A 70,904-nucleotide genomic window follows, 5' to 3' on the forward strand; every position below is an offset into this window, starting at 1 on the left:
CTTCTTCCACTGTTTATCTCTACCACCATCTGCTGGTGAGGACGGCTCATATGGGGACGGATGGCTTAATGAAGGATATATTGAAGGTATGTGTTTCTGAAGGGGAGGAGCTGTTGGGTTAGCCTGAATGCTTCCTGTTTTTTTTTTGTCTTCTGGATTTCCTCTCCTCTGAGATTTCACTCCTGTTTCTGTTGCTGAGTGCCGTAGCTGTTAATGCCACTCTAGTCCATACCCTCAAGTTCTTTTTTAAACTTTCTTCTTCACTTCTGTGTTTTCCTGCATTATACCACTTAACTTTGTCTTTCTCTTCAACATGTCTACGTAACTTATTATGGGCTTTCTTTTCCATCTCTCTAACTTTTGGCGCAAGAGGAGTCACAATTTTTTCCTCTCTGCCCCACCCTTGATCATCACACAAGCTATCCAACATTTATCAATCTCTTTCTGTCTTTTCTTTCCGTCTTCTGGCTCAGTCTGTGCTAAAAGCATATTTGTAACTTTTGCCACTGCACCATTACTGGCGGACATCCGTATTATCACATTCTTTCTGAAATTCAGCCATTTTACACACAATTGTACTGTTCACAATCTTTTACAGCCTTATGTATTCCAATTTATAGTATAAGGTGGTCTTTGTGACAGTTTTCGAATTAATTCACTTAATTACGACGCAACGTCTCAGTTTCTCAACGAGTCTCTGTGACGCAACGTCTTTTCTTCAATCGCCTTTATCAGTCTTCACATTCAACTCTTGAACATTTAACACACAACAAACAATTTTGGAATATTCCTTTACGAGTTCGCCGACTCGTGGGACTCTAACCCGCAGAATTTACGATCTATTTCAATCGAGGGCCTCAACCCGCAGAATTTACGATTATTTAATCGAGGGCCTCAACCCGCAGAATTTACGATTTATTAATCGAGGGCCTCAACCCGAGAATTTACGATTTATTAATCGAGGGCCTCAACCCGCAGAATTTACGATTTATTAATCGAGGGCCTCAACCCGAGAATTTACGATTTATTAATCGAGGGCCTCAACCCGCAGAATTTACGATTTATTAATCGAGGGCCTCAACCCGAGAATTTACGATTTATTCAATCGAGGGCCTCAAACCCGGACGAACGTCTCACAATTTCCTTATGTGACGCAACGTCTTACAGTAATTGTCTTTTAAATCTGATTTCTCAAAACTTCTTTTTTATATTTACTTTTACTTACTCGGAATGTTCATCAAATTCAACACAGCAATTTAGGTATATTCAATAGCAGAATTTTGAATAAACAGGCTTCTGCTTACCTTTTATTTAGGTCGACCTGTGTGTTGAACCTGAATCGTTCCGATTCCAACGAAATTGGCAGAAAATGCCTTCGTCTCTCATCAAATCACGTCTCGTCAAATCACGTCTCGGGGTCACCATTGTTGGACTTTAAGGCAGTCCTGCATGTTCAAAAATTTGCACAGAGACGTTTCTCCAAAATTAACAGAAGTTTTATTATCAGATGTAAAAAGGAGTAACAAAGCTTTGGGTTGCAGTATCCCACACTCTCTCACCACAAGCCAACAACCCAAATATTCAAATACACCCATATTTATAAAGTATGTGACGTCGCTCTATCTTCTGACTCCTCCTCTGCTTTTTGCTCCCTTTCCACCAATCACCATACGCCACGTTTATCTGCGTAGTTCCTGAAAAATAAAACCTTCTCAAAACATACATCCTGTGGTCGGTCTCTAGTATTGAGGAATGTTCTCCAGGGGCANTTTATTGTGACGTGGTGGTAAGGGATATGATGGGGTAGTTTGTGCTGTCTCCGTATAAAGAAGATGTGTGAAATCAAGAATTTTGGTATATGCTAATATAATAATCAGTTTTAATCAGTATTAATTCAGTTCATTCATTCACTCACTCACTAATCACTCACTAGGCAAGAAATTGAACTTTTTCAGTTTGTTGATAGCAGACCAAAGTTTTCCATTACATTCTACTTTTATAGTCTCCCCTCCCAATTTTAAAGTTTAAAACCAGTAGTTCACGAGAACACTTGTCCATCCACCCTGTCACGTGAACCATCCCACCCATACACCCTCACAGGTCATTTGTTAAAAGTTTATGGAAAACATTTTACATAAATGTTGAATGGTGTTCTTGTTGTGTGGACTATCAAATAAATGTAAGTTTATTTGTATTTTTTAAAGTGAGTTATTTTTTTCAGTCAAACAACGAGGCCATTGAAATGTTGAATTATTTTTCTAGATTAAAAATCAAAGAATAAAAAATTGATAATGCATACTTAGATTTCAATGTTGCTTTCATAAAGTACATTTTACGGGAAAACATTTCAATTTAAAAAAATATTTATTGTTATACTATTACTGGAGTACATATGTCAGAAACGAGGTGGTACAAGAAAGACCTCTGCCAAAAAAGTAATATTAATTAGGATTTGTTCTGAGGTGGGCAAATATGTTTTTCGAGGATTAACATAATTTCAAATGACAGTTTATGCAAAGTGAAATGGCACCTTAAAGTCCCTCTGCTTTTGATAATATTGATCACTTAACTAATCTTAGAGCACTAAAATAGCATATGCAAAATGGTTTTCCAGTAATGATAATTCTTCATCCTTTAAAATGACCTCATTTAGTCACTTACCACATGAAACCACGTGAGCGGCCAGGAGACGCCCCCGTGGTGGCAAACACCCAGCAAAAATGACTGCTTACATATCAAGAAACGCAATTCCGGCCATCTTTCAGAACACTGATTCTAGTCTAGGATCACAGTCCAGCTGCTTTAATTATACTAATTGCGTGTTTTATACTGCCTTCACGTGCTCTCGGAATTATCAGAAAGTTAGAAGAGTAGGAGAGTTTCCGAGGTAAAAATTGCACTCTGATGTCACATTGTCCCACTGGGAAGTTGGGAAATAATTTTGATACCCGAGTTCCCGAGATGGGCGGGCCTTACACAATCAACATGACGGATTTGAGAAGGATTTCTTCTGTGACAGATATGATTAGTTTTTCCGCAACAGTTAAATTAGTACATATTTACATATATGAATAACCATTTGAAGCATATGTTTCACACACTGCGAAAATAGCATGTATTTCACCAATATTCCAGAATAGTCACAAGCTGACTAGTAAAACTATACAGTAGGATGTACAATTGAAAACTATTACCATATTAAATTTTCCCAAGACACACGAATCTGCATGAATCTGGCGTCCTCCATTCTTTACGACAACAAAGCACCTGACCACAACCAGCTCGGAATCGTGACATCAGAATTGGGAATTATCAAATTTCCGAGAGCACGTGAAGGCAGCATTAGTCCCGGTTTCTTTGTTTCTCCTATTCTCCTCAAGGGCGGTATGTGACGGGCTAGTAAATTTCATCCCAAAATGGCCGCAGATCTCCACTATGGAAAAGTTCCTCACCACACGCATTCAATCTGAAATGTAATTTTCTTTGTTTTTTTATTACATTATTAATGCAGTTTTCCCTATCTATTTTGACGGGGTGGTTGGTTTGGGCTGGACGGACCCTCAAGTTAGTGTGAGGGGGTGCAAAGTCAAACGGGATGCACACAAATGTTTAAAAGCATTTACAAAAAATAAGGTTTATTTTGAATAAACATATTTTATGTAATCAAGGACACACATATAATCCTGAAAATAATAAATGTTTGAAAAATAATATAACATATTTGGTGATATTGTATATCCAAATGTCATGTTGGTCACCATGGACATGTGACATTGGCTATAGCTAATGAAAAATTATTAAAAATTTAATAAATGTCACTTTTAAAAAACGTATTTTATCATGTGTCATGTTAACAAACTTGAATTAATAACTTAAAGCTTTAGAAACACACTTTAGGACATTTTTGTGCCTTATGCATCTCATCAGACGCAAATGGCATAATGACTCGGCTTGCATTTGCTATATAAAGTTTGACTTGCCATGTCCTGACTTCAGCATCGCTTTAACAACTATGCTTTGTCATTTATCGTTAAAATAGACTTCATAAACGAACAACCTGTCTATTACTTACCAAGTTCTTGTCGGCATCACGTCTGGCATACCACAGATAAATACTGTGAGCATTCAGATGAGGCCGTGGGCGCAGGCCTCTCTTCTCTCTTCTGATATGTCTCCAGTATGGGAAGCCGAACACACCAAATGTGGAACGAAACGGAGCGGTGTCGTAGAGCTCGTGCAGCGCTGACATGCCAGTGGCGCGGTTAATTGGGCCGCACCGCGCAACCGACTCTACCGCGCAGGGAGGACGAGTTGTTTGCGCTGCTGAACGGCCGGGGCGGCGCGAACTGATCCTCAGCAGCGCTGCGCCGACCAATTACAACAGCGCAGTGCGAACCAATTAAATCAAAGGCGCCAATGGTTTAAATTTGACCCATAAACTTCCGCTATGGCTAGGCGTATTGTTGAAACTATATTAAGTAGTCGTAAAGTTACATTTCTATTCAATATTTATACCTTCTTCTCATGTTCACAGATCCACGTGAGGCCTCACCCCTGAAATTACGCGAGAACTGAAATGATGGTCTGGGTGTTTGTGTCAACTAGCCTATTAAAAAGGCGTCGAATCTCATTTTGTACATTCGGAGAATTGTCTCTGCCCCCCCAAAGCCTCATCAATACTATTTAAAATATCAGGACTACTTAATATAGTTTCAACAATATGCCTAGCCATAGCGGAAGTTTATGGGTCAAATTTAAAATGAGGAAAACAATTTAAATTATATCCTTATATCCTATAATTTTGCAGGGGAAAAATGTATTTTACGTTATATTTCTTTTTGTCCAGTTTACAGAAAATATCCATTTTTTTACGGAATGTTTTTTTTACATTGTATGGTATTTTGGTCTGGTCTGATCAACTTGCTGCCTTCTCATTAGGGAGCATTACATTCATCCTTCATGGATGAGGCAGTCACAGAATGTAGATTGATATGAGCTCAATGAAAGTTCTTGTGAATATGGTGGATGGAGTCATCACCATATTAGCCTCATGTAATTTTTCTCCAAGCTTTGCCTTAACCACAGTTTAATTCTAATAAAAATATGTGTAGTAACTATTTTTTGTGGATTTGTATCACCATATGTGTATGTGTTACTAAATATGTTTTACTAACGTATGTTTTACTAATTATACACTATATACTTTGATATAGTGAGACCATGGTAAATTTGTGGATACTATAATTTAGCTATAAAACCAAACCAAAGAACAATGGTAATAGGAATAGTTTACATTCATAATGACAATTATGTCATTATTTAATCACCCTGCTGTCATTTTTAACCTGTGTGATTTTCTTTCTTCTGCAGAATAAAAAAGAAGATATTTTGAAAAATGTTGGCAACCAAAACTGTCCGTCCCCATTGACTTCAATTGTATGGGCACAAAACCAATGCAAGTAATTGGGGACCAAGTGTTTTCTGTTACCAACATTTTTCAAAATATATTCTTTTGTGTTCTGCAGAAGAAAGAAAGTCATCACAGGTTTAAATGGATATTTTAAATAGTATTGATGAGGCTTTGGGGGGCAGAGACAATTCTCTGAATGTACAAAATGAGATTCGACGCCTTTTTAATAGGCAAGTTGACACAAACACCCAGACCAGCATTTCAGTTCTCGCGTAATTTCAGGGGTGAGGTCTCACGTGGATCTGTGAACATGAGAAGAAGGTATAAATATTGAATAGAAATGTAATCTTAGGACTACTTAATATAGTTTCAACAATACGCCTAGCCATAGCGGAAGTTTATGGGTCAAATTTAAACCACTGGCGCCTTTGATTTAATTGGTTCGCGCTGCGCTGTTGTAATTGGTCGGCGCAGGCTGCTGAGGATCAGTTGCCGCCCCGGCCGTTCAGCAGGCAAACAACTCGTCCTCCCTGCGCGGTCGAGTCGGTCGTGCTGTTCGGCCCAATTAACGCGCCACTGGCATGTAGCCTGCGCGAGCTCTACGACACCGCTCGTTTCGTTCCACATTTGGTGTGTTCGGCTTCCCATACTCCGGTCTCCTCCAAAACTGGGCCGAGCCTCTTCGTCCCATAGCGTCGGCCTTCTCTTGTACGGGGTCTTTTTCTATTTCTGGCCATTTTGTTTGTGCAGCAGCACTACTACCACCAAACTACAGCAAACACCTCTAATAAGCGTTGCTTTCTACCGTTACGCTCTTTTGTTTAAATAAAAGCAGCTAAAAGCAATGAATCGTAAGAAACATTGTTGCATCTTTTTGCTTTCCAGGATCAGGTAATCTGTGCCGGTTTTCTCAAAGCAAAACTGAATTAGATAATAAATTGTCAGGGCTGGCGTGGCGGAAGAACCCAAGTGCAGGCAGGCGGTGGATAAGGGGTTAACAAATACTTTATTTACAATAGAAAACAAAGGAAATACCCATGAGGGGGTGTCAAAAACAGAAACGAACTAAAATACAAAACTTGACACAAAACACTTCCCTCGATGGGGCAAAAATAAACTAAACAAAACACGACACAACGTCCAGGGCAGGGTAAGGTAAACCAAATAAACAAACAAGGCAAGGGAGCACACTAGGCAAAAGCAACTCACGTGGCACACGAAACTCAGAACGTACACGTAGTACATAAAACTCATCAAACTCAGGACGTAGACGTAGTGCACCAAACTCAGGACGTCACATTGAACAACGAATCCGCACAAGACAGCAAACACACGGGCATTAAATAGGGAGACAGACAAAGGAAGATAACGAGGGGCAGGTGAGGAACATGAGACACGGCGGAAAGCAATACGGGAAACGAGAGGGGCGGGGCCAATGACGAGAAACGAGAAAGCACATGGCATGAAATCAAGGACAAGGAGGCAGGACCACGACAATAAATATGGACTACTATAAATTGAAATTGAATTATTTTATGGTGCCAAAAGCGTTTCTTCTTTACGCTGAAAAGCTACTTCTCACAATCAAAACTAATCAGATCAAAATAAAATATGTATGTCTATATTAAATGATACAAATGTTTTATTTATTTTCTCTTAACCTTTTAAGATTTGATTCAATCAGATTACTTTGAAAAATATTTTTTGTGTGTCCAATCACCCATGGCAATCCCAGCTAACACAGTACGTCCTGACAACGTCGCCAGTTCGTCTTCATTTGGTCACGTGACATTACTTTGTGACACACGTTCTGAGGACGTCTTGGCAACGTTCCATTTCTTAATTTTTGCTTACGTTCCAGAAACGTCCTAGCCACGTCCTCAAATAACGTCGTGAATTAATCCCATGGAAACGTTTTAGCGACGTGATGTACTGGTCCTCAGATAACGGAGACTGGTCATTTGATTAATGAATCTGGTCATTTTTGCTACGTTCCAAGAAACGTCTGAGCCACGTCCTCAAATAACGTCATGAATAATCCCTGGAGAACGTTGTAGCGACGTGATGTACTCGTCTTCAGATGACCTGGACACTGGTCATTTGATTAATGAATCTGTTCATTTCTTTTATTATGTTATTGTATGGAAATTTTATGATCAGATAAAATCTGTTATAATGTCAAAACGAATGCTATTAATCTGATTCAGACAGCTATTAAACTGGAGTATAATTCGATATTACAATTAAACTATTATTTTGTGCGCGCGCGTCTGATAGCGCCTTTGTTCTGCAAAGACCGCGCGCTCTCTCATTTAAACGTTAACGGTCATTTCTTTTTACCTCACTGCCTGATTTTACTTTAGCGGTTTATTAATATTCTTTCTTTACTTTATACCTTACAGATGTGAGAGTAAACACATATTTTAGTGATTTTCAATCGATTTGCGCGTTTAAATGAACGGACCCTGATGTTTGTGTGTGTATTAAAGAAGCTTTTGATTGTTGTTTCTAAAAACGGACAACCTGCTAAACTATGTGGTAAGACAAAATATAATGTTAAGCCTAAACATAATGTTTATTCATCTCTGTCAATAAATATCTGCTTTAAATCCTCTATATTGTGTTGAAGTCTTTGATTTTTTATGTCATGTACAGTATAAATAAAATATCTGATTGTGATGTACAGTGCTGTGTTGAGTTTTATAATCGTTATACTGTGCTTTATACATATTTGAATAGAGAATTACTCCAATTATGCATAAAATGTAATCTTTAACGCACAGATTAAATCACAAATAATTTAATCTTCCATGTGAGGGATGATAATTGTTTAAATAAAATAAAATAAAAAGATTTTAACAACGTGACTGTTTGGTCGTTAGGACTGCTCATCACGTCTCAGAAACGTTATTTGGTACGTCGCTGCGACGAATATGGTACGTTCCAGCTATGTCTTCAGCAGGTAATCACCATGTCCCAACAACGTCCAATGTTACGTCGTCACGACGAATATGGGAATCACAAAGTTACGTCGCTGGAACTTTATTATGGTACGTCGTGGCAACGAATATGGTCCGGTCTTAGTACGTCGTCATAACTTAACTGTGTTAGCTGGGAATACACTTTCCATTATTTAGCAGATAAGGGAGCTCTCCAACTCTGACACACTGTGAATTGTGTGTTATAGGCTATTGTGCTATTGTTTGTCCCGGATAAAATACTGGCAGAAACCCAGCTAACACTGGTTATTGTATTGTAAACAAACTACAATAAACAAACTGTAGTTTTTACTTTATACATCAAATTGATGTCTATCTGATAAGTAAGATCTGAACCATTGTAGTGCCTGTCCCTGAATACCGGTATAATTGTGTAAGCGATCTAGAAGTATTTTATGGTCTACAGTATCGAACGCAGAACTAAGGTCAAGCAGGACTAGGAGTGAGATGTTACCTTTATCTGATGCTATAAGCAGGTCATTTGTAATTTTAACGAGCGCAGTTTCAGTACTATGATTTGGTCTAAAGCCTGACTGAAATTTTTCGTGTATGTCATTATTTTGTAAGAAAGAGCACAACTGAGTGGACACTACTTTTTCAAGTATTTTAGACAGGTAAGGGAGATTTGAAATCAGTCTATAGTTTCCTAGTTCATTGGAGTCTAAGTTTGGTTTCTTGAAAAGAGGCTTAATGACGGCCAGTTTAAAGGGTCCTGGGACATGGCCTAGATTAATTGAAGAGTTGATAATGTTATAAATGGGCTCAATTGCAACGGGTAATAACTCTTTTAGTAATTTTGTTGGTATGGGGTCTAATAAGCAAGTTGTAGGTTTAGATGTTGCAACAAGTTTAATTATATCTTCCTGTTTTATAGGTGAAAAACACTAGCCTTTCTTTTGGGGCAATGGTTGGTACTAATTCATAGGACAGACTTGGAGGTTGAGATTTTACTATTTTATCTCAGTATCTTTTCAATTTTCTCTGTAAAAAGATTCATGAGTTCATTACTACCAAGGTGCGGAGGAATAACCAGGTCAGGTGATGTCTGTTTATTTGTTAATTTAGCAACTGTACTAAATAAAAACCTTGGATTGTTTTTGTTAGTTTCTATGAGGTTGCGGAGGTGCTCAGCCTTTGCTGCTTTTAGTGCCTTTTTATAACAGTTTGCACTCTCTTTCCACATAATTTTAAAGACCTCTAATTGGGTTTGTTTCCATTCACGCTCCAGTTTACGTGTTTCTCTTTTACGGGCGCGAGTGGAGCTATTGTACTATGGTGCTACGTTTTTCTCATTAATCTTTTTTGACTTCATAGGTGCGACAGCTTCTAATGTATTAGAAAAAATAGTGAACAATTTGCTGGTCATGTCATCGAGCGAATTTATAGTCTAATTTCAACGGTTTGGCTGTAGTCCTGATTCAGACCAGCAATGAGTGTAGCCAAAAAGTGTTAAAATTGTTTATTATAAGATCATCAAATCCAAGTAAACATTTAAAACATTTGAAATATACATTATTTATATTATATTTTCTGTCACATTACATTGATACACATTCTACGAAATTATTTTTCTTTAATTTTAACAAATTAAATAAAAATGCAATTACAATTCTTGACCGCTAGATGGCAACTGTAGCCCTACTGAGACTTCTGACAACGCGAGACCTGAAAGTTAGTAGGAGCACTGTTGGCAGCTTGGTATGCACAAAAGTAGAATTAAGAAAGCCAGGATAACGGAAAAGGACCTAGTTTAATCAGTGCATCCCGTAATTTACCATAAAAATACTTTTATTTACACAAAGCATTGCATACATACTTGGGGATTTTCACAGTATCTGATGAAATAATGTACATAGGCGGCCCGTGTTGAAAACGCAATGTCAGCGCATCTACGTGGCGATGATGATAGTTGATGTGCGGCGTTATAGGAGGAGCACGATTTTTTACAGGGCGAGACGACCACAGAATCCACGTGTACCCCGTCACAGATGAAAACAGGGATTCTGATGCCCGGTTTAACAGAACGCAGTTTCATCATGGAGAGACCACTGACTGCTACCGAGCGAGGTACAGTACCAGCTCATACCTATAATTCGATTACCAACATCATGTACAAATTTAAATCTTTGCCTCGATAATCTTTAGTTATATGCATAATTTTTTTGTGTAACGATAAAGAGGACAACAGACTGAATACCCGCAGTGTAGCTCAGAAGCTGACTCTTCATGCATGTCCGCAGATACGACTGGATTTTATTTGATTCAGACACTGTTTATCGTTATTCTTGATTACTTCGATACAATACATCTTCGTCTTAAGAAGGCCGTGTTTACAATTGCTTGTTTGATGGTTTCTACTGGTTATTGTTACCGTGACAGGTGTGAGATCCCATGCAGCATGTAGCATGATCATAGCAAGGTTTCTATTCCTGCTCATCCTGCCTTCATTGAGTATCAGTGCTCCACAAATCCAAACCATCTCCAGGTATGGTCACGTTAACGTTACTTTATACTAGCATAACGAAACTACAGAGTCTTATAGATGTTACATTATGTCGTTTTAACTCTATATGTACTGTATGATCATAGGTCTTTTGAATATTTAGGTGCTCATGGGTGGAATGTTACCTTTGCATCTTAAACACTAAAGGGTTGTTTTAGTGGTTCATATTATCAGTATATAGTATGTATGAAACAGGTTGAATTTGTGTGTGAAATTTTTTTGCAATGTATTTAGGGATGCACCGATATGTAAATTTCGGCCGATAACGATAATCGATAATTCTTGAACATTGGAAGCCGATGACCGATATATTGTCCGATACACAGTTTCTAAATAATATACGTTTTCTGAGACTGAAAATTATTTTTCCCCCTGAAAATCAAGTACCAAGCCTACTGTACTATACCGATAACATTAAAAATGGCCATTTATCGGCCGATACCGATAATTTATCGTGCATCTCTAAATGTATTTATAATACTGCACAATCCCAGTGCATTGCACAATACTCAGTCACTCAGTGAAGTTTGCTCTGAATTTCAAAGACTACTCTGGAAACATGTTTTTTGTGTCATCCATGACCAATGAGCGTACAGTATCTAAACAGATCGCATGAGAAGGTATAGACAACTCACGAAACTTGAAAACCTGCGTTATTTACCATATCAATTAGATGTCATTCTTATGCTTATAGCTGATAACATTGGCATAGTTTCTGAAGTTCTTGTCTGACTGTATTTCATGTCGAACAAATGAATATAAATGGGGGAATGTAGATTGATTCCCTAAAGTGGATGTGCAATTACGATGAGGACATATAACTTTAAACATGTGAAATCAGCTTGGCCCGTTTATATTTCTTTTCCTTTTTTTTTATTAGTGATGGCGTCCTCACACCAGAACTTGTTAATCCCTTTGGACCTGACGAAGACAACCGCAGGTTTTTGTTTTAAATTACACTAAACAGCTTTTTCTGAGTCATGCTGAACGGTCTTTGAATGCATGTTATCAAGAAAGATAATATAGTTGCACCAATAAGGTTCAAAGTCCTTTGTCACATGAGTGATAACACATCAGTGAGAAGTTTACAGCTGACACACTTATATGCTTCAGCAAGGAATATCGGACATAATAAAATGCATTTTTTGCCTTATTTTTTATGAAAAAATATAAAAATTGTAATGTGAGGTTAAAAGGTTAAATGCAAACATGTCAGTATTTTCTTTACATCCTGGTATAAACATAAAGGTCTGAACAAAAGTAGCCATTGTTTTTATTGATCTGCAATTCTGTGTTATAGGCTCCTGCAAAGCTACATCAAGAGCAAGTTAAAGGAGGGTCAGACCAGTCCAGAGCTCAACACAAGGGAACAAGGTTAATATTTTATCATCATTAATAACATTGTCTTTGTTAACCTTATGGATTTATTTCAAGTCACGGTTATTGTGTGCATGAAACATGCTTCAGTACAGATTTTGCACTCTGTAGTACTAGTGTGGGGTGGTGTGTTGGAGATAGTAAACCAGACATGTGTGTGGTCCCTTTAAGAGCTTTGTTCTAAATGAGAACCTAACTCATCATGGCTAATAACCAGATAAGGATTTATATTTCTGAGGCAAATTATGTAAGAGGTGACCGATCTTGTGATGTGGTTTCTTTGTCACAGAGTTCTTCCTATTCTCGCTGTATGACTATGATAGAAGTGGGCAGATGGATGGCCTAGAATTGATGCAGCTTCTGACTGATTTTCTTTCTTATCAAGCAATAAGGCCAAAGTCAACAGACTCTGTAAGTGCCGTTTAGATTTGAAGAGGTAATTTTGTTACAGCATTAAAACTGAAGAGATTTTAATTGTCATAACTTCAACTCTCACATTTCAGGTAGTATCTTTGGTGGATCACCTCCTGCAAACTCAAGATCTGAACCAGGATGGGTTATTGGCTCCCTCTGAGCTGTTATCATACACGCTTGACCATGAGCAAGAAAACAACATTGTGCCTCCTGAAGTCCAAGCTGAGATGGTAGAAGAGACAAAGAGAGAACAAACGGATACAAAAACAGAGGGAGGAGTTCCTGAAATTCACCTGCAAGAGGCAGAGATCCAAAAGAACCAAGAGCCTGAACAGGACCAGCTTGTAGAACATGAGAATGAGACACAACCAGCTCAACAACACCGACAGGTTGAGGATCCTAGAGATCTAAACCAGATACCAGAACAGCCAGCTGGACAACAGCTTTAATTTGCAAGATGATGCAAGTTGCAAGATGATCATCAAGGAACAGAACAACATGCAAGTCCATGAAATGCACCCAAAGTAACGCCAAATTTACCACTCCGTTACAAACCGGCCATACTTTGGAAACCATAAAGTCAGTTCTGCTTTTTTTTTGGTTTCACCAAATGGATATATTGTACAACTGGGGCCTAAATTACTGTAGAGTTGTTTTTGAAAGCACGTGTTAAGTTTTACCCTCTCATATAGTCTTTCAAGTCCATCAAACAGCACAATATTTTAACACAAGTTACAAAAATGTGCTTTGGAACTCACATAACCAACTGAATTCATGGTTCAAACTATGCAAACTCAGAAAGTTATGCTAGTCAATGCCAAGAGCCAGTTACCATTAAAGTTTTGTACCTAACTTGATGCTTAAGAGTTTCATGCCTTCAGATGTATTAAAACCAAACCAAAACAACCCGGTTATTGTTGTGTGTATATGTGGAGCTCAAACCGCTACAATTACTGTAATGTGCATTATTAAGCTTTCATTACAAATGAAGATTTAGACAGATCATGAAGCAAATACAACTCAGTTTCAGTTGTTAAAAAGTTAAGAATAGTTAACCCAATATTAAAATTGTCAATGTACTCATCCATTTGTCAGCATGACTTTCTTCTGCAGAACAAAATATCTTTTGAAAAACAAATGCATGAAGTGAATGGGTGCCGCCACTGTTCACTTACCAACATTCTTAAAATGTTTGGTATTTTGCCGAAGAAAGTCTTACAGGTTTTACACGAGGGTGAGTAAATGACAGAATTTTCACTTTTGGGTGAGTTATGCCTTTAACTGATGTAAAAAAAGGAACTTGTCCAATCACAGAGGGTTTATGGCATTTCATATTTATTACATTGACAAATTGCATTAAAACAATACAAATCAAATAAAAAACCCATTTAACCCAAATAAGCCATTTTAAAAAAGGCAAAACCACTGCAGGTGGTTAAAGAGCATTGCTATTGTAGACTGTGGTCTAAAGCTGGACTCCATCTGCACAAGTTACACATTTAGTCGTGCATGGAGGCTTACTCCCAAACCAAAAACTACTAAAAAGGTACCTGATCATAGAGGGCACCACAATCTTAAAAGTTCATTTCTCTTATAAAACGTAATGGTTGAATTGAATCCATGACCGTATATAACGGTAGTCAGCTAAAGTTGAAATCATAGACAAAATTTGAACAGAAAGCTCATTTCATCTCCCCTTTTCTGAAGAAATTACTTAGGGATTCCAGCCACAATTTCTGACTCGATGCCACAGTGGTCCTCACCTCTGAGAATCTTAAAGTAACCTATTAACAAAATAAATACAGTTTAAAAATTCCATTTAAAGAACACAGGCAAAGGATGAGCACTCGGTCCTTTTAAGATGGAAAGAAAAACATTTTCACCCCAGTCAGTGTTCCAGGAGTTAGCAGCAAGCCAGTAGGGGACGCCATTTTCCTCTCCCCAGCCCAGGATTTTAATAGCATGACCACCTACAGCAGATCCACTCACATGTTGATAGACACCTAGACATTTTTTTGGAGAAAAACAAGTTACAAACACTTGTGCGGTCACACACACGGTCACTGTGCTCTACATGGAAAAAAGATTGAAACCTACCACTCTTATACAGCAAGAAGTCTTCATATACAGTGAAGGCTCCCTCTACTGGGCCATTCTTGTACAGCTCTTTCATGATATCTTTCTCATTAGAAGGAACGCTATATGAAGTCTTTCCTGCAAATGACAGATCAAATACAGCAAATCAGAAAAAAAAACAATTTTGTGAAAAATGTAAAAAAAAACTGCTGTTAATAAAATAAGACAATTAAAGGGATAGTTACTAAAAATATTGTAATCAAACAACAGCATTACCAATTCAATTGTATTGACACAGAACCAATGCAAGTGAAGTAAATGGGTACCGCCGTTGTTTGAAAATATGTTTTTAAATACAATCATTTGTGTTCTGCAAAAGAAAGTCATACATGTTTGAGGTGAAAAGGTGAGTTGTGTGCGTTTTGTGTGAACCATCCCTTTAAGAAGAAACATCATTTAAACCAATGCCCTAAACTAAAAGCAACAAATAATGTGGCAAACACAAATCTGTGCCAAACTAGCAGATTTGTTAAAATGTCCTTACCAAAGTGTTTGTCTTCATTGTAGGATGGGCTGTAACCAGACTCACAGGACATGTCGCAGTTAGGAGTGTCTCCCCCTTCTCCACTGCAGGGTGGGCGACTGCCATTCACGTGATGCTCACAGGGCTCAATGGTATATGGCCGACAACCTTAAAACATAGTCACGGTTGAGCATTCTGAAGAAACTCAACGTTAGTCAAAAGCAGTGCAGACACAAACCAATGTGAGAGTTATAGAGTCCACCAGTCACCAAGCCCTTTTCGGTCCAGAAGTCCCAAGCAGCAGATGGGTACCCACCATTACACCTGAGGAGATTAAAATAGAATTATAGACTTGACATCTCATTGGCCAACAGGTCAATAACTGACTCAGTCCCCATAAGTAGACTTACCCCATGCCACAGCGGTCACAACAGGTAAGCAGGTCCTGAGAGGAGATCTCCAAACTCACTTTGCCATTGCTGTGGATACACACTCTGTCAGAGATCGCTTCTGCAGCCCCAAAAGCCTACAGACAACAAAAACCTGTGTTTAGAAAGACGCAACCAAGACAATATTATTTTAAATATTACAGTTTCTTTAAAAGTTCTCACCCAGCATGAACCACATGAGCCCTGGTCTCTGATCTCTTTTAAAGTGGGGCAGTTGGGCCACTGTTCTCTGGGATCAAAGCTAGCAGGGAGCTTGATGTAATCAGCATACTGCACCCTGTGCCAGAGGAGATGCACACAATGGATTACTTAAAACCCAGAAGGGAGAACTGAAAGTAGTATGTTTAAAGTAAACATACAACATAAGTAACAGTCACATGTGAACCAAAACTACAAAAGTAGCAAGTTGCACTTCCTCTTTCTTTGCATCTCACCACACAACATTTTAAAGGACTCACATGACAGGGAGTTTGGGTCCTTTCAGAAAAGTCCCACACAGCCTCTTCACATAGCTGTAGTCCACATTATGAAAGTTATGGCCAGCCTTTAAAAGACAAAAAAATGGTTTCACAAAAGTGAACAATGCCTTATACAGAACATGTTTTAAGCATCAATTAGTGAAACAGTATAACAAGATTATCTTACCGTCCAAGTAGAGTTGGCTTTATTGATGAAATTGACCATCTCATGGGAGAGAGGAGCAAGGCGTGGTCGCGCCCAGCTAACAGAAAGGGCTGCGATCACGCACAGGAAAGCCAGTTGCCACATCCTAAAGGGAAAACAAGTTACATTTTCACTTGCACCACCTTAACCAAACTGCTTTTAAAAAAAAAACATTTCAGTGGAATCTGTAGCCAATCTCACCCTACAATTTATTAACCAGATTAAGGAAATAAAAGATGCAAGCATATCAAAACATCAGTTTAAACAGGTTGAATGGCACTTCAAGGACACTTCAAAACAGACCACTGACTGCTCACTGCAGTGTGCACTTAAGACTGCAGTCAGACAGAAATTGAAGCTTTAGACATTGACAAACATACAGTCAACCACTCAATGGGTAAGCAGTACAGTAGTGAGGGCTAGTTACTCTGTCCTGCATGTCCAGTTCCTGTTTTAGGCCAAAGATTAAAGATTAAGCAATATTTGCTTCATTTTGCCAACTTTAGTTAAAACCAAATTAGATAAAAACTGTACAAGTCATGAGAGCACCGATTTGATAGAACCCATTTATTTTGCTATGCTTACACAAGTCGGGTTACACTTCCTCAAAACAGTCCATTGACATCACCAATCATGGGTTTTGTTTGTTAGAAGTGTGCATGAGTCAGCAGATTTACTGTAATAACCTGCCGATTTATGGCAAAGCCAGGCTTACTGACCAAAGGCTACTATAAATTTAACTAAGTTAATACGACCAAATTCGCTGCTCAAAGATATATTAACGGAGTTACATAGTTGAGGAAGCAGAGATGACAAAAGTAAACAGATCTTGTTTGTTGCTAATTTAAGGGGTTTCCATTTACACAATGAGCTCACACCAACAAGCTTGAAAGCGAATATTGCATTCATAAAGAAACTAGATGCACACTACAACCAGTAAAGCATTTAGGCGTGCGTTTTAGATAATCTGAGGTTTCTTTATCACACTTTCGCTTTAACAACAGGCCCTGTTGACGTTACACAAGTAACGTTAACGGCAAAACATGAACGCATTTCTAGCAAAACGAGATTGACGTTGAAAGACCAGTAAGTGTAATTTATAATGATGTGAATAAATAATAAACAAATGTAGACGGAATATTCTCTTATAAACATTATCATATACAATCGGCCCATTCGAGTAACTAATCAAATTACACAAAATAACCCAAATAAAAAAATTACATTAGGATTGTAGAAACACATGGGTCATACCTGCTTTTTTTTTGTCCGCAGACTCTGCTTCTTTTGCGGGTCGAAGTGTCACACTCCCTAAACTGAGCGGAAAATTAAAGTCAAAGCGCATTGATGTCGGTTATAAAGCGACGAGAGATCACGTGATAAGTCATGTGCACGTAAATCTGATGACCCTCACGTGATCACAGAACTCTTTCTTGAGTAGTCAGTCACAGCACTCTTGATTGATTCGTAAATGTAATTATCACCGAATTTGTGGTAGTTTTCTTATCTACATCTCACGACTATGTAAATAATTTTGCTTACATAAGGCCTATCAACGGGGACATCTTTTATTCAATGCATAAACCAAACTAAAAACAATCGAGCTTTATTTTATTAATTATATTGTTTTTCTTGTGGCATTGAGTTTTTTATACAACTTTTTAAAATAAAAAAATATTAATAAAACTTGTATTAAACAGTATTCGCACCACGCGAAAAAAATTCAAAGCAACAAATTAGACAATCACATGGGTAAAATATTCATGTTCGTAGAAGGAAATCTGATTATGTATCTTCAGAGGCATTTACATAATATTTGTTTAATAATTAGAGTCGTTTTTATAACCATTTTTGGTCAATGGTATCGTATCAGGCGTGCGGTCTTTGATGACGTCACGAGAGCGGCAGTCTCCAAAAACTGAAGACAGCGGACCGCGCCGAGAATACCAAACTTTGAAACCACAACTACTGAAAAAGGAAGGTGTCCTGCAACGATGCAAAATCAGAAGGGAAGAGAGATCATGTGGAGTCACGTCTGCTTGTACTCTTTCTCAGGAGTCGTTATTGTATTAGAGAAAGTGGCACGTAAGTTATTTTCTATGAAAGTATTTTCCGTTGAATCATTCCTTTCCAAAACGCTTATTGTGCCTTCAAAACAAATTTGGCAACCGCATCAACATACTGCGGTTAGGTTTTGTCGTGCATGTTGTTCATGTGTTCCTGGACCAGAAAATAACGTGTTTTTGTGTTACTCGTACATTACCGTTGCCATGGTTTCACTGTATTTGAGCGCCTTTTTCATGAATGGAGAGTGGAGGGGGCGTGTTCTGTTCGCTGAGCTGCTTTACATTAGACAAGACACTACAAGATCTGAAACAAAATAGAACTCATAGCTATGTAAATAACTTTTACAAAAATAACATTATTACATTATAATATATATTTAACAGATCATTACCACAACGTATTTGTTATTAGGCCTATACATGTATATTTTCTAAACATTTGTTAAACATAAAATGTTGAATAATGTCTTGTTAACTTACATGTGATACTGAAAAGGTTAACATACACAAGTTTAGAAAATAAACTCTACCGTACATTAATTCATTAAAATAGTAAAATCTTCCTTAAAAGTATTGTTTTACGTAATATGTTGGACAATAAGTTCATAAAAAAAATTTGTTTCTAGTCTAAAGTTCCTCCCATGCATCATCTTTTAGACTGAAATCAGAAACTATGTTGTTTATTTCTTATTTGTCTTTTCAGTTGTCTTATGCTTCCTGTACTACCTCTGGATAGAGAAGGACCTGCTGGCTTGGCTGACTCTGGGTCTATGTTTGCCTGCCATCGCTGTGCAGCTACTTAGTCTGAAGTGGTATATTACAGATACAGAAAAACACAAGCCTTCAATCATCTTTGTGCACTGCCTGCATCTGGGGATCTTTCACAGGTCAAAAACTTAATGTATATTATGACTGCTTTTATCATTCCCATTATTCTCAATGGGGATTTTAAAACTGTATATATTGTAATAAAAACTGTATATAACTGTTTAACTTTATAAATAATTTATAACTGTATAATATATTTTTTAAATTTAAATTGGCATAAAGGCAATACAACACACTACCCCGATGTACAAATACTTTTCAATAGGGCTGTTCGATTCTAGAATTTTGGGGATAAATTCCGATTCCAATTCTTAGTTTTGGAATCGAAAGGATCGATTCCAAGAATCGATTCCTAGCTTTCGTTTTCGATTCCCATTTGATTCCCAGTTTTACTACAGATTTTAATTTGTTATTAAGAAATTGACACATTTTTCATGCAATACAAATATCTAAGTATTTATAAAGAATACTGTGAGTATGTTGTAAGTGTTAATGACAGACAAATCTCTAGAGAGCTAACTCTTTTCTTTGCTTTTTAATATACTCACATGTTTTATTGTTGCTACTTTTTCTCGTCTTCCCATTTAATGTTAAATGCAAGTATGCTATAGTGCCGACAGGTGTTGAAATAGTGCTGTCTATCTTTAACAGCTTTAAACAGATGTCCAAGTTTAGAAATATGTTATGAGACTGTGCATTATACATGCAGCTTTCTTCACGCGCACACGGATCTCATCTGTAGAGAGTACGAGAGGACGGTCTGTTATACAGTCCGTCTGAACAAAAGTATTTATATGATTTGTGATATGTGTGGATTTATATATTATATATGCATAGTGTGGCAAACAAACCATTGCTTTTATCCATCAATGCAGAAGATTTTATGTCAGCATCGCAATTCCACAGCTCTAGACTTCATCTATCATTTTTTTCTAAAGTCAGAACTATTTTTGACAGGTAACTGATGTGACCGAAGAAAAATCACATGGCAAATGAAACCAGCTAAGGGGCGGGGCTTGTGCTTATGAAGGCCTCTTAAAGAGGAGTCGATTCCGTTAATGGAATCTTTTCGGAATCGATTACCAGCCCTACTTTTCAACTGAAATAATATCATTAATATAGTTTTCATATCGTCATAGGAAAAAACAAAACATTCTAATAGCCATGAAATAGTTTTCCCAATCATTTTTATTTATTTATTTTGATGTGACCCAAGCATGTTGTTACAGATTTCATGAGATTCCCCAAATCATGCTATATTTCATAATAAATCATATGATGCTGTGTGATATGTTTGCAGGTTATGGGAATGCATGAAGTCTCAGAGAGGGCAGGTTGATTCTGGGGCATTGTTAATACAGCAGGCCGATGTGTCTGCTCTGTGTTTGATCGAATCTCTGTCACTCAGCTTGCCTCAAAGTCTACTGCAGACATACAGTTTATTCACTCTTCACACTGGCTTTCTGACACCAGGTACAGTATACGACTTCTTGTAGGCACAAGCAGAACTAGCACGGCATCCACATTTTTCTGGGAAAATAATAAAATGATCAGGCAGTGTGTATGATAGAATGAGTCATTGACTATTAGGAAAGAATATTAAATACTTATTAACTAAGTACCTGGTATGCAACTGTAAAACTGCCTAAATGTGGTAACATGTTTTAATAGATATGATTAAATGTAAACTAATAATTCAATTTTGTATTCACATGTTCAACTTTCTCTTATCTGAATATGAGTGTTAACTGTGTTGAATTGATGTGCTTTTAACAGTGACCTTGTGTGTTGGGCTGAGCCTGCTAAACGTGTCCTGGTTCCTGGCCCTGTACAGCCGATCATGCTTATTGCTCCGGCCTGGTCACCTGCATATGACCCCTGCTGCTATGTTGTGCCAGCTCATATGGCGAGGTGGCATGCTGGGCGCCAGGGTTGCCAGCCTTATGTTTTTCTGCAGTATATTTCATTGGTGGGCCTGTGGGGTCATGGGTGAGTTCAATGTTACTCAATAAATACACTCTCAAGTCACAAATTGCATTGAAAACCTTTTGTCTCTTTTAACACAAAGCCTTTAACAGTTAGTTTGCGTGATATTCTTGAGTACCTTAGTGTAATGTGTCATTGCCCAGCTCTCACCTGTTTATTGATGATTTGATAATAAATGTCTCTTTAAATCCCTGCTCAGGTTTCCACTGGCTCATAATGACATTCTGGCTAGTGTCTCAGCAGACAGAAATCTGTGTTAACCGCAGTTCCTGGCGTTTCTTCAACTTAGTTTTGGGAGCTATACACATTTTTCTGTTCTTCAACGTCAAAGATGGCCCCTCGCGGTATCGCATGGTTGGGTTCTATTTGGTAGGTTCTTCTCAAATGCAGAAATCAGTTTCACAGATATCAACAGAATATTATCCGAAATAAGTGAGACTTACAAGCTTCATTTTTGTTTCTTGGCACATGGATTTAAAAGATCACTGACCTGTGCCATTTATCTGTGTCATAGTTAATGATGTTGGAGAACACTTTCCTTCTTCTTCTGGCCTCAGATTCAATCAGTGAACCTTCATGGAATAGTATGAGCTTTCCTGTGGCTGTCCTGTGCAGCTTCTTTATTGGTAAGGATGTTATATTTACATTTATGCATTTTGCAGACGCTTTCATACAAAGCGACTTAAAGTGCATTTAAGGAATACATTTTAATCAACAAACCCAGGACATTACCAATTGAGCTACAGATATTTTAAAACTTGGAACAATGTGCTGATATAATGCAGTTTAACCTGCTGTTTATATTTTTCTCTGTTAGGTGTCATTTTTGTTGTTCTTCACTACCGATTTCTTCATCCAAAATCTACTGAGATCCTTCATAGCTTAAGACTTCAAATGAGCATGACCGCTATTGAGAGAACAGAATCTGATCTACAGCGCAGGGAGACTACACTTGAATCCTGTACAAATAGACATGGCACATTCTCTGTCACTGGTTTTGCTCCAGAGAAGCATGAAGAAGCCTGTTCTACTCAACCTCTAGAGGACTGCGGGCACCATCATCATATGTTACTTTTCCTTGCTCTCAAAACTGGAACCCCAAGCAAGATCGAGCGCCTTTGTCAAGCACTTTCAGTCTTACCAGGGAATGATAATGTGACAGACGCACATTCTGGATTAAAAGGTTATAATCAGCTGCCGTTGGATGTAAATGAACATTTTGAAAGTTTACCTGACCATGCTGTTGAAAACAGAGGGGATGCTGAACATGTTGAGAGACTCGCCGGTGCTGAGCTCAGAGAGTCTCCAGACGGCCAATCTAAGATGCTGAAGGATGCGGTTTACAACACATGTCCTGTAGATGGCAGCAGTACTGTTTACTTTAGTGCAGAACCTCACTCTTCTTATAGTGTTGATGATGGTACTTTAGAAAAAGAGAACATGACTGTAATAAGTCCTATCATAACTGGAGCTGCACGGCACCTGACTGCCAAAGAATTATTAAACAGGAACCCATGCTTTACCTCAACTCCAATACCAGACCTCAAAACCATGCACAATACAAGTCCTCGATTAGGGGGAGTTAGGAGACAGGTCAATTTTTAATGTTAGATCATTAAAATGTGTGGAAAAGGTTGGTTTAATTTGGAATACAGTGTATTAAGTTTTTCTGCCTTCTCAATCATATTATACTAACAATTATAGCCACAACTAAAAAAGCTATTGTCTGTATTTTTACTCATAGTTATAGTATCGTTATCATTGGTACGACTAGTTATAATCTCAGTGATATCAGATTAGTTTACATATATTTTTATATTTCAAATTGCTGCTCTTGTTTTGTCTGAATTACCATAGCATTTGTGTGGTTGTTTAATGTATTTTGAGTATGTTTTGTGTATTTTTAAATGTCTTGTGTTTATATGTTTCATTTGTAATTTTATGTCTTATTTCATAATGTTTAATGTGTCAAAGTATATTTATGTAAAGGGAACACCATATATTTTAAAACAATATTTTACATTTTTTATATTTATGGTTCTGTGTGACAAAAAGGTGAACAACATTTATAGTTGTTAAAATGTAAAAAAAGCTGTTTATGCTACCAATAATGAATTAATTGCCAATGTTAGCATGTTAAAGCCTTTTAGTCATTATTGTCAAAAGCTTTAAATCTTTTTGTGTTATAATTTGCATTTAATTGCATACTGTATATATACTTTTTATGGTTACATATATTAAAGGTTATTTAGTTTTGTATTTTGTAACATTTTTCAATCTTATTTTATCTTTCTTTGCTGCCGCCTCTGTGCTGTCTGTTTCAAACTGGGACTAAAATACTTCAGATGTGTGTTTATTTACAGTATTAGTACCATATATATTGTAATGAAAATCCTATCTGTCCATTAAACATTTTTGTCCATTAAACATGAAATTAACAGTGAAGTGGGTATTTGTCCAGGGGTTTTCCTGATTATGGCTGATCAAACTCTTCAATACTAAATGTGTGCTGTGAATAAACAAAAACGGAGATGCTCAGTTTTAATTTATATTTACATTTAGTACAAATTTTTATAATCAGATTGACACTATTTTTTTTACGTTTTATGGATTTCACACTTTCATCCAAAGCAATTTACAGGGCATTCAATGCATGCATTTTTGTTGGTATTAGTGTTCCCTGGAAATTGAAACCACCACCTATGCATTGCTAGCTAAATGTTCCACCAAATGGCATACAGTCATTTATGCGCATATCTCTATACAGGTGCCAGTCATACACTTGCAAGAGGGAGCCTCTAAAGCATGTTCACACCTGGAAATAACTTTTATTTTCATTATATAAATAAACATGGTTGAATTGTCAGTACTTTTTATTCTTAATAGAAGTACATAAAAAATCAAGTACTTTTTTAATTTAAAAACAAAATAAAAAAACACGAGTAATTAACCTTTTACTGAAGTATTTTATGTTTCCTGTACTTTTACTCAAGTACTTCATTTGTGTACTTCTTTCATCACTGCTTAAAGGATCTGCTTGTTAATATTGTGGTTTCAGATATTACAGGACATGTTTAGAGGTCTTGTGAAATCCACGCCTCAACACATCAGATGTGTTCTGGCAGAACAAGGGGGACCTACTGATCTGTACTAGCTGGTTTTAAGTGGCTTGATAGGATCATTGTCACTTAAAACACACTCAAACTATTCTCCTTTTCAGTGGATAGATAACAGATGTCAGTGTTACAATACGATTAACATGTTTACAGTAATCTGGCAAAGCTAGAAATGTAGAAAAAATGTGGAATGACCATGCACAACATGTTAAAAACCTGGGAGATTCATCATGCTTTGTGCAAGACTATTATGACTCCATACAACAGCGGCATTAAGAATGTAGTATGACTATTGTTATAAAACAAAAGATTGTTAAAGCTTTGGTTTTATTTCTTTATAGCAAGAGTGGACCCACCAACAAACATCAGGCCATTTGTTTTTTACAAAACAAAAACATTCCAAACAATAGTTCGTTGTTATGATAAAGGTAGCCAGATGCAAGTTTAGATTTATGTACTGTATTTATATCCAGAGAATTGTTTTTTATAACTTTTTATATACATCAATTAGATCAACCATGCATGTGAGCTTCTTGTTGACACTGAAAAGTGGCATGTAGCCTATATTTAATGCAAAAATAATGGCAAAATAAGGACATGGAACAGATTATTAAAAGTATTTGGATTGCATTGCCTTTCCTGTACCATTGTTGGTCAATTGTGCTTTTCCTGGATTCTCCAACAGAAGATTAGCACCACATAAAAAAACTAAATTAACTATGCATATATCTAATAAATAGAGGTGACTTTCTTCTTCCTTCAAAGAATGATTGTTTAAAGGCTTTGAATTGTTCCACAAAAAGGCACAAACCAACATTTTGGTTGGTTAGTTTTCAAACTATGAAAATAAAATGTAGCCTACACTGTGCTCCAAAACAAAGCTTTTGTATTATAAGAGATTGCAATATATCAAATTTAGTTTAAATAACAACAAAAAGATAACACTAAAAGATAAGACTTTAAAGTTAGGTGCCTTGTCAAATCCACCTATAGTATGCAAAATTGTCTCTGACAAATTTCCAATTAAAAATACAGTATTTCAAGTCAAGCCTAACGAAAGCTTAAGCATATATATTTTTATATCAAATATATATTTTATGATGAATCTTCATCTAACCCATTGAAAAAACTTCACTAATGTTACCACCAGAAGAACTAGATGTTCCCAGACAATAGAAGGTGTCGATTTGGCTTATTTCCCACAAAGAAATAGCCGTTAAATACTCATGGGAGTGGACTATATTTCCTCGGGAGATATCTCAACGCATCAGACGCTTCAATAGTAGCGGTTCAGACTGCGCGTGCCGGGCATACCCGGTTGTCCGTTCATCCAGATCTCTCGTATGATTCTCTCTCGTTCCTCCAATCGTTGCGCTCGCTCCAGCTCTTCGGCTGACGTAAACACATTACCTAGCGTCCGTTCGAAACGCCGGTGTCGCCGTGCTGACAGATCGGAGCTATTGTCCCAGTCCGAGTCGCTGTCGCTTGTATCGCTGGTGCTCTCCGCAGGTTTTCCCGTTTTCTTGGACGCTCGTTGTGTTCTGCAGTCAGTTCTACAGGAAATCTGCACCACTAACGCGATAAGAGTGAGAACCAGACCCAAACACACCCCGCACACAAAGTACAGTGCCGCCCGTTCTGGGTGATCTGCAGAAAAACAAAGAGTTTAATTCTTTAGTTAAGTTAATGGAATATTTCTGCCAAAATACCACTGTCATGTGATGTGATGTTACCAAAGATAGGCTATTTAAAGTTAGATGTGCTGTCTTTTTGCCGAACGTCTCATGCACCGGAAACTGCTCTCGTCGCATCTGCTTCAGCTCTGTTTTATGCGCACGGTACATGTAGGGTAGAGCTGTTTTCACTCAAAATGCTTTTAGGAAAAGATACTAAAAATGAACCCAGTCGATGGCAATAATATATAAAGAGTGCATTTTCAAAAACAGATAACTCCGTTATTAAACAAGTTACCCTTCAGTCGGTCTCTCGACATTGTGTTGAGAGACAGACTGGGGTTTGATCTTGAAAACCTATCATCTCCGAGAGGAATTTAAAACGCCAATGGGCTTGGCGAATGGCACACGCACGCCAGTCCCCGCCCCGTGCATAGGGGTATAAGAGGGAGGTGGCGGCGGCCATTCACTCATCTTTTGTTCTTCAGAACCTGCATGACGGTACATGTCAAGCGATTCTTCTCTCCGAGAATTCTCCTTCCAGACTGCTGGATTTACGACGCGAAACAGCGGATTTCTCCCTCTCGGTAGGGGACTTCCCCTGGGCGTCTCGGCAGCGAGCCGCAGATATTTCTAAAAGAGCAAATTTCCTCTCGCTGTCTGCGCTGTCTTCGGGCATGTCTCGCAGCTGTGTTCTTGGGTATGACAGACTCATCCCCGAGTCCGACGGGCACGACACCTGTATTGCATGTTGGGGTTACAGCATGCAGTAGCAGGGCTTGTCGATTAAGGTGTTGCAGTCACGGTTGGCTACGTTCTCTGGAATATAGCCGCAACCCCGTCTGCTTCCCGAGCGCGAGTTCGACTGCCGTTTCCGCTCATCTGGCTCGTCCCCGATGGGCGGCGGTGTACCGTCCCATAGCGGGCAGACTCGATAACGGGATGGGGACGAACTTTCTGTCATAATGTCGGACAGCTCCCTCCTGGCATCGAATGCGGAGACCCCCGGGCAGTCGAGCCCAAGACGAGGCAACGCAGAGATGACAGCCGTGCATGTCGGGTTGCAGTGGCCCAGCCCTCCCCGGAATGCTCGCGGCTGACCTGGAGGTGCATGAGGAGCTCACAAAGATGTGGAATATGCCGTTCGCGGCGCATTCCCATCTGACGGGCTCAGGAGCTGTTACTTCCCTGTACGGTGGGGCAGCTAAGCGATATGTCAACATCCCCCAGGTGGAATGTGCAGTCGCTGTGCACTGCAGACACTGCCACTTGGAGGGGTCGACCAAGGCTCCCTTCGAGGGCATGTAAGCTCTTTGACACTCATGTCGAAGACTTACGATGCTGTGGGTTAAACTGCCTCCGCCCTCCACGCTATGGCGGTCCATCAGGTGCATAATGCTATGGCAACCCATCGGGTCATAAGTCAAAGCGTTAAGATCTTGTTAATGGGAAGACTGACCCGGCTGCGCAACGAAGGTAATGGCGGGTGCTCTGGGTCGGATGACGTCCACGATAGTGGTCCAAGAGAGACATCTGTGGCTCAACCTTGAGTAGTGATGCTCAGAAGGTTCGCCTTCTAGATGCGCCCATCTCACAAGCGGGGCTGTGTGGTGACACCGTGAAGGTTCTCCGTGGTGAAGAAGCAGACTGCTCAGCCGTGACCTGGCCACCTATCGGTCATCGAGGTCCCTGCCCCCCAGCAGCCCGCCCCCCCGTGGTGGCCCCTCTGATACTGGGACCCTCCAAGCGACGGCCCGCCAGAGATGCAGAGCCCCACGGTAGAGCGCTTCTACCCCGTTGGGAACCCACCTAGGAGACAGAACGGCCCTGATGGGATGAGCCAGGGGGATTGAGAGTAATAGCGGGCCTGAACCCCCCGGCCAGGTCATCGCCGGTGGGTCGAAGAGGGATACCACCTGCCACGTCCCCCACCCAAGATGCCGCCTGCCACGCCCACTCTCTCTCAAAAGAGCTTCTCTCTCCGGGCTTCCCCGCAGCACTCTCGATACGACGGTGAGCCGGGCGACACAACTTTTCGCTGCCTTCCGCAATCTCCACTTGAAGTTGCGATGGCCAGCGGTAACACCAGGCAGGTAAGTCAGCAGAGCCGTCAACCTCCCCGGGGTTACGCCCTGTGCGAGGTGACTGCTCTGTCAGACACCGAACCACCCCCCACGCCACGGTGAAGCAGATCGTCCCTCTGGTTCCGCTGTCACGGTACTTGGGCACTTGGCGAGCGCACCAGCCCGTCACGCTGGCTAGAAAGGACGATCCGTCTCAGTTATGCGATCCAGTTCACCAGGCGGCCATCCAAATTTCAGGGCATTCTCCACACCTCGGTTCGAGGGGAGAACGATCCCGTGCTCCGTCCCGAGGATGCCGCCCTTCTGGCGAAAGGTGCGATCGAACCCGTCCCTCTAACCGAGATGTCTTCCGGGTTTTACAGCCAGTACTTCATAGTGTTGCACCCCATTTTGGATCTGCGCCTCCTGAACAAGCACCTGCACAAGCTGTCGTTCAGGATGCTGACGCAAAAACGCATCTTGGAGTCAGTTCGTCACCAAGGTTGGTTCGTGGCAATCGACCTGAAGGACGCGTACTCCATTCCACGTCTCCATCCTCCCTCGACACCGGCCGTTCCTACGGTCTGGCCCTGTCTCCCCAGGCTTTTAACAAACTAGTGGATGCTGCCTTAGCGCCCCTCAGGGAGCAAGGAGTGCGAATACTCAACTATCTCGACAACTGGCTTATCTTGGCTCACTCGCGAAATGTGTTGTGTACGCACAGGGACCTTGTGCTCAGGCACATAGATTGACTGGGTCTTCGGGTCAACCGAGAAAAGATCAAGCTCTCCCCGGCGCAGAGCTCCTCTTATCTCGGTATGGAACTCGACTCTGTCCGTATGTCAGCACGTCTCACCAGCGAGCGCGCACAGTCGGTGCTGACCTGTCTGAAACACTTTCCCGCTGAAGATCTGCTTCAGCACTGGCTTCAGAGTCGTGTTCCTTGGAAGGCGTGGCACACCGGCACCAGGCGCATTAAGGTGATGCCTCAGTGCCTTCGCACCCTCACCCCTTGGTCAGATCTGGCCTTTCTCCGAGCGGGGGTTCCACTTGGGCAGGTTTTAAGGCACGTCGTGGTTACGACAGACACCTCCCTGCAGGGGTGGGGTGCCGTGTGCAACGGGCACGCAGTATCGGGGCAGTGGACGGGAACCCGGCTGCGGTGGCACATCAACTGCCTAGAGTTGTTGGCTGTCCTTTTGGCACTGAGGAGGTTCCAACCCCTCGTGCAGGACAAACATGTGCTAGTCCGGTCAGACAGCACGACTGCCGTGGCGTACATCAATCACCAAGGCTGCATACGCTTACGGCAGATGTCACAACTCGCCCGACGCCTCGCAAGGTTTTACAACCTCCGCGTGGAACCAGTGTTAGCCCGTGTCTTACACACCACCGGCGTGTGAGGCCGGCAACTGGGTTGGGCGTACTCCTGCGAAAGCGCCTTCTCCCCCTCCCCGGGCGAGTTTAGCGCGCTGTTCTAGCCTCCCTACTTCCCCCCATAGGGCGAAGTACAGGCATTCCATCCATCACTAAGCATTGGCAATTGCAGCGGTCTGTTGGAACCAAGTCCAGTACTGGTAGAGTACTGGTAGAGTCACCCCTGCTCAGGTGGACCCCTGTACTCAGACTGTTTCCCCATACGTAGTGACTCCCCTGCAGGGTCATCCCGTATGTTGATTTCCTCACTCTTGGTTCCCCTGTAGGCGAACCTGTGACCTCCCCTCCGGTGGGTTAACCCACCTGGGTTCTGTCCCCCCTACTCGGGCTGGAGCATTTTTTCGCATGTTGTTCTCCCCACCGGTGAGACCATGTTGGTGTCTCCACATGTAACCTCCCCTTGTGGCAGGATGTGGCCTCCGTAGCACGCTCTTCGATTAAGGAGATCAGTGTTTCCCCAGTGTTCCTCACGGTGCCGGGCAATGTCTCGCTAATAGAGATGAAAGCCACTGTCCGTGCGGCCGTCGGTACGAGCCTCTCAGTAGGCTACTAAGTACTGATCCCACTGGAAGATTAAGTCTCGTGGTGGCACTCACTTGTGACTCGCTAGTCTAGTCAGTGTCACTCAGCTTGAGGTCGTGATACGGCTCAGCGCCGTGGCGTGTTAAGATAGGTCGCCAGTCTGTCTCTCAACACAACGTCGAGAGACCGACTGAAGGGGAAAGTCTTGGTTACGACTGTAACCTCCGTTCCCTGATGGAGGGAACGAGACATTGTGTCTTCATGCCACAACGCTTCACCGACCCACTGCAGCGACCGGGAGATGTCTCTCAGGTTCCTCAGCCCAAAAAGATGAGTGAATGGCCGCCGCCACCTCCCTTTTATACCCGTATGCACGGGGCGGGGACTGGCGTGCGTGTGCCATTCGCCAAGCCCATTGGCGTTTTAAATTCCTCTCGGAGATGATAGGTTCTCAAGATCAAACCCCAGTCTGTTTCTCAACACAATGTTGAGATCAGGGAACGGAGGTTACAGTCGTACCCGAGACATTTTCCTGTTTTGGTGATAGTGGGGTAGTAGAAAAGGTAATATGATTTTAGAGGGAATAGAAGAGTATTTTGAAAATATGTACAAGAGTAGTAGAGTAAGGTATCAAACATGTTATTACCTGCTATAAAGGAGTAAGCAGCCAGTGCATTGCTCACTAAAGCCATCTCCTCAGTTGTGGCTTGCCTTTCGAAGAAAGGTGTACCCATTTCATCCATATGCGCTCTGTAGATCACTTATTTTGTCGTGCTAAAAGAAAGTGAAAGAGACCATAAGATACTAGTCAAAACCAACCTGAACCCACCTTTATTTTCTTAATCACTATAGAAGTGTTGAACCATTGCTTATAAAGACTGTTGTTGTTTAAGTGTAATTATATTGGGATTTCTCCATAGTATTGGAGTATTTTTACAGACACACTCAAACAGTCTGGAAATTTCCGAAGAAGCAAAATGATACTACCTTACAACCACAGACACGGTAACAATCTAAAATTTAATTTCTCCTCATTAAACTGTCACACAAGATCAACAAAGAACTGAAATTTAGCTCCACTGTATACATTATTATTCACGAACAAGATTGATGACAGAAGTTGAGACAATCATAACAGAAATTATAACCTTTCATACAGAATTATGTAGAGATTACTATGCTACCCATGACAATTTCTCATTGCCCTCATAAACCACATTTAGTTATGTGGGAATTTTACCCATAAATCTACTGCTAAATTGCCATGATTTATTGGCATGTGTTTAATTTTCACCCCAAGAGGAGGAAATAGAAAAATAACAAAATAAAGGGGTTTAACACAAAGTCATGGTTCTTTGTGGTTGAACAGAAGTAGTAGTTTAGGCTGAAGGTAGAAACGGGACCCAGATCCAGTGGTTCACGTGGGTGTAATGGAATGCAGAGTCCTGGTCCTGTCTCACAAAGACAGGCTGCTCTTTGAGTCTAAGTAACCTGAAAAACTGTTACCTAGCACTCCAAAGCTCATTCAACTGTCATGTCTGTTTTTTAGATTAAAGCTTTCCATTCCGTTTCAATACTGCCTTTTAATTATGATTCTCCCCTGGGCTCTATGCCATAATGTCAATGTTTAAACAGTATATTCAGGTAAATAGTACCCCAAAGCAATCTCATAAACAATCTAGTAAGTGGTAATGTCTGTACTCCCTCACAAAAAATATAGCACATGAATTACTGTAAATGAGAACTCTAGTGCTTACGTCTGACATAAATTATATGATTTGTTGGTAACCAAACAAAACTTTACAATAATACTAGAACATTATAGTTTTGCGGATTCCTGGTGGTCCAGTGGTTCATTTGACCCATAAAACAAGAGAAAGCACTATTTTAGGTAAAAAGTTTTTTTCTTACCTGAATGTTGTATCCATTGCAGTCCATTTAAGAAAACAGATCTTGAGAAAAACAAAAAAGGAGAAGAAATAGAAAAAGCATTACAATCTTCCTAAGAAAAATACAAAAAACTACTATAGAGTATGAGTCATAATGATGTATATAACAGAGCTGCCCCCTCAGTGCTATGATAAGACCATCAGTAGCAAAATGTCCTTTCCCCATCTGTATTCATGTCAGAGATTATACATCACAGAGTATCACTATGAGTGCTTTTCCGGTAGACGCACTCCTCCAGCCAACCACAGCGATTTGTCAGGACCAAAACCTCCCTTACCAGACGCAAAAAAACAAAACAATAACGTGTGTTGAAACTGGTTGGATGTCTGGGAGAGACAGATCACTAAAAACCACAATGACTAAACAGAAGGTTTCTGACATACAGTACAACATAAAACTTTGTTGTCTTATCTGCGCTTTACTATTTTTAAGTTGGTAAATATTGTTGTGGTCTATATCTTGAAGCTGTACATGTTTTTGGAAACTGGGCTATTCCCAGACCGTTCCCTCCTTTCCCACGGAAATCTCACGCGTCGTGTCCGGTCAAAGTTTTTTAAAAGATCTAAACTCTTTTTTTATGTCATTACAAGGTTAAAAGCATATCGTAAATTAATCTTAAACCCCAAAAAGGATGATTACATCAATCAACTCTAATCAAGGTGAATTAACCATCAAAGGTTTTTCACTTTACACTGACAACGCCTTATAAAGAAACTGTGACTGAACACTGGAAGATAAAATGTTAAAACAATGTGAATCCATCCAAGCCACATTGTTATTCATTGTTATGAGTAAAGGCGTTAATCAGAAAACCATTTTGTTTGTGTGTTTGCATTGACTAAAAACAAGATAAAGAAATGTAACAAACAGTGAGGTTAGAGAAGGTCTCACTGCAAAATTATAAATACTGTCTTGACTTGTTTTCATACTTTAAATAACTGTAGTTCTTCTTAAAGCACACTCATCTCTTCACCTCCGTCCATTACGTTTTTGGTTTTACAGTGCCGCGCTCCAAACAGATCTGCCATTCTGCACCGCAATCAAGAGAGGAAAGCAGCGGTTCATTTTGGCAGGGCTTTATTGAAGCCAGCAGCCTGTAGTATTTCAGGGACCTGACCAACGGAGCCTGGCTTTAATCAGACACCAAGCCAAACTAAGCCCGAATCTGAGCTTCAAAGCTGGCATAACCCGTTACTCTTTCATTTGTCTTCATAAATAGAAGTCAAGCAAACAAGTAACTCTGAAATTATTTCTTTCCCTGTTGGAGAAGTTAAGCAGGATCATTTCCCACCCATTTTGTATTGCACAGGGCCACAAATAAAAAACAAATGATATGTTTGTTTTAAAAGAATCGCTCTAGTTCTAGCAGGAATTTTAGCACCTGTTTCTCAACTATAACATGATATTTGTGTTAAGACAATAATGGGTGGACAACTGTTGCCATTAATATTCGCAGCAAGGGTTAAATCAGTCAATGTCAACGGGACCTCCCACAAGGAAGCCAGCAGCAGGAACGCATTGTTGACCAAGCGGGTCGCTTTTAGCTGGCAAGGCATTTTCCTGTGCTATGGGCGTCAGTTTCTCAAGAACAAACAGACAGGAGGATGGATAAACAGGTGCCTTGTGCAAGTGGTTAAGAACTTAATTTCCTCAAGGTTTGAGGAAATGTTATTGAGGTGTGAGGGAAAACATGATGTTATAAAAAGTAATAGGGTGTCTATTTTTGAAAGCCATTTAAAAGAAAAAGATTTTGTTTAGTATAAGAAAGTCCATTCACATGTATCTTAATGGGTAAAAGAAATTGCATGACTGAGTTGCCTACCAACATTTCTTCATGGAATCATACGGAGCCCCTTTAGGGACTTGGTGATGGACAAAATATGAGAGGTAAGAGAAAAATATTTTTTAAAGCTTTTGCGTTATATCGCAAAACTTTTGCGTTGCCCTGAGAAACGTTGCGTCCCTCACAAAACCTTTGCATTCAGTTAATGTAATGTAGCACGACAACAGGTCGTGTTTGTCTGAAATCACAGAATGTTTCACGAGATAACGCAAATATGTTTGCGAGAGAACGCAAAAGCTTTCAAAAATATTTTTCTCTTCCATCTCATATTTTTTCCACTACCATGTCCCCAAATGGGGCTCCGTAGGAATCATAATAAACAGAAACGGACCGTTTAAACTTGTGCCCATCTTGTGAAAAAACATGACGTAAACTTCTTATTTTGTCAAAGGTTTGGAAAACAAACTGAGTACAAGCGCAAGATCGCTTAAATCCCTAAATATCAGAGAGGGCTTTAAACGGTTCTTGCCTTATGAGGTTGCCTTATAAAAATATCTTCTCACAAGAGTCTCTGTTTACTGTGAACTCAAGAGATCCAACTGAGAAATAAAAGCACAACAGGGGTAGTCAGACTTTATTATTGTTTTTATAGATAGAGATCAGAGGTCTCCATAAAGAGGATTCATCTATTTTTAGAGGATATGTTTCAAAATAGAGGACTATACAGAGTTTTCCAACAGCTGTTTCTGATCGCAAGGAATAACAAAAGCTTTGGTTTAATAATATTCAGAGAAGCAAAGATAAAGTAAGACTAAATAAAATACAGATATTACAAAGAGTGCAAAAAAACAATAATTCAGCGGTTCACTTTAACCCTATAAATACATATCTCTATGATAGTGTACTAAATGATCAACACAGGAATTCGTGACATTGTCATGACATGTAATCTGTTGATTTGTGTTCATAGACCATTTCTTTCGTGTCACTCAGCACGACTTTCAATCTAATGTATTTTAATCCGCGGTATCTTTCATACATGTATAAATATATATCAACGCAATCTGATTGGAGTTCGTACCTATTTTACGAGGTGGCTAATTTTTGTAAATTCCTGCGATTTCATTCGTACGTTTTATTATGATTTGACTTTGCCCTGTGCTGTAGGTTTAGGGGCGGGGTTAGGGTGGCCCTTTATCGTTGGTTTACCACCTTGTAAAACTTGTGCTTTTTAGCTAAATTTGCCTTTGCGGCAGTGATTTTAGGGTTTGGGGTGGTGTAATCTTTGGTTAGCCACCTCCTAAAATATGTGTGACATCCTTCTATATCAGGTTATAAATATATAAATGTATATACACATGTGGTCTGTGTATTGAAAGTAGTGCTGAGTGACATGAAAAAAAGGGGGAAATTCAATCAATAGATTCAAAATTTCATACCTATGCCACGAACTGCCGTGAGACTGGGTTGAAATGATACAATTTTAGCATATATTTAAAGATGCTCTCAGATGCTCTCAAGAATGAGAATGACCCTCGCCCTAACCACCTGCAACCCACTAGCAAATCATGTTTCATGGCTGTGATGCCTATACCTATTTGTTAATTTTAAAGGTATCAGCTCTTCAATGTGTCCCACTCAAACTTCCAGTTTTAAAAGTAAAAATGAAAAATGAGCTTGTCGAAACATTTTATGAGCTCTCTTGTAGTATACGACATCACAGAAGTCAAACACAGACTTGATGTAGATTGATATTAACCTCTTTGTCTTCACTACTGTTTAATCCAGCTCCCAAATAGAGAAAATGAGTGAGTGATCATTTAATCAGAAAAAAAAACTTTTTTTTATGTGGTTTAAACCACATAACCAACATAACCATCTCCTCCCACCTCATAAAGAAAAATTAGGAAAGCTAGTATGTGACTTCTCAAGATGTTTGATGTCTGATAACATAATCCTATACACACATTTTACTCTGCTCTGCATAATCTACAGATTTAACTGTCATTTGCAAAAGCACTATCATTAAAGATAGTCAAAGAACTTTTGTTCAGTTTTCCCAGACTGAAAACGTTAGTTAAGTCATCTTACAGTAGCATATCATTTGAGTTGAAGTTACCAGTTGTGAACTAAAAGCAACAATACTAGCAAGACATTTAAAAAAGTAACTGAAACATGCTAACTTACCCCCTGACACAGAACTAAACAAAATAGTATCAAAATATTTCATATTAGGGCCTCAAATCCTTTATGGTCATGATTTGTTTGACTCTCATTTTCCTGTGCCACACCGCCTCACCCTCATTATAATCACAAAACATGACTTTGGGCAGATTCATTTGCCAACCTTAATGCTACACTTCCTCTCAGCCTTTTTTCTCCTTTTTCTTTCTCTCTCACTTTTTTCTCTTCTAATATTAGGTTTCAGAATGCAGGGCCAGCCTCGGCTCTCTCCAACTCAGCCTCGGTTAGCTCAGCGAAGCAGAACAGTGGAACTGGATGATCCGAATGTACTTTAGTAACTCTTTGTAACCCCACACAGATGGTAAGTCATTTCTATGTTGCTTTGACAAGAAGACACACGGACGCACTTGTTACTTTAAAATCACTGTGAACTTTTTCTTTTTAGATGTGTTTTTGTAAAGCCAAATCTAACCATTTATTTTCATGGTGAGAGGTATATTCGTATGAAAAACAAAGCAATATTGAAGGATGTTGCCATTTTTCACCGATTTTGCAACGTTTGCCCTGACCCGCTTCAAACCACAACCACCATGTAAGAAAAGAAATTCAGATGCTTAGGATGGTGCTGAAAAGCAAGACAAGAATTTAAGGCAGGCGTCATGAAAACAGAACTTTTAGTCTTTTTGCCATCTCTGTGCACTTAAATTGAAGGCTATGTTTTAGGTATGTCCCCATGGGATGTGAAAGTGTGTGTTCTACAGTATGTTTGCATGGGCCTGTGTACCTTGGCTGCAATTGACTGCAAAGAGTTCCCAGCAGAATCTTCTGCTGTGAACGTTTCTCTAAAATTGGGGTTGTGGGTAGTTTTTCATGGAATGAGCGACCCACATATGTACATAAAGTAACTCGGGCAGAAACCTTTAACCAGGGGCTATTGTATATGAAGACAACCTATGATCTTCATTTTGACAGAATCATCTCAGCTTGAATTTCCCTTCAATTGGAAGTAATTTACTAGACGATTTCAACCGAAAGAACATTAAATATGTGTATGTAGTGTCTCTAGAGCCTGTAACAACCTCAACAAGTTAAATTTATGTATAGAAATAGCTCAACTAAATTAAATAGATGAGGGGTGCTTGCATGCCTTTGCTACAATGTCAGGGTGTTGTTAGATGCGACCTAGTCTTTTTAAACTCTTTTGCGGTAAAACCATGAAACAGAAACCGTGACGCTTGTGTCTACCAAATACAATATATTCCCATTGAAATATTAATGCAATAGCAAGGTTCATATAATTCCACTGTCCTTCACGAAGCCTTTGTTTCTGAGAACACAGAGTAGCTTTACCACGTAAGCAAGCCAGAGGCCAGAATGTGCCCTTACTGACAGATCACACAAATACACATTGATATACATGCACACAGACACACAGCGAGTGAGACCCTACGGGATAAACAAGCTAACATTCTGACAGGCATCTAGCCATCGTAGCACACATGGTAGACAGTTTCCTCTTTGATCATCTGATCTGAGACGCATGTTTATTAAGTGTTTAACAAACCTCAGTTTTATTTCATTTTACTTACGTAAGTCATAAATTGAAAAAATTTTGACCGTAACATTGGAACTTCAGTTGATAATGCTAATTTAATATTGATTTACCTAGAAAACATTTGGCCAAAGGGCCGACACAAAGTAAATTTATGTGGACTGGAACATGCAACCCATCAATGTAACGATAGGTTAAGTGGGCCTTTCTTGTCACAGAATCCCAGAAAACATCACTGGTTCATTCATGTAATCATCATTCATTTATGTGTAGCAGTCTGTAAATACATGAATCACAGATTAGAAGAAAAATAAGCGAATGTCCAAGAGCGCTTTTCCACCATCGTGCCGAACCAAACGGTTAAAGTTATGTTTCCACATGAGCCTGGTATAAAATTATAAAAATTGAGTTAAATTGTCGTTTGTCGTCCAGTGTAGACACAGTGTCAGTCTCTTGTGTTACCAAGGCAGCACCTGACGGGTTTGTGTTTACATTCAAAAGATTTCCGTTAACAGCCCTGCGGTGGAAAATGAAACCATTTACTTTTACCATTTACCAGTACGGCTGGCCTGCATCGGCACAAAGTGGAACGATTAAGCAACAAGAACGATTCGGCGCGATGTTGGAAAAGCGCTTCAGTTGACATGGTTATGGCCTGCTGTCGGCAACTATACACCAGGCTAGTTCAAAAATCAACAAGTTATTTACAGTCAGTGTTATTAACATCAGATAAGTGACCTGCATTCTTATGTAAGGCATAAAAGCTGCTTGTGTACATAGTATATAAGTATATCTATGCATGCTGAAGCTTAAACCAAAAAACAGCAACAACACCGGAACTGAAATACGATCAGCTTTTAAATTTGTGCTAAATTGGCCTGACAAAATAAACACAACTCTCCATCCACGTAACGCAGATGAAACATTCTACTTTCTCAACAGAACTGATAAAAATATTTTGGGTCCTGTTGTGCTGAATTTGCTATTTTGCCACAGGATCCCACAACACAAATACATGTACTGACTTAAAAAAGAAAATATAAATATCTCAAAAGAGGGACATATTTATACAATTACTTGCATAGGATAAGGATCTACATTTAAAAATGGCTAACGTTGCAGTTTTGTGGCCATTTTTTTTTAAATGACGTAAACCCCAAAACAGAGAACACAACGGTCCATTGTTTGAGTTTGTTAGTTGTAATTTGGTTTTTAACCATAGCCACTTGTTCTCTTATTTTTAATTGCTTAGCGCTGCAGCCCTTGGCAGTGCTGGTATATACTGAAAGCTTGCCAGACTGGTCGTAGTGCCACACAAAACACATTTCATACAATACATAGGTAAATCCTTGTAATTTAGAGCAAAAATAGTTTAATATGTACTGGGAAAGGGCTCATAAATTACCACATGCCTCCTGCCAAAATCCTAAGCACCTCTGATGTTAATTCATACTGTCTGAGGCCTTTTTCTACTTTGTGGTACTACATGTAATTGCTCAGTGACTGTAGCTTACAAGCCAACAGGAAAAAGATGAAAATTGAGTTTGGCAAACTGCAATAGAGGGAATATAAAACTGAGCATAATAAACAACTTTAGAAATGTACGGAACTTCTTAAAAGATGTAGTTGAATATATGTGCTAGACATTATGTATTACTAACTGTGACACCAGCTGCTTTCCAGTAGCATTTGACATTATTCTTCACATCGCATCTTCACATCCCAAGCCATAAAAAGAAATAATTCACCCAAAAAATGAAATGTATGCCATAATTTACTCACCCTCTGACCCTCATGCCATCCTATGTGTATGTGTCTTCCTTTCTTTAGCTGAACACAATTAAAGTAATAGTCAATAATATCCTAGCCGTTCCTAGCTTTGTAATGCCATTGAATAGTGACCGCATTTTTGTCCATCATAAAAGTAATCCGCACGAGGTTGTTAATAAATGTCTTCTGAAGTGAAATTATGCATTTGTGATTAAAAAAGATTCTTGTTTTGAGCGTATTTAGCCAAGAAAGGTCGTGTTAGACTTTATCTCAACGTCAAATCTCATTGGTTCTCTTGTGTCTCAGAACCAATGGCATCGACACTGAGATTATTTGACTCAGGTGCCGCGGCCGCCATTACAAATGACTCCAATTGTGTTCGGCTAAAGAAAAGAAAAATTATGGCATACGTTTCATTTTTGAGTAAACTGTTTAATGCATAAACAGAGATCTCGTTTTTATGGCAGAGGTTGGGATGATGCAATGAGGATAGGATTTTAATTTCTGGGTCAATAGACACTATGCACGATCGCGTTTTGTCTCAGTCCGCTCAGTTATATAGTAACAATGACATTTTCACTCAAGATGCACACAGGATTACGTTCAATGACGTGCGTCAAGGATAATCCAAACACTACATCATACGTTGACAACCAAAAAGGGAAAGGCTTCCGGCTATCCTTTTTCAAGCTACAGCCACAAATATGATTAAAATCGAAGTAAATGTTGCACATCACAGAGTCACTCAACAATGCTGAGCCGTGTTTTTAAATATCCTAGTTTAACCAATGCCTAGTCCTGGTTTAAAATAATCCCTGTCCAGGAAACCACCCCATTGAGTTATTATCCCGACCCGTAGTTTCCCTGTGACACAGAAGTCTTTCTTTTAAATGTCCGTTCAGTATAAACTCTACAGTATAGATGGTGGCCACCAAACTTACATTGTCAACTCCCTCAGGCCTGAGTGAATCTTGTGTGTCCCATGCAAGTCCTGAGGCTGTCGCTAAACAATGCTCCTCAGTGTGTGTTCAGGGCCACTGGACCGCCATTACTGCCTTCCAAGCTCTGAGAGCAGGCACCGGGACAGGAGCTGACACGAAGCAGCTGTCTGAAAGCACTAGAGTGGCAGGAAGTTCTGCCAACATCTGGTCCTTCTATTAGGGACCCTCGAGAACCAAAGCAAGCGACAGCAGGACAGAAAAAAGAGAAACTAGTGTTTCCAGTCATGAGGTCAGTGGCCACACTGACTCCACACTTTCACAATTGACTAGTTAGTTGTGTGGTTCAATGATGGTCTTGACATTGAGATCTTTGTGTATTTGAGGGTGGTGGTTGTATGTTTAAAAACAGAAAAAGGCAGGCACAGAGAAGCTCCTGTTATCTGTGGAAACAGCCGATGCATTTAGATAAGAGAATAATGCTGAACAATTTGAGGTATCTGTGCCGCAATGTGTGTATGTATAAATGGCCTTGTGCCGTAATGTTAAGCTGTTTTTGGCTTACAAGAACAACCTTAAAAGCACAGTTCACCCCAAAATAAAAATCCTGTCATCATTTACTCACGCTTATGTTATTTTAACCTTGTGCGACTTACTTTCTTCTGGGAAACACAAAAGGGGATTTTCTGAAGTATATCTATGCCAATTGTTATGTAGACTACATATAGGGCAAATCACTCTTTAAATGACTACATTGTCTACAAATAACTGAACAGCACTGGAGTTTTGAAGCACCCCTCAGTGGGTGCCTGGTTATGCTTGAGGGATGATGTTGACCCTGGACAGCCCTCCCGAGCAAGGAAAGACATCAATCTAATCTGAAGTGTTAAAGGAAATCCCGCTAGCATGCTGTTGTTCAAACAGAGCTCAGCACCCCTGAGAGTCATTCAACAGCTTTCATTAAACACAGAGAGCAAAGGTGTTCCCTTTCAACTTCAACAATGCTCTATGACGAAGTCAATTTAGGCTGTTGACCTGAGACCAGTATTTCAGACTGATATACCGGTGTATGTGAGGTAGGAATAAGAGAAATGGTCCCACATTAGCAGTGCAGCATATCAGGATATTACATTTCAGAACAACTGCATTCTAAATTCATTCAAAAATAACTTATTATAATGGGATGTATAATGTGTTAAAATGATGTTCAATTCAAAATCATATGTCTATTAGGGATGTCACAATATACGTTTTATTATTTTACTACACAATTATTCTGGTTAAAAGAATTCACGATATTAGATATATTATCACAATATCTACTGAAGTGTTTTTTAAACAAATGAATAAGCATCAGTCAAATTCCTCCTTAATTCTCTTGTGTTTTCTCTTTATTTGATCACTCAAAACACGAGTTTTGGGGGTATCTTGTCATTTCAAATCTGTAAGTGGACAGGCAGTATCCACGGACTTGTGTTGGTTTTGTGTCTATACCATAAAAGTGGATGGGTTCCCCCATTGTACGGTTACTAACATTCTTCAAAATATCATCTTTTTGTTTTTTGGTAAAAAGAAAGCCATACAGGTTTGAAATGACAAGAGGGTTAGTAAATGATGACAGAATTTTCATTTTTGGGTGAACTATCCCTTTAAGGCAAAACTTTAAACTGGTGCTGGATTGTTTACAATATTAGTATATGTACGGTAATAATGCAACATCGATAATCATAGTTTTTAATATAACAGTTATTGACAATACCAGTATATTTTAATATTCCTAATGTCTATAATATAATAAAGTTCATTAATGGTTACAACCAAAGTGCAAAATTTTCCAAATCAATGATCTGCAGTTAGAAACATTGTGTGCTATGCAATTACATCTACATTAAATGATGCTGGAAAACCCTCAACCACAACCAGTCGTATCTGCTACTATTATAATGCATGGCATAGCATACTATAGAGTATATACTATATTGATGAATACAAACACTTGACATTTGAAGTGCTTTTAAATACAAAAATTAACATAATAAAGTATTATAAAGGATAGTAAAATATCTTATATGATCATCCAGAACTGATAATCCACATTCACATCAATTCCAACGTCACATAGATAGCTTCACATATAATTTAACATGTATGAGTAAATTACCTGTTTTCTGAAGATCTATGAATTCATCCAGAACCGTGAAGACAATCATTAGAAACGTATCCAATGTATTCTGTCCTTTCTCGTGCTCATCTGGGTTAAAACTATAAAACCAGTTAGTTTGATCCCATGAAAGTCCAAAGAACTCAATAGAAGCACAGGAAAAATGCAAAGGTAGCTGTTCTCCTAAAGAGTTTGCATGCCTCTGCATGAGAAAAGTTCTCGAAAAAGTGGTTGAAGGTAAAAGGTAATCATAATCTCTTTAGAACTTATGTCATATGGACATTGTGCCCTGGAAGATGGAATGTGACACGGAGAAAGCAGGAGGCAGAAGTGTTCGCATTCTGACAGACGCAGCCGAGTCAGAATGGAGCTCCGGAGAGCAGCTAGTATCAGAAAAAGAGGGAGGTAGTGAAAGAGAGAGAGACAGAGAGAGTTTGAAAGAAAAAAAAGGAGGGGGATGGTTAGCCGACTAGAGAACACGACATGACATGGGAATTTCATTCAGACTGGACTTGGAATTTGCCTTTTAGCTTTCGCTGAGATTTCTGCCCTGAGGCTCTATGAAATATTGTATTTTTGTACGCTTATATGTGTGAGTTCGTGAACAGGACTGAGGACCGGCTAACCACACAAACATTTTGTAAAAGTCCAAGACAACAGCCAAAAATGTCTCCAGAAGGTAAAGTTAGTCCTGAGAAAAGGTTTAGCTTGTGGATGCCACTTGCTTTGATATTTTGAAGTCTAATGCAATTAAATGTATTTCGCAAAGTCAAAATACTTTGGAGGGATCACTACATACAGTATATATAACCCAAATGAAGTGGTTTAGCCTATAATACTTTCAGACCCAGGTCTGACTAAATAAACAATGGGCATTCTCATGACCTCTGTGCAAACTCATTAAGTTCAGTATCTGTTGCTTTTATAGACCATAAAGGCCTTAGATAGTGTTTGACCTGTCTCTAAATGCATCTCTGTTCTTCTAATCTCATAGGAAGACAGTCAGACAGGACATTTTGCATGGCACCACGATAGCTGTCTGTCTACAATTGTGATTGAGACCTGAGCTTTTGATCTCTCAGCCTGATCTTCTATCAGATCCTTCATCACTATCCATGAAGTTTTCAAAGTCAGTTGTATGGTTATAAATTAAATGCAGAAAACTAAAAATGTTAATATGGATCCTTAGGTTTTAGGGAAGGTGAAAAAACACCAATATAGGAAGGTACTCAAAGGTATCGTTGAACTTAAAGGTCCAGTGTATGAAATTTAGCAGTGAGGTGAGGTTGCAACCCACGGCTCACGCCACCCAACAAGGGCTGTCAACGTTAACTCATGCGATTCTTTTTTTTCAGATTAACGCGTTAAAATATTTAACGCAATAAACACAGCATATGTTTATTTTGTCATCCTTTGTCTAGCGTTGCATTATATAATCACGCTCTTACTCATGTAAAGGCATTTAAACCATTTAAGCGCGATTTGAAACAGTTGCTTTGACACATTCAGTATAGACAGACAGCTTCTAGCTGGGATGCGGCAAAACGCAACGCGACAACGGTCCCGTCTGGTGTGCGTCAGGGAATCTCTGTCAAAATCTGTCAGACAGCGCACCAGTATAAATTTCTCTTTCATGCTTGAATGAACGTGAACACACACATGACGGGCTAACTACATGTTTTGCCGAGCTTCGCATTCGCATTACTGCTTCCCCTGAGGAGTCATGTGCGATTAATCGTGATTAATCACAGAAAAAAATGTGATTAATCAGATTTTTTTGATCAATTGACAGCACTAAACGCTTCCTTGTGTAAGGTCGTTATACACCTCTGAACACATAGTTATATTATATTGCATTTCTGTCAATAGATTCTCCAAAACATTACACACAGCACCTGTAAGCTGAAATTTATGAATTCGTTCCTGAAATGTGATCAGGGTCAATGTTATAATGCCGTAATGGGTTTAAATGTGGCAGGATGCAGGATGCCTACCTTTTAGTTTGTATGCTTTATAAACAACCAACAAAGTGCTGAACAAATATGAGAGCTTTGCTGCACAAAACCAGATTACACACTTACACATCCTTGTGAAATGTCCACTAGATTGTTGTTAGAGTGGAGACAGCTGGATCTCATGGGAATTCGTAACTATTTACGGGGGAAGCTAATTTTTATGTATTAAAAAAATACATGTGTTATGAAAAATGCAAACGTACAAATAAGATTGTGCGAATTAATACGACGAATTCCTGTGAGATTGTGTTGGCTGGCTACAAACAAACTAGTGTCATAGACGCTAACTAATGTGCGCTTTTTGCTGAAAGACGCAGCCACACGAACCAGTTCAGATTAATGGGCCCGGCGTAATGGGGAAAACCCTCTTTTCCCAGGGAAGGTAATTAAGCATTTAATGAGAGTGTTAATAGCTCACCAACAACAGCACATGACCACACGAGTGAATAAAAACAGAAAGAAAAGCAGCAAGCGGGCAGATGAGCAGCACAGACTGGAAGAGATTGTGAAGCCACGTTATGTAGCAGATTTCTATAGGTCCAAACTCACTCATGGAGATGATTCGATTAGCATGATTTTGCAAAAGCTTTACGTAACCGAAGAGCATGTCAGGAAAAACTGAGGACTGTTTTCATCCGGACCAGAGATGACATCTTACACACTCATTGCCAAATGGTTCAAAAAGCACGAAGTGACAATTTATACATTTATCTCGAATCTAATCTAATCAAACCATTTAGAAATGGCTTTAGGTCTAAACTATTTAAAACAGAAACCTTGTGGGTCTAAGATTAACAACAACATGGAGACTCAACAGCTTTATGTTTTTGATCTTCAATTTAAGTCAGGTGGATCCAGTACTTTCCATAATGTTGCTTTTCTTTCTCGGTGACTGTAATTTTAGCATAAACCACAACAAAAAACATCCCATCCCCCTCGGTCCTGCTTGAACAACTGGCATAAGGGTCTGCTGAAGCAGCACAATTCAGATGTCCCTGTTCCCGTGTGCTGGACTTTACTACCCTTCTGCCCAGAGTCAACAAACCCATGATGGGATGCGTCTCTATTTGACTCAGAACCCCTGATGGGTCAGGACTCAAAAAAAAAAACTACTGTACATATAAACACTGACTAGCCATAACATTTAAAGGAACAGTTCACATAAAAATAAATTTGTAATTTTGGGTGAACTTTCTGTTTAAGGCATACTGTTTCTGACCAGTCTTGTCGGAGATATAAAAGTTATCTCATTTTGGAACCAAACTCTTCATTTGTAGTTCCACATAGCCTCACATAAATAAAGGTCTTGGAGAGTACTGGTAATTCTTCTGAAAGTTTTGTCAGTGTTAAATGAAGCCTATTGCAAAAAAAAACATTTTGGATTAAATTTGCTGAGTGGCATGAAGCTATTAAAAAATATTTCATGACATTCTCTTATTTGAACCAGCTGACCTGCTATCTGTGACAAAGAAAATGTGGTTTACTACAGCACGATTTATTAGGATGTGGAATCCTGAGGTAGTGATGTTAGCAACCACAAACAAATATTTTCAACTGTGCTAAAGGGACAGTTCACTCAAAAATGAGAACCCTGTCATTACCTGTTGTAAATCTGTATACATTTCTTTGTTCTAATGAACACAGAGAAAGATATTTTGGACAAATGCTTGTAACCAAACAGTTCTTTGCCACCATGGACTACCACAGTACGAAAAATGACAATGGTAGTCAAAAGTGCCTCAAAACTGTGAGAAACTTTGCTTTCCTATATACATTCTTAAAAATATCTTCTTTTGTGTTCAACAGTACAAAGAAATGTATAAACTGTGACTAAAACAGTTTGGTTACAAGCATTCTCCCATATATATTTCTCTGTGTTCATCAGAACAAAGACATTTGTTCAGTTTTGGAACAACCTGAGAGTGAGTAAATGATTTTTTAGGGGGTCCATAACTGTCCATTAATCATAAAATGATGAAATCTGGTATTACCTAAAATGTTTAATAAGGCATTGTATAAAAATGAAATATAAAAGATAAATGTGTACCGTGTAAAAACAAATGCAAATACTGCCAGCTGAACACTTGGAGATGGATGCTATTCTTGTCTCTTGACAGGCTGTCTGAACAATGCCCACCCAAGCATTTATATGCCCTAATTCCCACGTTACCTGCAGGCTATGTCTGTTCTCACATGAAATGTCTTGATTATGTTTTTTCTATAGTAGTTTATACCTGAAAATACTTATAGAAAAATGCATTCATGCATTTGAACCCACTTCTATGGTGTTGTTAGTGCCATGTTCCACCTGTTAAGCTACAGGACAGACCACAAGATATCTTACTAATAATGAGTTATTATTTACATGCATTTACCAAAGTAAAAACGCATTAAGCAAATATTTGATAAATGTTAAAAGGATGGTTCTCACAAAAATGATTTTATCATGTACTCATCCTCATGTTATTCCAAACCTGTATGACTTTCTTTCAAAAGAAGTTACTTAGTAGAATGTTGGTAACCCAACAACAATTCCCTCATTGACTTCAAATGTATGGGCACAAAACCACTTTGAGACATTTCGTAAAATGTCTTCTTTTGTGTTTCACAGATCAGGCATAATCAAGTTTTAAATGACACGAAGGTGTATAAATGATGACAGAGTTGGGTCATATTTGGGTAATATTTATTTATACCTAATATGCAAATAGGAGTTACATGAGCATAATTTAAAAACATTTGAAAAAATATGCAAATTCAAAACAATCAAATAAGCAAACAAATGAATTACTATTCAGAACATGGCCGCTCTGCGTCGCCTAGACAAGATAATATCTCAGGTTATTTTAACCGTGCTTGACATTTGGTGTGCTGCTTTGCTTGCCTCCGGACAGTGTATGTTAGTGTAGCTCTGACAGTACAGTCAGAGTGCATTAGCCCTGAGTGCCCATAACTTTCTCATGTTCAACAGCCTTGCCAAAAGACAACCAATTACTCACGTCCTTGTGAGGATGACCAAAATATGAACTCCTTGAACCTATAGCATACAAATATTTCCTATGTGTTTATGTCTGTATATTAAAACTTGATTCATTTTGAACAGATTTGTCCTGTTGTTCAATTTGTTGTGACAAACTTCTGCTCCTGAGTCATCTTAAGAAAGGAAGCAAAAAGTTCTTACTGTGACAGAAATAAGGCTGATGATATAATTTTACTACGTGACTCATCAAATGGAGGAATGGCTAATTTCAAGGCAAAGAAGCGTATTCCGCAATTCACTTAAAAGTGATAGTTCACCCAAAAATGAAGTTTCTGTCATCATGTACTTACCCTCTTGTCATTTCAAACATGTATGACTTTCTTCTGTAGAACACAATCGAAGATTTTTCGAAAAATCTTGGTTACCGCACAACGGCGGTACACATTCACTTCTGTTATATGGACACAAAACCAATGTAAGTCAATGGTTACCACCATTGTTTGGTTACCAACATTCTTCAGAATATTTGCTTTTATGTTCTGCAGAAGAAATAAAGTCATACAGGTTTGATATGACAAGAGGGTGAGGAAATGATGACAGAATTGGCATTTTTGCGTGAACTATCCCTTTAAAAAGCCCAGTCTTTGTTTTCATAAAGTTTAACTCTGGGTCTGTTTAAGTCATTAGTAAGGATTATCACCCCCTCTTGACCATGACCGGAAAATTTGAATCCCCATCAAATTCTACCGTTGGGATAATCTCTGTAGGTACAGTATTTTGTGTAACCAAACAAGTAAGATGAACGATATATGAATCAAGTGAGGCACAACTATAGGAGAATGTCCAATGTCTTTGCCGGAGGATAGGACAAAAGTACAGCAGTTTTCTGAGACCCAAATCTATCAGAAATGTATCTGGGTTTTAAAATGAACTACTAATTCAATTGGGATTGCATGTCAAATCATTGCCTTTGATCAAAATCTGTTTTATTCGGTTTTTAGATATGATTGTTGAGTGTACATTTACCATCCATAGTTGGCAAGTAACATACCACTGCAAATCCCGGAACAGAGCTTTTGAACTGCCCACCTTGACTTGGCCCCTACACCAGTAAATAAATATGTTGAGGTAATGGAAGTTCAAGAGCAGGGCTTTAAAATAAAGTCTATTATCCAGAAACTTAAAAGACACCTTAAACCAAAATAAAAGTTTTGAGGCTTTTAGTCCATGTGTATTATGTTTGAGGCCGAAAAGTAAAAAAAAACAGAGCAAATACTCTTTAGAATGAGAATGTCCCTCATCCACAACCAACTAGCAAGTAGCAAATTGTTCTTGACGGTCAAGTAACTAAATCACATTGGCTTCGATATGCTTTACCTTCCTGTTACAATACTTAAAAAAAATGTAAATTTAGCCATTGGTGTACCCTATATATGTGTGCCTCAAGCTTACATAAACAGCTGATGTTATTTATCATTTAGCACCACCTCATACAACACAAACACACACTATATCTGAAATTCCACATTGACTAAAACAAATCTACAAAACCAGGCAAGATTTGGTAGTTATCTGGAAAATTTGATTAAAACTGGAGAATACCCTTTGAAAAATAATGTTAAAAACAAGATATATGAAATGCTTCAAGGCGCCTTAAGAGACAACAAGGGACAACAAGTTTGTTCAGCTCTTCTCCATGGGGCATATCTTTGTAAGGGTCACAGCTAATATAGAAAAAAGTAGTGTCTAGAAAAAGTAGTGTCCACTCAGTTGTGCTCTTTCTTACAAAATAATGACATACACGAAAAATTCCAGTCAGGCTTTAGACCGCATCATAGTACTGAAACTGCGCTCGTTAAAATTACAAACGACCTGCTTATAGCATCAGATAAAGGTAACATCTCACTCCTAGTCATGCTAGACCTTAGTGCTGCGTTCGATACTGTAGACCATAAAATACTTCTAGATCGCTTACACAATTATACCGGTATTCAGGGACAGGCACTACAATGGTTCAGATCTTACTTATCAGGCAGACATCAATTTGTCCATTTAAATGGGGAATCATCAAATCTAACGCAAGTAAATTATGGATTGCCTCAGGGATCGGTTTTAGGACCCTTGCTATTCTCCATATACATGCTGCCCCTTGGAAACATTATTAGAAAACATGGAATTAGCTTCCACTGTTATGCAGATGATACTCAGCTATATATCTCATCAAGACCAGATGATTCCTTCCAGGTATCCAAATTGGCAGAGTGCATCGACGATATAAAACATTGGATGACTTGTAATTTCCTTCTTTTAAATTCTAATAAAACAGAAATATTACTTATCGGACCAAAGACACGTGAGCAGAATATTTCGGATTATGACCTGCAAATTGAAGGCTGCACTGTTACTCCAACAAATACAGTTAAAGACCTTGGCGTTATATTAGACAGCAACCTGTCATTTAAAAATCACATCTCAAATGTCACAAAAACAGCCTTCTTCCACCTTAGAAATGTTGCCAAACTGCGAAATATTTTATGTGTGGCTGATGCAGAGAAGCTCATTCATGCATTTGTGACCTCAAGACTTGATTACTGTAATGCACTGCTTAGTGGTTGTCCTGCATCATCAATAAACAAACTACAGTTAGTTCAGAATGCAGCTGCCAGAGTTCTAACCAGGTCCAGAAAATACGATCACATAACCCCAATGTTATCAACCCTTCACTGGTTACCCATTAAGTATCGTATTGACTTTAAAGTTCTTTTAATTACTTATAAAGCCTTAAACGGTTTAGCCCCTACCTACATAACAGAGCTTCTACCACACTACAACCCATCACGCTCTCTAAGATCTCAAAACTCCAGACTTTTGATAACACCTAGAATAACTAAATCCACCAAAGGGGGTAGAGCTTTCTCATACGTAGCACCTAAACTCTGGAATAGCCTCCCCGATACTATTCGAGGGTCAGACACACTCTCCCAATTTAAATCTAGATTAAAGACACATCTTTTCAGCCAAGCATTCACTAATACATAGCTAATGAACAGCAGCTACGCTAATTATTCTCTTTCTGTTTCTGCCCTCGCCTCGGGATGCCCATCCCGAGGTAGGGAGAGATTCCGCCAGACCCAGATGAACGTCATATGCCCATCCACAACTAGAGATTATGCCAGCTACATCTGAAAATCCCGTGCCATCCTCCTGCGAGAGCCTGCGGACTGACTGACATTCCAGCTCCATCCAAGGCAATTCCATCACCACCCAAGAAAAAGGCGACCATCTGGCCGGCCCAGCTCAGACAATTCCATCCCCAGCCGAGAGCAAAGACGGACTACCTGTCACATTAATGCTAAATTTACAATACTTGGTATTTAATGCTAAACTTACATCACATGACAGCAGTTTGAAGTTATAGCTGCACTCAGTGACTTTGATTGGAGGTTGCTGGGTGGGTGTTTGTGGGGAGTGGGGGGGCTTGTTGGTTGTGGTTCGGGGCGTTTCATTTGTTGGGACTGTGTGGGTCTGGTCTGGTTTGGTCTTGTTTTGTGGTCGATGTCGGACAACAGAGGAATAAAGTTAATTATGCCATTACTATTTTCCCTGGTTGTTCCTCTGTTGTCTGTTGTTGATCGCGGAATGGGACCGGGTTGGACCTGCACGGTTTCGGCGGGTGGGGCTTCCTGGGTCGCGGCTCGTGGGCTCTCTGTGTTCTTCGTTGACGTTTACTCGGTGGCTTTGGTCGGGTTCACTGAGTGCAGCTATGACACGTCAGAGGAGATCTGGTCCTCCCGGCTGAGCCTGGTTTCTCCCGAGGTTTTTTTTTCTCTCCATTTATTCATCATTGGAGTTTGGGTTCCTCGCCACAGCAGTGCAGTGTTGGCTTGCTCACCGGGAGATTATTTATTTATTCATTTATTTATTAGATATTATTTATTATAATGATCTTGCTTGGTCTATGAAAACCATGCACTGTGCTGTGTTTTACCTTTCTGTGTTTTTCTTATTTGCTCCTGTAAAGCTGCTTTGGAACAATGCACATTGTGAAAAGCGCTATATAAATAAAACTGAATTGAATTGAATAGAGACAAAACAGCTAAAAAATGCAGTTTTTTTACTTTACACTTAGTATATTGCCAGCACCAACTCATCCTGTTTCACACTTTTATTTGCTATATGAACATTTCTATTTATGGACATGACCATTGTTTGAAAATAAAATGATAGAAAATACACTCAAAATTGGCGTATTTTAATGATACTAGAAAATATGAACAAAAGACAGTTGTTGGTTGTTATGACTTTAGCAAATAAGTAATAAAATCGTGAAATCGTAATAGGCTAGTAAATCGTGAAAGCACCAGGTGATCCAAGAGCTTATTTCTTTGGATAGAAGCATTCATTAATGAGAAATTTAAACAAATTGTGTTTGCTCCTTGATTTATAAAATCTTATCTAAACGTCATAAACAGCTTGAAAGGGACAGAAACGATAATTATTCTGCTTTGGTTAAATGTAAATAACTCCCACTTTAAAGTCCCAGCGAAACAAAATTGACTGACTTGTACAGATAAATTGTTTACCACAAAACTAGTAACGTAAGGTAACAAAGTAAAAAGAATAACTTTTGCTTACATGGGGAATTTAATAGTTGCCATCTCACACCACAATGTTCTTCTTCTTTAGAATTTAAGTTTCTTTTGGCTATAATTCTGCTTCCTTTTTGCACTGCACAAAACATTCTTCACAATTCTTCACCCGTTTTACAATCGCAAGATACAGCAGTCAGCATATTCAGGAGAGGCCACTTGCCATTCTTCTCCCTGTTTATTTTTTAACAGCTTTTCGCTGCTATAGCTTTTTAATCCCATTATTAAATTTACAAAGCGCCACTTCAGGGGTCAAACAAAACAAAATTAAACATTGCACAGCAAGAATAATGGAGAGAAGCACTTCCTCAAAATACATTACATTTATTGAAAATATAGCAGAGGTTACTGGTTGACATGGAAACTGTTAGAAATGGAATCAGTCATGAACTATCTCACCATAATAGAATAAAAGTGAAATCTCACAGTGCTGTGACAGACTAGTCTAGAGGTGTGAGATCTTCCACTCTCACAGCGAAATGTTAGTCCAAACAGACTTTTGGATCAGAACATTTGCCATTTTATGGTTTTGCATTATGCAACGCTGACTTAATAGTGCAACTTCCACATGAAAATTTTCATGAAGGCAAAAAAGTCCAGTAGGCTATGTGGCAGACGCTCTGACTCTCTTCTGCCATATATATACACGATTCCTTTCTGCAACTCTCATTTATTAGAAAGGCATCCTACATATGCAAGTATTCTTTAAGGACCCATTCAATAAAATACAAGAGTTTGGTTTACAGGTCATGATGACATTAGTCATCTTTATAAACTGGAACCACAGGGACATATGGGCAGGGGGGAAACATGCAACAAAAATAAACCAATAAATAAGCTAATTTACTTTTATTTCAGATAGAGCAAAATGCAACAATGAGCTTTAGGAAAAAAAACATTACACAACTGTCAAGTAATCTAAGATGAAAGTAGATGAAGTAGATGATCTTACAAGACAAGAAAAGTTCAAAAACCAAAGAACAATATGTTATATACAACTACACAAATAACATTTACATTCAGGCACTTAGCAGATGCTTTTATCCAAAGTGACTTAAAGAGAAGATAAAGGAAACAATAGAGTAAAGCGATTTGTCAATAGGAGGCGATAAAAAATATGGGATCCTCTGCACCTTTGGCACAATTTCGTAAAAGTATACTATAGCAGATTTTCTTTACGTATGGCTGGAAAACACTATAAGACTCTTAAAATCTGAACAGTTTTTTAAAACTAGACATCATACACTTGCAGACTTTTTGAAAGTTTCAGATGGAAACACACTTACTGATCAAATCTGCAGACTGGCACAGACTTTCTGCAACAACTCCAGACTGAAAATCTGGGCAAAAGTCTTGGAGTGTATTTTGGCCTTTAGTCGTCTCAGAGTTCTGCAAAAATAAGGAGCAGGTAAAAACGGCTACAATCACAAATTTGAGGGTGTACATGGGCTAGTTTACTGGATACAGAATAGTGAAATTTCTCTCACATAAAGTGTGTACTGTAATTATACTGTATGTTTAAGTAGTATAAAGCCCAGTAGATGATTCTAGGATGCGCTCCTATTAATATTATCCTGAGATTCTGATTGGTGTGTCATCAGTTTTGAATGTTTACTGATGACTTCAGTTCATTATATTATGTGTTTTCTGAATGAGAACAAGGTTAAACCTTTGCAAAATGAGGACGTTTTGTGTGGGGTTTGTACAAGTTGGTGTATTGTTCTGAGAATGTGTTTATAGTTGTCAGAAAATGGGGAATTGTTTAATGAATTATGTGTTAGCAATCAATAAAAACGGTAATACTAAAATGTAGTGGAATGTCTTGGAAAGAAGTAAAAAAAAGCAGCAATTGAAACTACAGCCACACGAAGCAAATATTTTATTCACTATACATGTACATATTAAACATAATAAAATGTTCATGGATGCCACTGAGCTTTCAACAGATCTTCACAATGATATTTGTTTATTATAGTCGTAATACTGTCGTCTGCCTTGATGTTCTGAAGTAAACACAAGACTTCAGATAAAAGTGCTCTGCAAGGTATAAAAAAAGAACTATATTAGAAACTTTTAATTAACACTGTCGGTCTCACTATACCTTATACATACTGCATAGTTATAAACTATCAATTACAAATACTGAATAATTGACTGCAAAGAGGATTGCACAGTAGAAAACCACTATATTGTCCATTACCGAGTGCTGCTGGGATCACTGCTGTCCTTGCATATCATGTGAGCAACCTGTTCAAGATGTTTTCTGAAGTTCTGTAGCTGAGGTAGAGACGACCCAATGTTCACATCCATAAACCATGATGTTGGAAAACAATCTGCAATCTTTTATACAGATGAACGTTAGTCTGACAATAAATATTAGTAATTACATTTTCACATGAGATTATATTGAAGTAATCTGAATATGCACCTTTTTGCATTTCTGGACGGTATGTTTTGGACTAGAATCATTAAGGACCGTTATCATCAAATAACGACCCAGGAGTTTTTCCAACATCAGCTCTTTAAGAATCTGCTCCGGAATCAATCCATCCCATAAAGCCATATTACCAAGCAACTGAAACAGAACGTGAAAAATTAAACTGTACAGCCTAAACATTGAAGTGCAATTTTTAAGATGACATTGTATATGATGTATATGATATATACAGTATATATATTTATTTAAGATTTAATATTAGAAAGTGATTCTAAAATTTGTGTATAAACATGTAGTACGCTGAGGACTAAGTGAAGTGAAATGTCATACCTTTACAGCCGAGTAAAACTGTTTGTTCTGAAACAGGAACTGTGGTGACCTCCTGTCATCTAAAGACCTTAAACGTACAACAGAATTACAAATACAACATGTTCTGATTAAATCAAGGCACTGTGTACTAAATAAAAAACAGTATAAACAAACTAACATCAGACTCCATTAACAATTATCTTGCAAAACCCACAGCTTTGCCAAACCCTGATTTTCCAAAACAAACAAATAAAAAACATTTACTTTTTGGGGTAAAGTGGGACAAAGACATCATTGTCTACTGCACTCCTCAGTCTCTGAATAACTGCTTCTACAAAGGCCTAAGGGACAAAACAAGAGGTTGTTTGCACTATGCCTAAAATACATTCGTAAAACTGTGAAATGGTGTAGTATAACAATACCTTGACTGGTTTGCTTTGTTCACCATCAAATACAGAATAGTCATCCTGTATTCTCTTGCACAGTGTGGTGAGGTTGTTAGACTGCTGTGAAGACAGAGGGTCCCACACCAGCTCCACAAAACCTGCCGGAATCATTATCATACGTTTTAATAAGATAACATCAGGATTCCGGTCCCTAGAAAATCAATAACCGGAAAGACGAAACAAGACATTCTGACACCTTTAATGGAAAATCAGGCGAATATATTAGATTAATCTAGCGAATGTTCTGTTCCCAAACTTAAGATATATGATACATGCATTTAAAGGGCACTATAGACCTGCTAGCCTAAAGAGCACACTGACTTGTATACATACAATGTAGTGAGATTCTCGGTTTGTCTCAATGTTGTAGGTATGCATGCATGCATGCATGGTTTCTGACCTAAATTAAAATTTATGAAAATATTACATTAACATATAGTATTAGAAAACAAGTAAATAAAACTGAACTGTTTCAGTACCAGTTTATGTTATGAGCAAGTAATGGCGGCTTCTGTAGGTTAAAACGTGTATAACATGTACATTCAGGTTTTTTATATAAAAAATATTTATGGCTTTCTAGCAAAGGGATTTTAATAGAAGATTATTACATCTTATTATGATTATTGTTATTACTGCATATTAAGGCATACAAGTCTTCAGGTGGGTACCCTTTAAGTACTCGCAAAAAAATCACCTTGAACTTTGGATAAGATTGTCTTCTCGGATATGGTGGGCAGTGTCTTCATATCCATGTTCTCCGATTCTTCATAACCCTGACCATGGCAGAACCTCTCAACAGCAGAATACCACGGTAACGCCTCAAAGTCCTCCCCCTCTGCCTGAAATACAAATACATGCATCTCTAACCAAAACATGACAAGAATCAAATTGAGTGCAAGTCACTGATGAACGAATGGAAATCTAAATGAGCTAAAATAGATTTATAGTATATAAGTGTTACTTATTCAGTTTAATTTCTATAGTGATATATAGATACAGTATACAGTATAATCTCTCAAATATGAACAGTGATGTCATCTGTAGGCATGATGTAATATTGCACCTTAAGTGGATTCCAGCCAATGAGCTGGTGTCGGATCAGAGGGGCCAGAAGTTTGGGAAGGCACAGTCCAATGTAGGCATTATTGTAGGATTCTGGAAACGAGACACGCCACTCATCAAATCTGGATAGGATTTTCTTCACGTCCCAAAAGTCCGTCTGAACATCTGCAAATATTTCCTGAGACCTATTCAGTAGGTCAGCTGTTAAAAGAAATTGAATCAGTGTTTTGGATGCAGTAACACATCAAATCTGAACATTAAACATAACCAAAGGTCTTCATTCTTCAGCTTCCCCCACCTCTTTTACTTTGTAGCTCCGCCTCCTGAGCAGTCGCCGGTTCCCAATCAGACAGTAAGCACTCAACATCTTCAGAATAGTCAAGCAAGCTAAGACATGAAAACACTTGAAGACTATAATTTAAGGATTAGAAGCATCTTTATTCAGATTTCCAAGAAATGACATTCAGTAGCAGTGAAAGTGTCTCACCTCTGCTGAGCTGGGCTGGAACCTCCAGTAGCGTCACCATTGCTTTGTGAATCAGTATTATCTACAATATATACACAATACACAATATTATAAAGACAAGAGCAGACACAGCACTGTAAGTAGACTACAGAAAAGAAAGACTTTTGCATAGGAGAACGGTTTAGTCTAGGAAATAAGACTAAACTATGATATGGATGGCAGGCTTGAGCAACTCAAGAACTGGATTCCTTTCAAATCACAAATGTAAAATTTTAATTCATTCAACAGGTAATTTTTTTATGTTGGTTTGCAAAAACAGTTAATATATAATGAAACGCATATAATTGAAATACAATGTTTGTAGATAAAATTTCAAAGGTATCGGGTGTGTGCTTGTCTGTCTGTAATGTCAATGAAACCTTCAACCTTTTTTTGTCTTGAGAAATAAGCTTTTCATTTCATTAGAATACATTTTATGTAATATATTGCTGCAGTTTTTCTAAAGAAAATCTATGAAAACATTTCTATATATCTTACAAGTTAGCTTTTGAATTCGAGTGGATTCCTCTTGCACTTCTTCTCTTCTCTGACTCAACAGCGCCTCCGCCTGGTCAATGTAAAGACTGTGCATATCCAACTCAACCGAGTTTATTAAAGCCATCTGAAAAATAAGGCATGCAATGTGTGAGATATAATTGATACTGCATATAATAATATTAAATGAAACACGTTCTTAGAGATTAACCACTGCTTACCTTCTCAGACAGGCATTCCAGCAAGTTCTGTGAGAATATGTTCATGGTGCGGTAGAAGCGGAGCTGCTCGTCTGCAAGGTGAGTTTCGAGGCTCTCTAAGGTGCTCTTGGCCATTTCAACATCCAGCTGAATCCTCCTTAGGTCTGCCTCCCGTGCCCTGTGCACCTCCCTCAGCGAATCTAATCTACAGATTACAATGAGTTCAAGGAATTTAAAACACTCTGAAATTAATTTAGCATGTCTTATACTGTAAACTGTGTGCATATAAATGGACTGTGTATTGAAGAAGTTATTCATGGACGATAATGGTGAAGTAAAAAGCACTTCTTACTTTCCAACTATTCTTTTCTTTATGACATCAATGCTGACTGCTGGATGTGTTTCAGGGATGTCCAATTTCTTTTTTCTGTTTGGTCTCACAGGAGCCTGATGTCGCTTCTAAGAACAAAAGAAAACTTGAAGGTACTGTTGAATTTTCTGAATGTCTCAATTAAAAATCTTATACTACTTACAAAAGTCTTAAATTACAACTAAGTACTTGGTGGATGAGCTGCATGTTAACATCATCAAAGTCTCACGCTTTCCAAATCACTCACGTAAGTTCAGTAATGGTTAGATTGTGTACTGTCTACGTAGACTGTGAAATGATTTCCAGGACAGAGCTTTAATGTAACATTGAAGGGTCTCACTTGGTGTTTACTGACTCCTTTTCCGATCTGTTGCTCCTCCCAAATGTGCTGGTCTTCCTCCTCCTGACTATCTGAAAAACTCTCTTCACTACCACTCTCTACAAAAAGCAAAAACACAGATCAACACCAGAAGTATTGAACCCTTAGAAAAGAATGCTACACATTTACATGCTCCTCACCCATCTTCTCGGCCATACGCTCTCTCAGAGTCTTGGGTTTGGGTGCAAACTCGATTCTGCGTTCATGATCATCTGGCTCATCATCGCTGTTTTGCTCAGCCTCGCTCCGATCTTCTTCCATTAAACTTCCAGGAGTGCTGGGTGAATCCAGTGGGATGTAATCTTGCCGGGCTCGGGCTTGTCTTCTCTGCTCTTTGGCAGCATGAATCTTTCTAGCATCTGGGATGGTGACTGGAACGAAGAACAAATAAAAGCATTATCACACTTGTATTAAGAGGTACCACATGTTAGCATTAAATACATGTTTATATGTCACTGTGTCACATATATGTTTTCTTTGGTCACTGTTACACAAATCAATTTAATAAGCACTTAAACTGTGATAAACACCTGTCTGTGGTTTTGACGAACTGGATGAACTTGAGATGGTAGAAGAGCTTCCATCATCACTGTCAGGCAGTACATCCTCAGCATCACTGTCAGACTGCACACTGACATCTAGCTTTTTCTTAACTAAAAAGAAATGAAGGGATGTGTTAGGTGCCGTAGACACAGATGAATAACACGACATCTAAGTTACTGTAAATCAACAGACGCACCTTGAGAGCTTGGTAACGGTACAGGGGGATCCTCCTTTTTCCGTGCTTGGAAAAGCACTTCTTTATTGACTGATCGATTCACTTTAAAAGAACTTCCCTCAGTGGCTGCAAAAGTTGAATCGTTTCTTTGTTAAAAAAAGAGGCATGCGCGTACGCGAGATTACAGGTTAATACTTACAATCCTTGTCCTCGAGAAAGCTGAGTGTGTTGGTTTTTGATGAGTGATTATTGTCTTTAGACTGCAGTGAAGTGACAGCTGGCTCCTCCGCATCACTCGAGTCAGACCTTCGTGATTTTGAACCGCTTGAAACCCCTCTTCGCGCTAAATCTGCTGTTGAAAAGTGGATCGGTTTCTCCGTTTCCTTTGTAGCGTCACAGTTGGCGACTTTTTCATTCTCATCTTCCTCACTGGATTCATCTTTCCTTTGCCTGAAATTTCTGCGAGGCTTTTTGTTAAACATGTTAAAAATCTAACCCAGCATGAACGTGAAAACGACGTTAAGCGATGACGTATATCCACTTCCTGGTCGTTGTTTAAAGACATTTCAAAATAAAAGCCCATGTGTACGATTCTCAAAATCTCGACATAAAAAGCAGTAAAATATAGTTAAAATAAAATTAACACCTCAAATTATTTTTCTAAATGTCTGCTATTCAGACGTTCTTAGTAGAAAGGGTCTATAACTACATGAATATGTCAGTCAAGTCGAGGGTAAATTGAAACATTGGCCCAATGTCTTTGGGAAATGTTTATATTTTAATTTAAAAAATGAACATTAACAAATGCACAGTCTTATTAAAAAGACTTATTTGCAATATTATTGAACTAAAAAGGTACACTTATTATATTATTTGTTGTAAATCAGTTAACAATTTAAGTGAACTCTTCACTAAAAGTAGTTCACTTCAAAATTTGCCCCCATTGACTTTCTATAGTAGGAATAAAAATTACTATGAAGTCAAAGAGGCGAATTTTGAAATGAACTACTTTAATTCATAAGATATAATATTGGCATTTTTTTAAACGAGCAAGTATAATATCATATTTTACGTATTTTGTCAAACAAGCTCCTATTACCATTATTCTTGGAATAAATAGATTAAAAATATTTAATTACTAGCATAAACGATGGAGGGTACTGTGCATTATATTTGGTAGAAAGATAGCAATTCATACTAATGACATTTAGTTTTTAAGTCATAAGGTATTATGTGGGTCTATATATTGCCTAAATATATATATATAACCTTTGATTTCCAGATGACTATAACTTCCTAAAAGAAACTTGACACTAATAGGGAAAATACAACCACAACAGCAATCTGGTTTATAAAATGTCATTTTTAAGCATGTTACATAACATACATAGGGCATAAAACATTTTCACAAGGATTTTGTGAGACTAAAATTTATGGGAAATAAAAAAAATCACATACACAATAAAAGGACAAAAAGGAGAAACAAAACACACATAGTATAGTGGTCCAATCTATCATGACACTTTCAGGACAAACACACACCTGTGCACATTCCACTGAAGAAGTACTAAAGAGAACTTTAATATTGGCAATAAGGTATTGATTTCCATTCATGTGCTGTATTTAAGACATGCACAGGCAACGTTATTTACCACCAACACCGATATTAACCAATAGCAATCAGAGAGCAAAGACACACTCTCCTGGTCTTTCAAATCATTCATAACATGCTTCATGTGCAGTAATTTCCAGAGTGGATCATTTGGTGAAATCAACTATAAGAGAACCGTACTACCAAAATGTGCCACAGATCGAGTCAGTATTGATCTGCATGCTAGTGGGGGTATTGAACACTTGAAACATAGCATTGATCAAACCTAATAATGATAATATGCCCCGAGAAATCATGGTTTTATCTATGGATGATTTTGATTGCCATTAAATTAAAGAAAAGGGAACACTAAACAGGCCAAAATCAACTGCATTAAAAAGAAAACAAATATATTAAACCGTTTATAAACCGATGACTGTCTAGAAACTATATACCACTGCTTCAAAGCAAAAACTAAAATGCAATTTGAAATACTCCATTTCAACAGTTCAGAATTTCTTTTTTTTCTCCCAAATTTTCATATTGAACTACTTAAAATGTGATTGTCCACTGATTTCAGCGGAAACGCACAACCCTGGGTATTGCTGAGGTGACATAGGTGTTAAAATAACAGATACAGTAGGCGTATAAGACAACGGTAATCGAAATGCTTTTAATATCCCTGCAATCATTTTTTTAGTCTCAGACCTATTTGTGACGAAATGTGTGTCCTTATTTTACGTTAATCATTAATGTATTTCCCACTAACTACTTTAAGATTATGTTTGTATGAAATGACTCTAGTCATAACCTTCTACAGCAGAAACTGCACATTATGGTAGGCCAAGACAAACAAAGGAACAAGGTCCCCTCCAAATAAATCTCTTTTCTTGCCCAAAAGCTGCACTGTGAAAAGGACTAAATGTTATATTTTCATAAACAGATCTTAATTAATTACGGGTTTGTTCTTTACTGGACGAATTCTGACATGGAGTGATTAGGAATGGAGATGTGTATAAAGGTTGTTTTCTTTGCTGAAGGAGCTTGTTCTAGTTCTCTCCTCCCTCAACGCCTTCACCCTCATCTGGTGCGTTGTCAGATGTCCATAACTAGAGGAAAGAAGAAACATGAACGTGCCATTGTTTTCTGATCCACAGAATCCTTCATTTCAAATACACCACCATATGTAAGAATGCTTTACCTTAATTGATTAAAAAAATAGTTTTGTTACTTACTGTGAGGTTATCTCTCAGTAGCTGCATGATAAGAGTGCTGTCTTTGTAGGACTCTTCGTTCAGCGTATCAAGCTCTGCTATGGCCTCATCGAAAGCCTGAGTTTGAAAACATATTTTTAAAAACAATTTCCCCACACCTATAATGGTTGTATGGCCATAATGGAGACTTGAAACATACTTGTTTAGCAAGGGAACAGGCCTTTTCTGGGGAGTTAAGAATCTCGTAGAAGAAGACAGAGAAGTTAAGGGCCAGACCCAAGCGTATGGGGTGTGTGGGTTGCATTTCTGTCTTGCTTATATCGAATGCTTTCTGGTAAGCATCCTGAGAGCTTTCTATGGTTGCTGCAGAAAGAAAAAAGGCTTGTTTAGACATGCAATGCATATTAGACACCTAAATACTCAATGAAAGCCACTCCTTTAAACCCTCAAACTGAGCAATAAAAATATTAAACCGCAAGTCCAGTTCTTCATTGCGTACTTAAATAAAAAATTCTTAAAAAGGTTTGTCTGTATATAGACTAATCAACAAACTTCCCCTTTTCAAAGTTTTCCGTTACTTCAGACACCAGTCAAAAACGGACAGCTATGCATTCTTACTTTTCTTGTCATCTCCTGAGGCGACTTCAGCGAGGTATCTGTAATAGTCGCCCTTCATCTTCAGGTAGAAGACTTTGCTCTCGGGGTTCGTGGAGTTCTCGATTAAATATTTGTTCAGCAGCTCCTATAGGAAAAAAAGTGCACGTCAAGCACTGCACATAGAGTCAGAGAATAAATTTTAACATACACATTCTTTGTGTTGATCGAATAGGTCTCAATCATCATGCAAACTACGATAGCACAAGGTGAGCGACCTGAACATCTTTAATACTGGCTAAATTATCAAATTACCACCCTATTAGTTCCATTGCCACTCAAATCAGTTTCAAGGGATTTCCTTGTAACCTTCATTTTAGTCAAGGATTAATCTTAATCTGTGTCTATGATACTGGTCTCTAGCGCTGGAATTATATGGCTACCAGTCTGCTTCACCAGTAATCTTTGTCAGTGAAAGCAGCAGCATTAAGGCACTGGTAAATACCAAATTAACCACCACAGCAAAAATGGGACAGACTACCATGGAAATACCCAATACTGCCAACAAAACATTCTTTACCCTAGTACTTCAAAGCCAATTTAGACAATCTACAATTAAGATTTTAAAATTCTTCTCTATCCTCCTACACTTCACAGCCTGCCTGTGAAGTATGCATCACACATACTGTTAAGACAGACATGCAGAAAACATCACCTCCAACCAATCCTAATTTCAGCAACAACCAAAAACAGAAATTTACTGTCATTTTATCAGTGCTGTGAACGTTTTGAATCGACTGCACCCGAAAACGTCCAAGGAGACGTAGACAAAGATGAAACGAGCGTAAAGCAACATTCTCAGGAATTAGGGCCTGTTTCTTCTTGTCCGTCTGAGCAGAGGTCCAGGAAGCCTGCCAGAGCATTTTTTTATTCTTTACACTTGTCAAAGATTCTCAGCATAGAGCTGCCAGACATGAATGACCATTCTAGTGAAACAAGGACAATGCTACCCAGCCTGCTGCTTTTAGCCTAGAATATAACACTTAAGAAAAGAGAACCACATATCTATACCAGCACAATGGTACAGTCCAACCCCATGGCAGGAAGTGGCCCTTTCGGTTTTTTCAGTGGTAAGGTTCACTAATCAGTTTATGTGCATGCATTAGTCTATGCATCTATCCGTCTATCTAGACACTTTAATTCAAAGCAATTTACAGTGCATCTGCCATCTGAGATACTCATTTGAACCCATGACTCGTCTCAAACCCATGACCCAGTGTTGCCAGGGCCACACTTCTGAGTGAAGCTGCAGGACCGAGGAGTATGAGAGCTGGCAGCATATGGCAGCCTGTCAGGTGGGGTGTGGACCAACCTTGATCCCAGTGTAGACTCAGCAGTGAGATGAGTCACGGACACACCCTCAGTCCTCACCGACAAGCTGGGAAATGAAGCTGGAGATCTAACTAAAGCCGTGCACACCAACTGGCCATGAGTCATGACTCACTGCACAAACAGTTCTCAACTCTCAACTGGATCTAGACTGGACAACAGTTTCACTGACTTACCAAAAGGAAACTAGGAACGAGGAAGCCTAGAGTGGCAGGACCTACTTTCTCTTTCCATGTGAAGCACTTTCTGGATTTTTAGGAGCCTTCAAGGCAAGTTAAATGCTTTGGTGGTGAGGTTTCATTTTTGCAGACCGGTTTGGATGCTTGCAGGAACAAAGCAAATCAATTACTATGCAAATCACGTGTTTCACAATATGTAGAAAATAGTTTAGGGAGTTATCATGACCTCTAGTATTTGCATCTACCACTGAAAAACACACTCTGGTCAACTACTACAGAAGACCTCAAAGAATCTAACAACATTATTCATAATTTATCAACCAAAATCATGAAAATCATAAAAAATAGGGCATTAATTGCAGTCTTAATCCACAACCTTCTCTGGTTATCTATAGTCTTATGCAACCATTACAGCTCAGTTTGAGAAAAATAACCATAGCTTCCATTTTTGCTATCCTCCTTCAGGCAACATTAAACTGAAAATTTTTCCAGCAGTAGCAAAAGCCTCAAGAATGAGGAACTGCATAGCCCCTTTAGCAATTCAGACAGCACTACTGAAGTCCACCTTGAGTAGTGCGCACACACCTACTGCTGAACTTTGATCATCTTATCTCTCCCTCTGCAAGGTAAAGAGACACACAGGCACATGATTTGATTATATAAACAAATATTTCCTTTTGTGGAGTACTGTCCGACAGGAAACGCTTCTCTGTGATGTCATAGTAATTCTATCAAAGCTGAGGTTTTACTGAGGTTAGGCAAACGATAAAAATAAAATGCAGAGTTGCTACTTGTTTCCTGATCTTTACATATACCAGCACCCGATATAAAAAGTAATAACTCCACAGCTGTCCTTGTGCAAGACTGTACATGCTGCTCCTCTTAATTTACATACTCTTGTCTCCAGTGAGAGCCAAAACTGGGCTGCTGTTATATCAGAAAAGAGGACATAGTCTCTGCCATGTTCTTTGTAATGCACGTGGCCAATGGAGGAACCGTAAATACTTGGATGCACACATTACATCATTGCATATAGCTTGCTAGGCAGTACTGTATTAAAATTCCTTGCGTTTCAACACACACATGCTGTTCAGGCTTTAAAGCTTTGTAACTATGATATAATTAAAGCTTTGTAACTATATGATATAATTACACACAACTTTATTAATTTAAAATGTTTAAAAACTGTACCACTAAATAACAACGTTTAAACGACCCCATTCAAATCCTAAATAAAACCAATGACGTCATTGCGTAATTTGCATATTGCACTGCAATTGTCCCGGTTACGTTTTCATTCTGAATTGCAAATGATCTTTTTTGCTATTTATCCATAGCAAATTACCACCAACCTTTTGGTTTCTAGAGCAATAGTTCTCCCTAAAATTATTTTCCTTTTGCACCATATGCCTATTGTAGAAACACACTCACCAACACATCGTTGCAGATATCCCGCAGTTCATCCTCCACTTTCTCCCGGTATTCCTTCACCATCTGCAGTTTCTTGTCGTTGCCTTCGGTCTTCTGCTCGATGCTAGAGATGACCCTCCAGGCAGACCGCCGGGCGCCCACCACATTTTTATAAGCGACGGACAGCAGGTTTCTCTCCTCGTTGGACAGCTCGGCCCCGGCTTCAGTCACCATCTTCATACAGGACGCCATATCATCGTAGCGCTCGGCCTGCTCAGCCAGCTTCGCCTTCTGGATAAGCTCTGTTCTGTCCATCCTGTCGCTTTGTAAGTCTGTGAGTGTTTCTAGGTCTATGGGACACTCGACAGGTCAAAGGAGGGAAATGAACCGCCGTTTAATCCTTGAAGACGCTGAGGAGGAGAAATTATAACAGTGAAGGCGTCATGCATTGTTCAAAGAGGCTCTTTTGTACTAGTGTAGCGTGTTCAGATCAGCTGAGAAATTTGCTGGGCATGTCTTAAAATCTGGAAAGCTGCTTACTTACTAAACATATTTGGGGCATCACTGGCGCGTTTCTAGGTAGGCAGCTCGCTAGGTTTGAAGACACAGCTAACGTTAGGGTGTGTGCGTTAACACATCTGTGTCAGTGCAATCGTTATAACGTTAGCCCTGCCCTCTTTAATAATATGCACAAATCTTTAAAACGAACCGTTAGTTTTAACTACCTATTAAATACTCAAAATAGGACATTACAGTTCAGTACATCGATCTTCATCATACCGAGTCAATATGACTCAATAAAATCAAGCCTGATTTCCGTAGCAATGAAGCTGCTGGCAATGAGGCTACAATGCAAGGCGTTGTTTGACTAACGTTATAACAACCACCAGAAATACGTATTAACTAAGCGTAACGTTATATTTTTACTAAAATTCCATTTGAGTCAACCGATGGCAAATCAAATCTCACAAAATAGTCTTTAAACAAAAATAGCTGATGACCCGCCTTAATGTCACAGCCACGGGGCTTGTCTTATGCGCTAACTTAACACACAATCACATCATGTTTTACAATTAATGTGCGTCTGACGGAACAAATCGTCCTTAAAATGAGTAACGTTACATTTATATTAGCTTTATTGTTTAACGCAAATCAACCTTTTTCCTGGTAGACTCGGACGCATTTTGGCACCCCCCCTGCCCCCCAACCGACCAGCGCGTTTAAATCGATTATGCAGTCCGTTGCAATAATATAAAATATTTAACTATAACATATAATCTCGTACTACAAACATACACGACCCCTCAAAGCTGAAAATTTTAAATTACATCTCACCTCTAGATCAATGGTTCACTCCACCGGATTGATAGCCTTTGAGCTCGGATGGTTAGGAAAAAAATGTACTAGAGAAAGACAATCGAAAGTGTTAGTGTAGGACGTCACTAATCCCGCCCGTCGGCCAATCAGATCTCACAAATTCCGTCCATCACTCTATATTTTACGCGATATCGTCCAATAGTCGTTTAGCGCGGGGAATGGGGGCGGGTCGGTGGGAAAGTTAGGTTGGCCCGTTAACTCTGACTTGTAGCCACGGGGTTTCCTCCAATTAGAGCAAGGGAGGTGACGTCACTATTGCTATGGCGATCCCCCTCCTCCCACCCATACCCAGCATCACCATCAGCATCATGATTGGAAGCTGGATGCAGCAAAAGCAGTTCTAGCTTATCTACTGAGACCCAAATCCCTGATAAATAATAAATAATTGGTGTAGGCCTACGTGTTAATTACTAGTTGAGTTTATAAATGAGATGGATTTAGAAAAATAAAGTGTTACAAGTCAAAGTAGATGTTCTGAGCACTACTGTCTGTTTGTGATATGCTTTTAAAATTTGTACAAAAAATATATTAAGTTAACAGAGAAAACAAATAGGAAACTTGAAATAAAAATATTTCAAGATGATATTTATTGAAGCATTCTTTTACGTCCAAGAATGTAACACCCATAGACCTACATATTAAAAAGTGTGTGGTCATTAAATTACAACAATAGGCATTTTTACATTGTTTGAGCATGTTTTAAGCTTCCCAGTCAATTTCCTATGAGGTAACTAAATTACAGTGTGTGTTATAGGGTGGGGCAGGACAATGACAAATTTTGACATCCAGTTTTGTCTGAACAGGTAAACGTATTTGTACATTTCAGTGAGTGTAGAAGGGAGGAAATGTATAGAAAAAAGTAAAAGCCAATTCAAAGATCAATATCAGGTATTCAAATTCTTAAAAACGGTTTTGGATCAATTGTTTGGGCAAAAAAGTTAGCTTTAGACAGCTCATGGTAGTGTATCTATCACCAGAAGAAGCAGAGTTTCAACCAGCCTGCATGGGCTAAGACCAGACTCAACTCAATGAGATAAAAGCTTGTTTAATCCCCCTTGAAAGGTTATGCGTTAACTTCAGCAGGTTTTGTCATGTCTAGGACCTTACATACCAGTTACAAAAAAATGATAATTTGCTGTGGTCCTTTTTACTAATCGTTATTTGTTTACATTTTAATATTCAATATTATGTTTAGTGGCACTTGTTTACTATTTATTGCATTGCAGTTTTTATTTATAAGAAACTGAAATATATAAATATTTTTTTATTCTAAATACTATGTTAGATAAGCCGCTGTCAGTGATGGAGTTAATACTGATGCTCACAGGTCGAGCTTCACGGTCACACTGCCTGAGGGGGATCAATATGTTGGCGTCAGTGTTCTGACAGAGAGGAACAAAGACATTTGCCAACATATAACAAAGTCCTAAAAATGTCTGTTTTGTGTGTTGAGAGATGTTGTTGTAATTATCCATTGTTGCAATAAACAGGAACAGAAAGCTAAGATAGCAGACAGACAACAACATTTTTGTATGCACTGATGATGACTGTGCTCTCTGAGGCTGCATTGGGAGGTCTATTCAATTTTAAAGGAACAGTTTACCCAATATGAAAATTGTGTGATCATCAAACTTGTATGACTTTATTCGATCATTATTTAAATTTAAATATGCCAGCCACTCGTTTTTGTTATAAAAGGGAATGGGGCTTCGATGTAAATAAAATTGAATTAACTTAATTTTCAGTGTGTTCCAATCCTCATACAAAGCTATTGTATTGTAACTACAGAAGACTACAGATGAAACTTTGTTGTGATTTTTATTTTTTAGTATTTCATGCACTAACTGCCCCATTTCAAATGTATGTTCATTATACGAAACAGAGTGGATAGACCATAAAAAATATCGTTTGTGTTCTACATAAGAAAGAAAGCCATACGATTTCAACCTGATCTCACAAGTTGTAACTATTTTACGAGGTGGCTATCAGTGTTGGGCAAGTTACTCTGAAAAAGTAATTAATTACTAGTTACTAATTACATAATCAATAGTGTAATTAGATTACTGTACAAATTACTCTCTCTGAAAAGTATTTAATTACACATTACTAATTACTTTCTAAATCCTATATCAACCTTGATTTGTTAAGTAATTCAAAGAAAGACATGAAACGGCTCTTTTCATTCATTCAAATAAAGAATATAAAACTACACAAAGTAGTATTATCAACTGACCAAAGTATTACAAATGTGAGAATTATACATACAAAATGTACGATTAATAGAAAAAAGCAATACTGAAGCCCCAGCTTAACCCTAACGTCACTGGTGCGAAAGCAAATCGTGCTAAAATGTATGAATGAGATCGTACGAATTAGCCAAAATAAGCCACGTGGTGAAAGTTAAATTTTTGCCATGAGATTGTGTTGTGTTTGGAATTAAATAAGGTAATAAGCATTAGCATTAGCGCTATTTAGCATCTACACAGAGGTGTTAAACTAGCTGTAAAGCGAATAAACCACCCACCCAATAAACAAGAACACCTAGACAAAACTGAGATATGGTGAGTTTTGTACAGTATGCTGTCGTTATTAGTAAGGGTACACAAGTGTTATTCCTGGTGCAAAGACCAGTTAATAAAGGGAAGCTGTATTGGTGTATTACCACCATACTTGCGTTCAATAGAGATCAGCCTCCAAGACAACAAATGCGAGCGATCTTTTAACAATGATTTGACAAAACTATTTCTATCAAGTGACAAATAGCTTTACAGTAATAACATAAACAGTTTAGTTAAATGAGAAAAATAGGTTCAACGTGTCGATCTATCTTATATTAGCCTACATTCTGTTCTGATTACCACATGAAAAATACAATAACACGTCACAGCAGATACATCAAAGCCCTATACTGAAAGTGTATGCATCTACAGAACTGATTATCTTATTGCTTTTCCTCTGAAAGTGAGGAGATCGGGGGGGATGTAGCAGATTCGTAGGTGGGTGTGCTCAGGGAGTTTGTGTAGGCAATCTGATTGAATGAGACGAGGTTGTATTTTGTACTCTGCATGCCTCTGTGTGTGTGCATGTGTGTAGGAGTCAGGGGGTGTAATTGGCCCTCGGTACTCTAATTTTCTGTCCTTTCACCATTGTGATCACTGTGGGTGAAAACGTTGCGTTGGATCCTTATGAACTACTCTGCCTTCTTAACAAGGCAACAAAGACATAAAAGACTCAACCATTTGTTTCCATTTTCTTGCATCATTTGCTCAATGTTTAACTCAACATAGAACCAAAATGGACCTTCTTTACCTTTATGGTCTGATTTTTGAAAGACTGGTGTTGGCTTACCTGAAAGACATCACGGGACCTTTACTGGACCCCCTGCAGTTTGCTTACCGGGCAAACAGGTCTGTGGATGATGAAGTCAACATGGGACTGCATTATACCCTACAACATCTGGGCAGACCAGGGAATTATGCAAGGATCCTGTTTGTGGACTTCAGTTCAGCCTTTAACACCATCGTCCCAACACTCCTCCAGACCAAACTAACCCAGCTCTCTGTTCCTAGCTCTGGCTGGATCACCAGCTTTCTGACAGACAGGCAACAGCTAGTTAGAATTGGTAAATTCACATCCAACAGCAGTACCATCAGCACTGGTGACCCCCAGGGGTGTGTGCTCTCCCCACTGCTCTTCTCCCTGTACACCAACGACTGCACCTCTACTGACCCCTCTGTCAAGCTCCTGAAGTTCGCAGACGACACTACAGTTATTGGCCTCATCCAGGATGGTGACGAGTCTGCTTACAGAAGTGAGGTTGAGCAGCTGGCTGTCTGGTGCAGTCATAACAACCTGGAGCTAAACACCTTAAAAACAGTGGCAATGATAATGGACTTTAGGAGAAACCCCCCGGCACTCCCCCCACTCACCATCATGACAGCACTGTGGCCGCAGTAGAGTCATTCAGGTTCCTGGGCACCACATCTCACAGGGACATTCACATGGACTCTATTGTCAAAAAGGCCCAGCAGAGGCTATACTTCCTTCACCAGCTGAGGAAGTTCAACCTGCCACAGGAGCTGCTCTTACAGTTCTACTCAGCTGTCATTGAATCCATCCTCTGCACTTCCATAACTGTCTGG

At 38.8% G+C, this 70,904-nt stretch overlaps 6 protein-coding genes across 9 annotated transcripts; 2 read left to right on the forward strand and 4 right to left on the reverse strand.

The window, feature by feature from the left end:
• The first annotated feature begins 9,380 nt into the window (after positions 1 to 9,380).
• cgref1 (cell growth regulator with EF-hand domain 1) lies at positions 9,381 to 13,152 on the forward strand. The gene is made up of 6 exons (XM_057344519.1): positions 9,381 to 10,476; positions 10,789 to 10,894; positions 11,793 to 11,852; positions 12,213 to 12,286; positions 12,579 to 12,700; positions 12,793 to 13,152. The coding sequence occupies exons 1-6, from the start codon at positions 10,398 to 10,400 to the stop codon at positions 13,150 to 13,152; spliced, it is 801 nt and encodes a 266-aa protein (XP_057200502.1). The 5' UTR covers positions 9,381 to 10,397.
• An 864-nt stretch (positions 13,153 to 14,016) lies between these two features.
• ctsba (cathepsin Ba) lies at positions 14,017 to 17,800 on the reverse strand. Its single transcript, XM_057344520.1, has 10 exons — positions 17,669 to 17,800; positions 16,397 to 16,520; positions 16,210 to 16,295; positions 15,914 to 16,028; positions 15,713 to 15,828; positions 15,541 to 15,626; positions 15,324 to 15,470; positions 14,801 to 14,917; positions 14,578 to 14,706; positions 14,017 to 14,487 (listed from the first exon to the last, which is right to left on the reverse strand). Exons 2-10 carry the CDS (start codon positions 16,517 to 16,519, stop codon positions 14,414 to 14,416), a joined length of 993 nt encoding a protein of 330 aa, XP_057200503.1. The 5' UTR covers position 16,520; positions 17,669 to 17,800; the 3' UTR covers positions 14,017 to 14,413.
• A 561-nt stretch (positions 17,801 to 18,361) lies between these two features.
• On the forward strand, positions 18,362 to 23,117 carry xkr5b (XK related 5b). The gene is made up of 7 exons (XM_057344570.1): positions 18,362 to 18,499; positions 19,184 to 19,367; positions 20,609 to 20,781; positions 21,085 to 21,297; positions 21,494 to 21,663; positions 21,809 to 21,920; positions 22,112 to 23,117. Exons 1-7 carry the CDS (start codon positions 18,409 to 18,411, stop codon positions 22,897 to 22,899), a joined length of 1,731 nt encoding a protein of 576 aa, XP_057200553.1. The 5' UTR covers positions 18,362 to 18,408; the 3' UTR covers positions 22,900 to 23,117.
• A 1,037-nt stretch (positions 23,118 to 24,154) lies between these two features.
• On the reverse strand, positions 24,155 to 43,459 carry eva1a (eva-1 homolog A (C. elegans)). Of its 3 annotated transcripts, XM_057344851.1 has the most exons (4): positions 42,444 to 43,459; positions 32,017 to 32,057; positions 30,752 to 30,879; positions 24,155 to 26,057 (listed from the first exon to the last, which is right to left on the reverse strand). In XM_057344851.1, exons 3-4 carry the CDS (start codon positions 30,846 to 30,848, stop codon positions 25,687 to 25,689), a joined length of 468 nt encoding a protein of 155 aa, XP_057200834.1. In that variant the 5' UTR covers positions 30,849 to 30,879; positions 32,017 to 32,057; positions 42,444 to 43,459; the 3' UTR covers positions 24,155 to 25,686. The 3 variants fall into 3 exon arrangements, 2 of the variants coding, with proteins under 2 accessions (XP_057200834.1, XP_057200833.1); XM_057344850.1 differs by lacking the exon at positions 42,444 to 43,459 and having other exon boundaries at positions 32,017 to 32,505; XR_008963749.1 differs by lacking the exons at positions 30,752 to 30,879; positions 32,017 to 32,057; positions 42,444 to 43,459 and adding an exon at positions 26,144 to 26,406 and having other exon boundaries at positions 25,944 to 26,057.
• An 8,954-nt stretch (positions 43,460 to 52,413) lies between these two features.
• Positions 52,414 to 59,546, reverse strand: gcfc2 (GC-rich sequence DNA-binding factor 2). 2 transcript variants are annotated; one of them, XM_057343678.1, is made up of 18 exons: positions 59,208 to 59,546; positions 59,030 to 59,134; positions 58,821 to 58,943; positions 58,431 to 58,661; positions 58,252 to 58,349; positions 57,894 to 58,000; positions 57,563 to 57,746; positions 57,345 to 57,468; positions 56,829 to 56,889; positions 56,640 to 56,752; positions 56,343 to 56,542; positions 55,974 to 56,118; positions 55,256 to 55,377; positions 55,098 to 55,174; positions 54,855 to 54,921; positions 54,516 to 54,662; positions 54,288 to 54,427; positions 52,414 to 54,124 (listed from the first exon to the last, which is right to left on the reverse strand). In XM_057343678.1, the coding sequence occupies exons 1-18, from the start codon at positions 59,488 to 59,490 to the stop codon at positions 54,007 to 54,009; spliced, it is 2,445 nt and encodes an 814-aa protein (XP_057199661.1). In that variant the 5' UTR covers positions 59,491 to 59,546; the 3' UTR covers positions 52,414 to 54,006. The 2 variants fall into 2 exon arrangements, with proteins under 2 accessions (XP_057199661.1, XP_057199662.1); XM_057343679.1 differs by having other exon boundaries at positions 52,415 to 54,124; positions 56,640 to 56,728.
• Positions 59,547 to 60,351: 805 nt separating this feature from the next.
• Positions 60,352 to 66,844, reverse strand: ywhaqb (tyrosine 3-monooxygenase/tryptophan 5-monooxygenase activation protein, theta polypeptide b). Its single transcript, XM_057343680.1, has 6 exons — positions 66,721 to 66,844; positions 65,407 to 65,795; positions 62,432 to 62,555; positions 62,013 to 62,176; positions 61,835 to 61,930; positions 60,352 to 61,708 (listed from the first exon to the last, which is right to left on the reverse strand). The coding sequence occupies exons 2-6, from the start codon at positions 65,698 to 65,700 to the stop codon at positions 61,649 to 61,651; spliced, it is 738 nt and encodes a 245-aa protein (XP_057199663.1). The 5' UTR covers positions 65,701 to 65,795; positions 66,721 to 66,844; the 3' UTR covers positions 60,352 to 61,648.
• Between the last annotated feature and the right edge of the window lie 4,060 nt (positions 66,845 to 70,904).

This window comes from Triplophysa rosa, linkage group LG10, assembly GCF_024868665.1.
Source record: "Triplophysa rosa linkage group LG10, Trosa_1v2, whole genome shotgun sequence".
Lineage (NCBI taxonomy): Eukaryota > Metazoa > Chordata > Actinopteri > Cypriniformes > Nemacheilidae > Triplophysa > Triplophysa rosa.

Coding starts and splice junctions, on each gene's coding strand:
- cgref1 (XM_057344519.1), top strand. CDS start 10,398: ATGAAAACAGGGATTCTGATGCCCGGTTTAACAGAACGCAGTTTCATC. Junction 11,853..12,212: donor CCTGACGAAGACAACCGCAG/GTTTTTGTTTTA, acceptor TCTGTGTTATAG/GCTCCTGCAAAGCTACATCA. Junction 12,287..12,578: donor GCTCAACACAAGGGAACAAG/GTTAATATTTTA, acceptor TCTTTGTCACAG/AGTTCTTCCTATTCTCGCTG.
- ctsba (XM_057344520.1), bottom strand. CDS start 16,519: ATGTGGCAACTGGCTTTCCTGTGCGTGATCGCAGCCCTTTCTGTTAGC. Junction 16,029..16,209: donor GGACCCAAACTCCCTGTCAT/GTGAGTCCTTTA, acceptor CCTCTGGCACAG/GGTGCAGTATGCTGATTACA. Junction 15,829..15,913: donor GCTCATGTGGTTCATGCTGG/GTGAGAACTTTT, acceptor TGTTGTCTGTAG/GCTTTTGGGGCTGCAGAAGC.
- xkr5b (XM_057344570.1), top strand. CDS start 18,409: ATGCAAAATCAGAAGGGAAGAGAGATCATGTGGAGTCACGTCTGCTTG. Junction 18,500..19,183: donor TGTATTAGAGAAAGTGGCAC/GTAAGTTATTTT, acceptor TTGTCTTTTCAG/TTGTCTTATGCTTCCTGTAC. Junction 21,298..21,493: donor GTGGGCCTGTGGGGTCATGG/GTGAGTTCAATG, acceptor ATCCCTGCTCAG/GTTTCCACTGGCTCATAATG.
- eva1a (XM_057344851.1), bottom strand. CDS start 30,848: ATGGATGAAATGGGTACACCTTTCTTCGAAAGGCAAGCCACAACTGAG. Junction 26,058..30,751: donor TGCTTACTCCTTTATAGCAG/GTAATAACATGT, acceptor GTTTTTCTGCAG/ATCACCCAGAACGGGCGGCA.
- gcfc2 (XM_057343678.1), bottom strand. CDS start 59,490: ATGTTTAACAAAAAGCCTCGCAGAAATTTCAGGCAAAGGAAAGATGAA. Junction 58,350..58,430: donor GCGTATGGCCGAGAAGATGG/GTGAGGAGCATG, acceptor TGCTTTTTGTAG/AGAGTGGTAGTGAAGAGAGT. Junction 58,001..58,251: donor AAGGAGTCAGTAAACACCAA/GTGAGACCCTTC, acceptor TTTTGTTCTTAG/AAGCGACATCAGGCTCCTGT.
- ywhaqb (XM_057343680.1), bottom strand. CDS start 65,700: ATGGACAGAACAGAGCTTATCCAGAAGGCGAAGCTGGCTGAGCAGGCC. Junction 61,931..62,012: donor CCTGTTCCCTTGCTAAACAA/GTATGTTTCAAG, acceptor TTTCAAACTCAG/GCTTTCGATGAGGCCATAGC. Junction 61,709..61,834: donor TACTGAGAGATAACCTCACA/GTAAGTAACAAA, acceptor TCTTTCCTCTAG/TTATGGACATCTGACAACGC.